The sequence below is a fragment of the Rhinoraja longicauda genome, chromosome 13, assembly GCF_053455715.1.
Source record: "Rhinoraja longicauda isolate Sanriku21f chromosome 13, sRhiLon1.1, whole genome shotgun sequence".
Lineage (NCBI taxonomy): Eukaryota > Metazoa > Chordata > Chondrichthyes > Rajiformes > Arhynchobatidae > Rhinoraja > Rhinoraja longicauda.
In genome coordinates, this window is record NC_135965.1 from 28,162,806 (window position 1) to 28,234,894 (window position 72,089).

General features: G+C 42.6%; 1 protein-coding gene across 1 annotated transcript; it reads left to right on the plus strand.

The window, feature by feature from the left end:
* The first annotated feature begins 22,183 nt into the window (after positions 1 to 22,183).
* Positions 22,184 to 24,713, plus strand: sox14 (SRY-box transcription factor 14). The gene has a single exon (XM_078410661.1). The coding sequence runs from the start codon at positions 23,033 to 23,035 to the stop codon at positions 23,750 to 23,752; it is 720 nt and encodes a 239-aa protein (XP_078266787.1). The 5' UTR covers positions 22,184 to 23,032; the 3' UTR covers positions 23,753 to 24,713.
* Positions 24,714 to 72,089: the final 47,376 nt, after the last annotated feature.

Sequence of the window (72,089 nt, forward strand, 5' to 3'; positions counted from 1 at the left end):
GCAACCGAGACCCAGGTTTGATCCTGAGCTCAAGTACTGTCTGTGCGGAGTTTGCACGTTCTCAGTGTGACTACGCCGATTTCCTCCGGTTGCTCGGGATTCCTCCCACATCCCAAACACCTGCAGCTTTATAGGTTAATTAGTCTGTAAATTGCTCCTAGTGTGCAGGGCGTGCATTGGAAAGTGGGATAACATAGAAAGCGTGTAATCAGATGATTGATAGTCGGCTTGGACTTGTTGGGCCGAAGGGCATGTTTCCATGCTTGTTCTTTTAATTAATCAATCAAAAATATAATTTATCCAGAATTTTTAAGGTGAAACTAGTGGGAAACTTTTTTTCAATTCACTTCACAAAATGTTCTCCAGGGATTTGAAACTTTTTGTGAACTGAGCACAATCGGTACCTATGTTATAACCTCCCATTGCATTTTTACATCCTTTCACTTCTGCCCACCTAATCGTTAGCCTGCACTTGTTTAAAATGTGTTAACCCTCCATTTTTCTTTGGTTCACTGATCTGCAGTTTGCCTTCTTCTCACATGCTACCTGATCTCCTGAACATTTCCACCTTTTTCCTTTTTGTGTAACATTTCCAACATCCACAACACGTTGCTTTTATAAATATTTGCATTCAATATTGCAGATGCCTCTCTAATCTGGATAAATATTCCCTAAAATGTTCACATTGTATGTGGTTGAGTTATTGCATAATCTTTCAGAAGCAATTAAACAGAACAGCACAGAGACACAGTGGAGCATTAACATAGTAGTGCCAGAAGATCCAAATTCAATCCTGACCTCCGATGCTGTCAGTGTGGAGTTTGCACCTGTGGGCGTGTGACCTTGAGCGTCTTCCCTGGGTGTCTGGTTTCCTCCCACATCCCAAAGGCAGGCAGATTGGGAATGTTGAGCAAAAAACAAAGTGTGGGAGGAATTCAAAGTGTCAGGCAGATCTGTAAAGGGAATTGGACAGATGATGCTTTGGATCAGTTCCCTTATTCAGACTGATCAGAGTAGGGGAGAGAACGGCGGAAAAGATAGATGGGGGTGGGGAAAAAAGCCTGTCGAGTTACAGGTGGATACAGGTGAGGGGGAGTTGATTGCCAGATTGGGTGCAGACAAAGGCGAGAGGTGAAAAGGTGTCAAAAGGGAATCACATATGGAGAGAAAAAGACAAGTCAAATGTCAAGCTGGATCATCATATCATCATATCATCATATCATCATATCATCATATCATCATATCATCATATCATCATATCATCATATCATCATATCATCATATCATCATATCATCATATATACAGCCGGAAACAGGCCTTTTCGGCCCTCCAAGTCCGTGCCGCCCAGCGATCCCCGTACATTAACACTATCCTACACCCACTAGGGACAATTTTTACATTTACCCAACCAATTAACCTACATATCTGTACGTCTTTGGAGTGTGGGAGGAAACCGAAGATCTCGGAGAAAACCCACGCAGGTCACGGGGAGAACGTACAAACTCCTTACAGTACATCACCCGTAGTCAGGATCGAACCTGAGTCTCCGGCGCTGCATTCGCTGTAAAGCAGCAACTCTACCGCTGCGCTACCGTGCCGCCCTTATAGACAATAGACAATAGACAATAGGTGCAGGAGTAGGCCATTCAGCCCTTCGAGCCAGCACCGCCATTCAATGCGATCATGGCTGATCACTCTCAATCAGTACCCCGTTCCTGCCTTCTCCCCATACCCCCTCACTCCGCTATCCTTAAGAGCTCTATCCAGCTCTCTCTTGAAAGCATCCAACGAACTGGCCTGAGGGATATGGATGAAAGGCGAGAGGAGGGAGGGAAAAGAGCGACTTGTGATTTGGAGATGGGAGATGAGCGACAAAGGAGGTAAAACTATGGCCCCTGTAAAGTGCTCCTAGCATGTACACAAGAGACAGAATCCTAGGAGAGACACATGTGACTGCAGATGCTGAAAACCTGAGCAAAAAAATCTATTTTCTGGAGGAACTCAGCAGGCGGAGGAAGCATCTGAAGAGGGAAATGGACAGTTGCCGTTTCTGTTTTGAACCCTTGTTCAAACTGCTGAAGAGGTATCCCAACCCAAAACATTATCTGTCCATTTCCCTTCACAGATGCCGCCTGCCATGCAGAGTTCCTCTAGCACTTTTGTTCAAGAATCCGAGGTATATGACTCAAAAGCTCTAAAACTTTGGCTGGCAAAATGCCTTTAAAAGATTTAGATGAATTAGGATTCTCTTATGAATCTTAAAAGGAGAGCTAACAGCATTCTAACTGTTATTCATCAATTAAATAATCAAAAATTGAACTTATTTATCTTAGTATATGTTTTGGGAATTTAATACAAGCTTATTTTTTAATTATCCTCAAGATGTGGGTATTGTTCATGAGGCTACCTTTTATTCCTATTTCTAATGGCTTTGAGAAGATGACACTGTCTCTATATCTTTACACATTAGGCATAACTTCAGAAAATGCTGGGTAAACACCAATGGGTTAGGGAGGATCTGTGGGGACAAACAAAATGTGTTTCACATTGCACCATTATGCCTTTTCATGATTTAACCTCTCCTGCCTTTTAGTTCATCATAGTTCTCCCTACAAGTGGTCATAGAAACATTAACTCTGTTTCTCCCCCCACAGACGCTGTCTGATTTGCTGAGTGTTTCCAGGGTATTCTTTTTATAACATTTCTAGCAATTGCAGATATTTTGTCATATTCATTTATCATAATTTTCTTGATTTTGTCCTCTATTTAGCTTAGAATAAGAATCAAAATCCGAATGGATTTTAGCAACCTTTCAAAACTGTTCTGTTGTCCTCAAAGATTTGTGTACTGACATTCCCAGATACCCTTGTTTCTGTGCTCCCTTTGGAGTTAGACACAAAACTAGACTCGTTATAGATTTGAGTAAATGGATGCTTGATAGTTTCAGGTCATGACCCTTCTTCAGACTCGACCCGAAACGTCACCCATTCCTTCTCTTCAGAGATGCTGCCTGTCCCGCTGAGTTACTCCAGCATTTTGTGTCTATCTTCGGTGTAAACCAGCATCTGCACTTCCTTCCTGCACATACTCCCTTTGGAGTTGTATCTTTCAGCTCATATTGCTTCACTTATTAGTTCAACCAATCCGTCAGTGCTGCGATCTCACAACTCCATCCAATCCTGACCGCTGGCAATGTCTGTGTGGCGTTTGCACACTCAGTTTGCCCCAGGTGCTTTGATTTACTCACTCAAGCCAAAGGTGTGCAGGTTGGTTGGTTAACTACGAGTTGTTCTGTAGTGCATAACTGAGTGGTAGAATCCGAGAGGAGTTGATGGGAATTTGTGGAGAACAAAACTAGACTGGTAGTAGATTTGAGTAAATGGATACTTGATAGTCGGCATGTTCTCAGTGGGTTGAAGGGCGTGTTTCTGAACTGTACGTCTCAATGACTCTAGGACTGTATTAGTTCATACATTTCTGGTAAATTTCATGTGCCATATGTCCACCCATTTCATCAATTTCCACAGCTTCCCCAGTGATTATTTTCACGAATGTATGCAACAATTCTGAAAATAATATCATTTGAAAACAAAAATTATGTAACGTAATCCTGCTCTGGTTATCTTCAACAAGGACCTTCGCTGACCACTTTGGATTATCACTATGTTCAAAGCTGGAATACTGTGGCCACTCATGCACACAGGTCAGTTTAAGGAGGGAGAGTGTGTGAAATGAGACCCATGTAAGCCAGAAGGTAGCATGGGAACAGAGACCCCATTGAGTGTGGAAGAAAGCCCAGGAATTGGGGCCCGATGAGTTAGTAGAGAGTGGGGAACTAGGGCCCTAGTGTTGGAATGGAGTGTGGGATCCAGGGCCCTAGTGTTGGAATGGAGTGTGAGATCCAGGGCCCTAGTGTTGGAATGGAGTGTGGGAACCATGGCCAAGAAGAGTTGGAAGGCAGTTTGACCTGGTTAGCCAGATGCCGAACTATCAGGATTACCGAATGGTCAGGTAACAGATTATCAGAGCTTTACATACAGGGTAGAGATAGAGTATATGCACAGAACGTGTTTCCATCATCCATAAGGTCACAAACCAAGGGACACGGAATACGAAATTGGCAAGAAAATCTGGAGTGATTGATGAAAAATATTCATGCAGTAAATAGTTTCATTTCTGGAAATTACTGCCTGGGTGGGTATTTCAAACAGATTCAACAGTGACATTAAAGAGGGAGCAGATAATACTTGAAAGGAACAAGTTTGTAAGGGAATGGGGAGAAAGCAGGCAAGTGGGAACAGCTGAGTTCTACTTGCATTGAGCTAGAATGGATCCACTGGGCTGAATGCTATGCCTCTAAGCTGTAACCTCTGTGTGACTCAGCACTACCATAACATCATGCTTTCCCCAGTCTGAGAAACAAACATTTGCAATCTTCTGCTCCCTATTTAATTTTGCATCCACATCATCATTCCATGAGCATTAACTCTATTGTGTGGTTCTTTGTCAAATGCTTTTCATTGTCCATGTGTGCAACTTCGTCATCTTTGTTATTTCATCAATCGACTTGAATAGGTTAGTCAGAAAAGATGAGCATTCTTCCCCTTCTTTGACTTTAAGGTTTTTGAAATGGCCAATTTAAGGCATTGTTCAAACTCAGTGAATCAATCATGAACATTAATACCAAATTAATAATAAACCCTATGTACCATAAAGTATTGGCTAAAGTTACCAGGGGTTTCTTCGGGGAATCTGATTCCTTTTATATCCTTAATCTTTCAATGAGGTGCAAGGATCCAGTATTTTAATTCTGCGTTACAGCTTCCAGATGGAAAAAGTTAAACAAAAATATCCTACACAATGAAAACATCTCTGTTATTAAACAAGAAACCTTCAACAACACGAGGACAAATGGGAATATGTACATGTAAACAGCCAGAACTGACAGATTATTGCATTCAAAAGCAAAATACGGTGGGTGCAGTAAAAAGAGCAGCAATTGCTGGAAATGCTCAGTTATGTGTGTAGAGAAAATCGAGTCAATGTTTCGATGATGTCTTGTGGGGAATCTGTAAGGTGGGGCTGCTTGTGGAATGGGCTGCAGGGCGAAAGGATTCATGTCAGACTGGAAACAGGAGAGATTAAATAATGAAAGAGGACAATAGTGCAAGGTGCAAGAGGGTAGACATAGAAACACAGAAACGTAGAAAATAGGTGCAGGAGTAGGTCATTTGGCCCACCATTCAATATGATCATGGCTGATCATCCAGAAACAGTACCCTGTTCCTGCTTTATCCTTTGATTCTGTTAGCCCTGAGAGCTATATCTAACTCTCTCTTGAACACATCCAATGAATTCCCTCCACTGCCTTCTGTGGCAGAGAATTCCACAGATTCACTACTCTCTGGCTGAAAACGTTTTTCCTCATCTCAGTCCTAAATGGCCTACCCTTTATTCTTAAACTATGACCCCTGGTTCTGGACTCCCCCAACATCGGGAACATTTTTCCTGCATCTCGCCTGTCCAATCCCTGAAGAATTTTATGTTTCTATAAGATCCCCTCTCATCCTTCTAAATTCCAGTGAATATAAGCCCAGTCGATCACATGTGGCAAGAAGTCTCCAGAGGAGCTCCTCCATCTGTGCTCTTCTGGTAGTTTGTTTTTGCTCCATATTCCAGCACCTGCAGTTTTTTATGTCTATCATATGATACATGTCATCTTGAACCTGCTTACATATAACAAATAGGGGCAATGAATTAAATAAGATGGAAGAGTAAAAAAAAAGGTAATGAGCACAAGAAAATAAGAGCAGGTTTTGTCCCCTCGGCCCCTTAAGTGTGTCCTGCCATTTAATATAGTCATACGTGATATTCATTAGTCTGAAGTAGACGTGCAGGTTTGTAGGTTAATTGGCTTGGTATAAATGTAAATTGTCCCTAGTGTGTGTAGGATGGTGTTAATGAGCGGGGATCACTGGTCGGCACGGACCCGGTGGGCCGAAGGGCCTGTTTCCACGCTATATATTTAAACTAAACTAAAGTAAAAAAAGGGTCTTGATCCAAAACATCACCCATTCCTTCTCTCCAGAGATGCTGCCTGTCCCGCTGAGTTTCTCCAGCATTTTGTGTCTATCTTCTGTAGTTCCTTCCTATGCATTAGCTTCATCCTCTTCTCTGTGCAAGTTCCCAGATGGCCTCAATTCCTTGATCTTTTAAGATTGTATCAACCCCTACTTTGAATGCACCTAATGATCCAGTTTCCACAACTTTCCGGGGTAGAGAACTCCAGAGATTAACAAGCCTCTACATGAAGAATGGGCGCCTTTCAAATATACTTTTTAAATGCCTGCCTTTTAAACGTAACGCTAATGATTTTAATTCAGATTCCGATTAGTTTATTGTCATAAGTACCGGGGGACAATAAAATTCCTTGCTCACATGAAGCTCATAAAGTACACAGTATACATGATAGTGATAGATTCAGAGATTGCAATGAAATCTGAAGTGCATTGAGGAATAATGGAAAGAGGTAGACTTAAGAGTAAGAGTACATAACAGCACCTCTGGGAAGGGTGTGTGAGAAAGGTGATTGATTCAGGAATCAGACAGCAGGGGGAAGGAACTGTTCTTAAGTCTGGACATCCAGGCTTTCAAGCTTCCATATCTTCTCCCATAAGATGGAAGAGAGAAAGGGAAATAGCCAAGGTGGCAGGCATCGTTGGCAATACGTCCAGCCTTCCCGATTAAATGCATGTAAAGGTGGACTAGATGGAAGGAAATTATGAGCTTATGATGGACTGGATTGTGTTCACCACTCTCCACAGGTTTAGGTGGCCAAGAGTAGAGCAATTTCCACACCAGGCTGAGATATATCCTATCAGATTGCTTGCCACAGCACATCTACAGAAGCCTGAGACATTGAATTTTCTCAGATGCCTTAGCAAGTAAATATGCTGATGTATTTTCTTGATCCTCAAAGGGACCAGGTTAGGTTGCTGGTGATGTGCTTCCCTAAGAACTTGAAGCTTTTGACCATCTCTACAGCAGTTCGATTGATGAGGACAGTGTTGTGATCACCCACCTTTTTCATGGATCACCAACCAACTCTTTTGTCTTGCTGATGTTCACGGCGAAGTTGTTGTTCTGATGCCATGCACAATGTTCTCAATCTCTTTCCTGTATTCCATCTCATCATTGTTGTCAATCCACTGACAACAATGGTACCATTGGTAAACTGAAAGATTGATTGGCTCTATATTTGGCCACACACTCTAGGGTATGCGGGGAGTAGAGCAGGATTAAGCACACAACATTGAGGAGCACCATTATTGAGGGTCAGGTTGGAGGAAATATTATGACCAAATGAGATCTGCCAGTCAGGAAGAGGTCCAGAAGCCATTTGCAGATGGATGCCCCAAGGTCAAAGTCCTGGGGTATACAGGTGAGTTTATTCAGAATTATGGTATTGACAACTGAGCTACTATATAGTCAATGAATACTGTCCTGATGTAAGTGCTCTTACTGTTAAGGTGGTCCAGAGCTAAATGTTTCCGTTTAGTTTAGAGATACAGCATGGATACAGGCCCTTGTGTGCAGGGGAGATGGCTTCTCCGTAGATCCGCTTTCCTATTCACAAATTGCAGGGGTATAGATTGTCTAGGAGGCAAATGTTGATGTGGCCATTGCCAATCTTTCAAATCACTTCATTATGGTTGATGCTAGAGCTACTGAGTGGTCTTCATTGAGACAGGTCATGTTACTTTTCTTGACGATGATGAAGGGTTCTTTGAAGCAGATGGAGGTAGTAGACTGTTGAAGAGGGAAGTTGAAGATCTCAGTGGCCAATTGATTGGTGCATGATTTCAGAACCTATCCAAGGTCTCTACCCAGTCAAACCACTTTCTGAGAGTTTTCATATGTAAAAGCTGGCCTGACTTCTGTCTGAGATGTATAGCACAGAGCCAGCAGAAGATGGGGGAGACTGGCCTTAGTGGAACTTTGTTTGCCTGTTCAAAATGGGCATGAAAGGCATTGATCTGACCCTATAGAGATGTGTCTTTGCCAGAGATCACCTCCTGATTTCATCTTGTAGCCCGTGTTGGCATTCAGGCCCTGTCATAGTTGCCTGGTATCTAATTGATTGAATTGAGCCTCTGGCTTGTTCTGGATTTCTCTTGTGGCATCTCTATTAGCCCTACAGAGATCATGCTCAGCCTTCTTGCATAGTATGGGGTTATCCTTCTTAAAAACCTCAAATCTCTGGAAAAAGGGAGATCAATGATTCATAAAGTCATGTAAATGACAAAAGATCTGTCAGAGTGGTGGTGAAGTTAATTTGGTATCCAAATGAACATATATCATACATTTCCAAATGCACTGCTGTAGTATGAAAGGAGCATTTTTCAGTGTGATTAGCAAAGAAGAGTTAGGCATGATTTAGTTTAGAGCTTCGGCATGGAAACAGGCCCTTCAGCTCACCGAGTCCATGCAGGCCATCGATCATCCGTTCACACTAGTTCTATGTTAACCCACTTTCTCATCCGCTCCCTACATACTTTGGGATGTAGGAGGAAACTGGCTGAGATTGATGGAGGTGATATTAGATAGCTTGACAAAGTTAAAAGAGTGAGAAAGAATCCAAACCAAAGATGGTGGCAGGACTCAGCTAATGAGGCAGAAAATGTTAAAAGAGAATCCAGTCAAAGTTCGGTGTCAGGGATGGGTTCTGAGAAATGCTCCCTGACCTGAAACAATATTTGTTTCCTCTTTCCACAGATGCTGCTTGACTGGCTGAATTCTTCCGGCATTTCTGGTTTTAATTCAAATTCCAGAACTTGCAGGATTTTTTTCCAATGGGAAGAACATCTCATTGTTGAAAACAATTCACCTCTGATTAAGTGGGAAAAGCATTTTTTTTGCAATACTGCAATGTTGTAAATAAAAATGTGATCATTTAAAAACAAAGTATTTCACCAGTTTTAGAAAGCCTAGTACTAAAGAAATGGACAACTAGTAATATTCTACCTCTATTCAAACAGCAAGAAGATAAACCAGTCAAGTTAGAGTCTCAATGATGAAGAATCAAGAAACATTTAATAAGACAATTAACAGCCACAGACATTAATGCCCGGATGATTACAATTGGAAATGTATGATATATGTTCATTTGGATACCCAATTAACTTCACCACTACTCTGACAGATCTTTTGTCATTTACATGATTTTATGAATCATTGATCTCCCTTTTTCCAGAGATTTGGAAAATCTATATTGATAATGTTAAAATGAGAAAGTGGGATAACATAGAACGAGTGTGAACAGGTGATCGATGGTCGGGCAGACTCGTTGGGCCGAAGGGCCTGTTACCATGCTGTATCTCTAAACTAAACCTAAACTTCAACTTTGACTGGGCACAGGTAGAGCAACTCCACTCATTTCAATACAGAATAGCTCTAAGGGACTCAGTTACAGGTAACATACTTTCTTTTAAAATATCTAATTGAGTTAATGGAAATGTGCTGGGTAGGATTTGCAAACTGACATGAATGTTTTAACTAGAGTGCATTTTCCTTGGTTTAATGCAGCAAAATTCCAGCCAGTGTCAAGGGCAGTTGCCTGCTGCCTCGTGTCAGATGGTTATTCCATATATGTCAGCGAGACCAAGCGCAGCCTCAGCGATCATTTTGCTGAACATCTCCGCTCAGTCCACCTAAACCTACCTGATCTCCCGGTTGCTAAACACTTTAACTCCCCCTCCCAATCCCACACTGACCTTTCTGTTCTAGGATTCCTCCATTGGAGGAACAGCACCTCATATTTTGTTTGAGCAGCTTACACTCCAGCGGTATGAACATTAACTTCTCTAACTTCAAGTAACCCTTGCTTTTCCTCTCTTATCATCTCCTCCTTCCCAGTTCTCCGACCAGTCATACTGTCTCCGATTACATTTTATCTCTGTTTGCATGGTTATTGTTATCTTCTCCCAGCCAACAATGATCTATTCTACATTTTTCTTGATTTCCATTCCCTTTGTCCTATTTGTACACCCTACACTTCCTTATCTATGTATCTCCTTCTCCCCTGACATCAGTCTGAAGAAGGGACTCGATGCAAAACGTCACCCATTCCTTCTCTCCAGAGATGCTGCCTGTCCCCCTGAGTTACTCCAGCATTTTGTGTCTATCTTTGGTAAATCCATCCCGCTTGGTCATGTGTGCCACTGTACACATGTGACCTTACACTTTCTCACATTAGACTCCATTCGCCAAGTTTTTGATCGTGCACTCTACCTACCAAGAGCCTGCTGCATTGCCATGCATTGCCATTGCAGTCTACCCTGCCACCTCTTTTCATGTCATCCTTTGCCCCCTTCCTCAAGATATACTGCATTCCATGCAGTGCTCACTGTTTAGTTTTTTAGTTTAGTTTACAGATACAGCGTGGAAACAGGCCCTTTGGCCCACCAAGTCCACACTAACCGGCGATCACCTGTACACTAAATCTATCCTAAACGCTCAGGACAAATTTACAGGTCAATTAACCTACAACCCTGCACGTCTTTAGAATGTGGGAGGAAACCAAAGCACCCGGGGAAAATCCACGCAGACACAGGGAGACGTACAAACTCCGCCCAGACAGTACCTGTAGTGAGGATCAAACCCGGGTCTCTGACACTGTGAGGCAGCAACTCTACTGCTGCGCCACTGTGCTGCCCACTGTTTGGTTTAGAGATACAGCATGAAAACAGGGGCTTTGACCACCAAGTCCACTCTGAGACTTTCCATTCTATGGCATTCAAGGTGTCATCGTTCTTTAGTAAAATTTGATTCCCCCCCTGCTTTCATAGATGGATACCTCACCCACATCTATGTGTCCTGTAACTCTGCTCTTGCTCTCCCTGTGGAGCAGCCTCCACATTCATTACATCATCATCTGACATTTCCATCACCTCCAACGTGATCCCACTTCCAGTCAAATTTCCCCATCCCCATCCCTCTCCACCTTCCTCGGCAACACCTCGGTTCACTCATCCATTCCCACCCGAACCACTCCCCTACCTAGGTGTTTTCCCCTGCAGCCATAAGAGATGTAACACCTTTTCCTACACCTCCTCCCTCACCTCCATTCAGGGACCCCAGCAGTCTTTCCAAGTGAGACAGAGGTTCACGTGCATCTGACCTCCAGCGCATCGGTGAGAACAAGCGTAGACTCAGCGATCATTTTGCCAAACATTTGCTCTCGGTCCGCCAAGGCCTACTGCATTTCCTGGTTGCTGACCATTTTAAGTCCTCTTCCCATTCTCACACTGACCTTTCTGAACTGGGCGTACTCTATTGCCAGAGTGAGACCACACACATAATGGAAGAACAACACATCATATTCCGCTTGGGTAATTTACAACCCAACAGTATGAACATTTAATTCTCCAATTTTTGGTCACCTTCTCCATGTCCCTTCCACTTTTATCCACTTGGAACAGAGTATCTGTTTTGGAAGTCTGATGTCAGGCATGCATACTACATTGTTTGGAGTCAGTTGAGTATAGCCTGCGGACTGATGCTGGGACAGTTGGCCTGGGAGAGGACATTGACAATGGTTTGCTTATCCCTTCAGTGGGTTTGGATTATTTAGTACATACAGCATTAGTGGTGCCTTGAAGTGCCTGCTGAAGGTAAGCCAGGTTTCATGAGCAATCTGGAGGGCAGGGATTGCAGCTGGCTGGTAAACCATCAGTTTTGTACCAGGTCTAAGGTGGTTATGAGAGTATATCACTTTCTGACTTTGATGTTCAGGGATGCACAGTGATTGTGATAGCTTTGTATCTGCACTGTGTCATGCTGTCTAATATTCGCTAACCTATACTCTCTGCAAATCCAATTGATAATAATAATTTGTGAAACATTAACTTGTTGTGGTAGCTTACATTTCACAATGATTGCAATCTTCAATAATAAACCCTTCCTGCAATACTTTATCTAATATTAAAGTATAGATTAACAATAAATAACCATAATACAGATTGTGATATTCTATGATTCACTTTGTAATTTTCTGCCAAATACCCACTTTTGGTGTGGTACCACATAATAATATTCCATATGTAATTATTATGATAATGTATGATACCACTCAGTTACGCCTTGGTTGGGAACATTCGCACTGCAGAGTTAAAAAGTTTCAGGCTAATGACAATACAAAGATATGAGTGCAAACTCCTGGTAGACCCTGCAGTGTAGAAATGTCAGAGTGTTGCTCTGTCAGAAGTGGTTGAGATGTTAAACTGAGGTCCCCATCTACCTTCTCAAATGGCTGTGGGAGATTCTATACCTCTTGAGGAAGATGTGTAGTTAATATCTTGCCCTGTAGTTAAGCCCTAACCATATCACTAAAAGGAATTATGAAGCCATTAATCATTCATAGGAATAAAGCACTGATCTTAGCAACGGCAGTCTTCTTGTCGATAATTGTGACTACGCTTCATCTGCACTTTTGCATGACCACTGCATGGTCATTGCTACCTAAATACACCTCTTGTTTTCTTAATTTACATAATATCCATTAATATATTTGAACCACACAATAAACTATCATATCATAATGGACGCAGCCCAGACCATCACACAAACCAACCTCCCTCTTATTGACTCCATGTATACCTCACGCTGCCTCGGCAAGGCCAGCAGCATAATCAAGGAAGAGTTGCACCCTGGCCAATCCCTCGTCTCCCCTCTCCCATCAGGCAAAAGCTGTAGAAGTGTGAAAATGGACACCACCAGATTCAGGAACAGTTTCTTCCCAGCTGTTATCAATCAACGGAATTATCCTACCACAACCAGAGAGCAGTGCTGAACCTCTATCTACCTCTTTGATGACCCTCGAACTATCCCTGATCAGATTTTGCTGGCTTTACCTTGCACTAAACATTATTCCCTTATCATGTATCGATATACTGTAAATGGATCGATTGCAAGCATGTTTTGTCTTTCTGCTGACTGGTTAGCACGCAACAAAAGCTTTTCACTGTACCTGGGTACACGTGACAATAACTAAACTGAACTGATTTATATTGACCATAATAATCTGGTTAATTCAGGCTCCACAATACAGTTTATGATACTCTCCACAACACTCCCTGGATGAACACTAACACCCATGGTCTTTATAATATTCTGCAGAATAATCCGCTTTTTAACAGTGGAAGTCTGTTTGCCTCTCCTAGATTTTTGAATTATCTAAATCCGTGATGCATTAAACATCAGAAGCAAAATGTAATGCTAAAATTGTTAGAATTAACTCATGATTTAAATTAAGTGACTTTTAGTGAGAAGTGTTACATGTAAGCCTGAATTACGATGCTCTTCAAAATGCCTTTTGCCTGGGAAGGAGATTTATCCAGATTGCCAATCAATATACAGTGACCCCTACTGGAATGTGTTCTTGTACGAATGAATGGAAGGTTGAGAAAGATCAAGTTCACCTGTGGCGCCACCTACAGTCAATGCCTCATCACTGTCTTGCCCCATGCATTGGTCAAGGTAGGAGAAAGAGACTGACAATGCATTATCCATGACCTGACCCAGTTGAAAGGATGATTCACACATCTTGATGCAGGTTCTTATTTACAGGGAAAAAAATCCCACATCTAGGAGCAAGCTTCTACCTGCAACAGCATGAGGATCCATTTTATGGAATTCTAATATTCTGGACATTTTTTTAACAAAAAGAGGAATTTTTGAAAACAGTCATCAAGTCAAGCAGCGTCTGTAAAAGAGAGACAGAGTTAATCACAGATTGAAGACAAAATGTCACCAACCTGATACATGAGCTCCTTGCCTCTCTCTACTGATGCTGTCCAAGCTGCTGTGTTTTCAGCATTTTCCGCTTTTGACTACGTTTCAGCATCTGTACATTGGAGAGCATGTACATGTCAGGACAGATATAACTGTGGTTCCCCTTGTTAGTGTGAGGCGGTTGTGGTTGTCAGAGGTCAATCATCCCAGCTCAAGGACATCACTGCAGGTGTTCCTTGAAGTAGTGTTCTAGGTGCAAACATCTCCAGCTGCTTCAATGGCTTTCCTTCCATCATAAAGAGGGAAGTGGGACCCTTATTGATGACTCCCTGATGATTGCTCACATACTGACCCGGGTCTGACACCATGGGGAGAATTGACCCATCATCTTGACCCAGATCTGATGCAGTCGGGGGCATAGACCCACCGTCCTGTCTCTGGTCTGGCACCATAGAGAGGACAGACCTTACATCCCGATCCACGTCTGATACCGCTGAGAGAAGTCACATTCTGAGAGGTCCAACACCGTGGGGAGTACAGACCCCATATTTTGACCCAGGTCTGACACTGTAGAAAGGACAGACCTACCATCCTGACCCGGACCTGGCATCATGCGAAGGACAGACTATCACATCTGCCGAAGGAACAGGCCTACCTCATCACAAATGTCACAGCTGCTGCAGGGACAGATGCCACAGCATATTTCAGCCTGGCCAGCCTGGATAAAGGCCAGAGACAGAAGAAAGAGGGGCAGGGGAGTGTTTAATTAGTAAGCCAATTCCTTGGGAGAAATTTAAGTGCAAGATCTTGCCATTATGTTCACATGATTTTCAGTATTCTCCAGACATTTCCTGCAATAATATCAAAAGAAAATACTGCTGATTCCTGACATTGGAAATGCAGTGTTCACGATGTAGTTTGAGCAATATTGCCTTCTGGCCTTAACAGCTTTAGATTATCAGAATTTTGTGAGTGTTTAATTCAAGCTCCATCGTTTGACCTTTTCTTCCTCTGGTAATTTGTGATAATTGTCTTGCATTTAGCTCTTTTAGCATTTTATTCCTGATCTTTTTTCTGTTGCACCAATCGATCAAATGTTGCTTTGCCTTCACCTCACCACTGGAACTCACTTCTTTGGTCAACATCCAGACCAAGGTCAGGAACTGAGTGCCCAGACAAAAAAAAACCCTGAAAATTGCTGAGCAGCTTATTGGTGAGTAAGTGCTACCTGAGAGCATTATTAATGAAAACTTCCAATACTTTGCTAATGATCAAGAATAATTAGTCCAATTGGATTTCTTCTGTTTTCACCAACCACCCCCATCACCTTGTTCCTTTCCTCTCCTCCTTCTAATCATCTCCAATTCTACCTACTCTGAATCTGCTATTTTCCTGCCCCCCCCCACCCATTTTTCCACTCCTCGTCCCTCCACCATTAACCCTCATTCAACTTTGTCCCCCACCCACCTCTCTCCAAGCCTTCTCCCCATTACAACATCAGCCTCCCTCGGCTTTACATTTCATTTCTCCTGTTCCTTCTTTAGCTGACATCCTTTTGTCTCTTTTTCACCTCCAGACCTTGTCACTATCTCCGCCCATTCCTCCAATCATCCCTCCTCATCTGTATCCATCATTGCCCCACCCCCATCTCTCCACAAGGTTTCTCCCCATTCCTCTATTAGCCTGAACAAGGTCCAACCCAAAACGTTGTCTGTGCATTACCCCCTACAGTCTCACCTGTGAAATTCCTTCGTACTTTGTTTTTTTTGCTCCAGATTCAAGATCTGCAGTCTCTTGTGTCTTCATTGTCCTGATTTTTGTTGCTTAGATGCCAACACTGCAATGCCGTGGCTGAAGGTAAGGAAACCCAAGAGACTGCATATGCGTGAAAGAAAAATAAACTGCTGAAAGAATTTAGCAGGTCAAACCATTAGTGGTGGCGAGAGTCAATACTTAGGTGTCTCCTGATATAGAGTCTCAACCAACCACTTACCTCCACAGATCTGCTGATATTTTCCAGCAATTTAATTTTAGCTGGAAGTAAAGCTGGTTCTGGAGTGTACCTTCATGTCTAAAGCTGGGATGTTGTCTGGTTCAATAGCCTTTAGCAGTATCCAGTGCTCTCAGCTGGCCCTTGACTTCACTTGGAGTGAATTGAATTGGCTAGTGACTAGATACTGTGATGGTGAGGAACCCTGCAGGAAGCCAAGGTGCATTTGTTCTGGCTGAACATAGTTGCAAATGGTTCAGCCTTGTCTCCCACACTCGCACATTCCAACCCACCACTATTGAGAAGAGATGAATATAAATTGCCGGAGTAACTGGGCGGGTCAGGCAGCATCTCTGGATAAGTGATGTTTCAGGTCGGGACCCTTCCCAACCCAAAACGTCACCTATCCATTTTCTCCAGAGATGCTGCCTGACCCACTCAGTTACTCCAGCACTTTGTGTCTATCTTTTGTACAAACCAGCATCTGCAGTTCTTTGTTTCTACTATTAAGAGGATGCTTGTAGAATTTCCTCCTCTAATTATCTATTCACCCCTCTTAGCTGGATGTGATTACAGAGCTTTAATCTGATCAGTTAGTTGTGCTATTACTTACATTGTCGTTGTGTTTTATTTCTGCACTTCCGCATTTATGTGATCTTGTGCTGAAGTTTACCATCTCATTGTTCGGCATGTATAGTTTTGCTCCCAACATTCTTTCTGCTTTCCTCACATGTGGCAAATGTATACCATCTTGAAAGTTTTTTACTTTTTAATATGTTCTTCGGGACTTGGCAACTCAGACAGTGGTGATGCTGCTGATCAGACAATATCTCCATGGTATTGGCTGTGGATCAAGGTGGGGTTACTGAAATGCCCCACCCAGATGAGTTATGGTACTGGATATGGTAGTGTAGTGTTTAAAATGTTGGGTTAGCAGCTAAGCATCTGGACCACTGACAGAGAGACACAAACTTGAATGGTCACATTGAAATTAAATAAATCTGGAATTAAAAATAGTTTCAAAATATTTAATTCATGAAACAACTGGATTGCTGAAACAACACCAATTGGTTCACTGGTGTCCTTCAAGAATGGAAACTGATCATCGTTAGCAGGCCTGATGAAAACATGATGTTAAAATACCAATGTGGTTGACTCATAACTGGCTCTTCAGGCCAGGGGGACATAGAATGGACAACACACGCCGCTATTTTCAGAAATGTCCTCATTTGGTGAATGTATGAGCAGAAAGAAAAAATGTTTGTGATTAGTGTTGATGGATCTTAATTGGAGAAGACACCATAACGTATGATGGTGTGGTGATATGTCCCACATGCATCTGAGATGGCAGTTGGAAAATTACGATCTTATGTGACATCAAACACCTTGGCCGAGTGGCATCCTTCAATGCCACAGCAATGTCAGCTGAGGTGATTGAGTCAGAGATGGATTTGAACACATGGCTGAAAATAAAAATGTCAAACACTGGTCTGGCTTATGGACTGTGGCTACATCTGCTCCATGGACCACAAAGCAGACATCCCTGAAACATCAGGTGGTCATGAAAGAGCATTTGGTGATGAGGGATTGATCATCAATAACTCGGAGTACAAATTAAAAATCATTGCCAAAAGAACTGCAGAGGATAATTGGTCTTTTAGTTTCGGGACATGAAATATTTGTACATAGAAGTGCGTTGGTGTGTTATAGCTTTGGAAAAAAAAAGATACAACTGTATTTGAGGAAGAGAAGGTGGCAACCTGCCCAGCCAATACCACAGAGATGTTGACTGGCTTGGTTATCTCGTTATTCTTCGGGGGAATAACATGGTGGGAGACTCTACTGGATTCCCCAATATTCGGACGATGGCAAGGATTCAGAAACATTTAAATAGAATCAGTTGAGGGTGCAGAAACAGATTCTTTTGAAATAATTGTTTAAATAATGTTCTGCGAAGTTCTATCACAACAGTGCATCCTCTCTTTATCTTGGTCATTCCTAAAATCCTTCTAATTATGCTTTGAAGCCTTTAACCCGCCTCTTCCAATAATCTGTTTCTGCTTGTTGCTCTTTGGTTCAGTACCTGGAAAATAAAAGTTGTCCGTCTCACTCCTAAGTTTTTGTTTTGTTTACAGGCATCATTTAATATCACCATAGTGCCGAATAATCGGATGAACGAAAAACGATGAAATCAACCATGTTGCTGTCAGATCATTCTACACCCCCGCCCAGCGCCACATCCCACCCCAAGCAAGGCTGATTCAAAAAACTCATGTGATCCAGAATCGTCCGTGTTTCCCTCGTTCCCGCCAATGGAGGATACCATTTCCAGACCAAATGTGTAGGAAGGAACTGCAGATGCTGGTTTACACCGAAGACAGACACAAAATGCTGGAGTAACTCAGCGGCCCAGGCAGCATCCCTGGAGAAAAGGATAGGTCACTTTTCGGGTCGAGACCTTTCTTCAGACCTAGCCGTGTCTAGGGGCCAGAAAGGATCACTGCACTGACGATGGGCGGACTCCATCCTTGATGACACTCTACGTGTGTAAAGACGGACCTGTAGCCCAATTGAATAAAATGATTAAAAAAGCGTGATTCCATTTTAATTCCGCAAACTTAAATTCTGACATGGACCGAGAAGGCGCTATATAATTTCAAGTTTCTTTAGCCTCCCTTGACAGGACTGTCGAGAGTTAAGTGGCGTTTATAGAGTGCTACTTGCTGCTCGAAATATAGCATTAGATAAAAATGCCATTGGAATAGGCTGGGGGATTCTGCTGCTCAGTAAACGATTAGACGTTTAAAGTGCACACAAGAAATGCATCGTTTTAGTGCTATTTTTGCGAAGTTTAAATATTTATTCTTATTTGAAAACTGCTGTAAAGAAATTAATAAATACATAATGATAGGAAAGCAATTCTCGGCGGGGAAGGTCAGATTGGGATTGCCTTCAGGTAGAGGGACTCGTTTCGTATGTAATACATTGAAATCTCTAGTTAGCTGCTAACTGATATATAACAGTTGAAAAAAAATACAGAATCACATCTTATACGAAATGGAAAAAAAATACACGCAGGCTGAGATGGAAATGGAATATTAAAATGTAAAGTACAAATCATTGGCAAATAACGTTTTAATAAAACATGAGGTGAAATAAATTGATTTGCTCTGACATTTCGCTAACTTCTGATTGACAACATTTGACTGTTGTGAGGCGATAACTGGTATGTGGGGCACATTTCGCAACGCCCCACAGAAGCCAGCAGTGAACGGGACCAGGTTTTTTTTGTTGTTGTTCATTTTACATCTCTCTTTAATTGCATTGTAATTTTAAGACACCAACATTTTGAAAAATAGAAAAGTCGGTAGAAAGCCCCGAAGCCAGTCAGTGACGAGAAAGTGCGTTCTGGGTGAATATAACTAGGATCCCACTGACAATATTTGGAAACTCGCCCTTCTCAGTTTGCTCCGACCGTTTGTTTAGTCTAATTTTCAAAGAGAAAGAAGAGTCAAACCAGATTGTTTTGTTGGTTACCCATTGTGTGTAAATCAGTATTCTATTTGAACAAAACTGTGTAGAGCGGGTAGCGCTGAGGAAGAAGCGGAGACATTAACCTGTGTACGTTGGTAGAGGCAAGACATCACTAAACCCTATCGAGTGTTATATCATTCTCTCTCTCGGCCCTCTCTCACTCTCTAATACACACTCACACACACACACTCACACACACTCACACACACACTCACACACACACACACACACACACACACACACACACACACACACACTCACACACACACACACACACACACACACACACACACACACACAACTGTTGCCTTCAGATACTTATATCACTCGAAACAAAATCGCCAGCGCACTGCGCTTGCTCTGAACTACCCTGAGTATGTCGAAACGATTCCAAAACTGAGGCGCACTGACAGAATTTCGCCTAAAAAAATCAAGTCTAATCTTTCAGATGACGGTTTTAAAACAGTTTGATATGACTTTATTTTAGTCAGGCGGCGTGTTGTTGATCGCCGGATTCCATCCCTCCTGGCTTCATATCATGTGTGTGTGTGTTGTGAATGGTTTAGTTGAAAGGATCTAACTGAATTGCACTGAGAGTGGCGAAAATAAAAATGATCTAAAATGTGCGACAGTGATGCCGATAAATATCTGAAACGTGAACTAAAGTTGGTGGAGATACCGTTTAATAAAACACCTTTTGAGCCGTATAGAGGGAATCCATCTAAACCAAAGTTTGCTGTATTTTCATAATCGATCGATATTCACGCCGCTGACTGGCGTGACTGATAATGAACTCTCTTCAATGATATTAATAAAACGAATAAACCAGAAGAAATCCATGTGGCAGGCGCGAGCTCCGGCGGTGTGAATACTGAGTGGACAAATCCCAGTGATTGCATTGTGGAGATGGTATCTGATCTAACCCATAAGCAATCTCGATCTAACCTTTCAAACGGTGCGCCCCTTTAATCCCAAACAGAGCGCCAACCGTTTGATGGGGGAAAGGGGCAATTTAGGAATATTCCCAGTAACACAGACCGCATGCCGTTCACCCACCATCCCCATACCCCAAAAATCAATGTGTGCGCGGAAATCACTCGCGGTTTATTTAGGGGGCTTTGCGCCTTTCTGCGAAGGGCATGATCATTTAACGAAAATGGGTTGTTTTCTTTCAAAATAGCAGACACTAATGTCCTGGCAACGTGGGAACCTCGAGCAACGGCGAGGAATCACACTGCAAAACATTACCAATATCTTCTGAGCGGTTCCATGCCCAACGTTGTACACTTTATGCTGAAAGGACAACTCAGCTTTGATTATTTTTATTCCATTTGGTCTGGTTCCGCTTAACCTTGCATTCTAATAAATATTAGCAGACGGGTGCAGGAAGATGGAGAAACCGTTTGAGTATTCAATTATTTGATACAAGGTCACTGATCTGAAACGCGGGTCCTGTTTCTTTCTCTACAGACGCTGGGCGACTTGCAGAGGATTCCCAGCATTTCCTATTTTGTTTTATTAATTGTCTCAACAATATTCTGATCAGTGTAATTGGGTGTTTGATAGCCGGTATGGTGGGCCGAAGGGCCTGTTTCCTTAATGTTTGCCTAGACAACTGTTCTGAACACACGCTGTGTGTGAGAGAGAAGGCGGAGGGTGTGCAAAGGGATTATAAAGTTATCAAAATTCCTTGTGTTAGGCTCTATATTTATTTCGGCCGAGGCTCGCGTTTGCTGCTGAAAAATATAGTGAATTTGCTCTCTCGGTGGACGGGTCCTTTGTGCAAACAGATCGCATAAGGAGATAAATGCTCGTAGGTTGAAAATGGTCGCAAAGTGGAGAGAGAGAAAAAAACATTAAAGGAGTGACAGGAGGAGAGAGGGTCAAATTATTAACGGAAAAGAAAGGATAGTTGTAGGGCGAGGAAATTGTCGCGGTGGGGTAGAAGGATTAAAATTATCAAAGAGAATGGAAATAATTACAAGACTTAAGGGATAGAATGGTAACATAATCCAGGGTCGGCACCTTCGGATTTAGCAGCGGTGAGGTAGTCCCAATGTGATTCCCCAGGCTGCGAAGGAACCAGAAAGGCAGTCGACAGGTGCAGGAGTCACCAAGCCCGGCACACACGGGTCTCTCGGGGAAGCACGGACAATTGTTTCCATTTCAGAAACACCCCCCCGAGGGCAGCTACGCATTTCCCAGGCAATTATTTATTAAATGGTGCATGATAGCTGATTGAATTTGGATTTGCAAGCGCTTTCTCTCCCGCTCGCTCTCTAACAAGACAACGTTAAAGATGGGAGGGTCCTTTGTCGTCGTCGTCCCGTCCCCCCCCCGGTCGGTATCTGAGGCAGCTAGAAGATTTCAGGATTAGACTTTCCAAATACTAGTTTATTTTTCTTTTAGCAACTTAAGGAGCAGGAATCGGTACGTCCAGTCGGCGGATGCAGGTGTGTGTTTGTAGCAATGTCCCGGGGAAAGAGAACTGTTCTTGGACGTTCAGTTTTTGCCTTGTATTGATCTTCATTTGATCACTTTTTGCAATATTGACCATTTAAAAACGCATAAGTCAAACACACATTTTGGTGCATATGACTCTCACGAGCGCTCTAATTGCCGAAACAGAATTGTGTTTTAGAATGCCCAAAGTGGCGTTTACAATAAGGATTGTTATAATCGAGTTGTTACATTATAACCTTGGGGTCGGCGATTGGAAATGACAAGTGCGCAAAGAGCGATTACATAATGGAATGGAAGTCTGATTCAGACTGCAAGGTGCATCTTATATAACACGGCCCAAAGACAGGCAGAAAAAAAGCAGCGTTGCTTGTCCATAATGCAACTTTCATCCGTTGACTTGCTCAAAGAGGAAAGCCAGCGATGCATACATATTTTAATCTATCTCATATTTCCAGGTGCTGCATTAATTTTTTAAAAAAACAACGGCTTACATGCTCTGGGAAGTGTGTGTGTGTGTGTGTGTGTGTGTGTGTGTGTGTTTGTATGTGCGTGTGTTTAAAGTAATGGAGGGGCGAATTATTCACTCATTAATCGTCTTCTTCTTTTTGGACAATAGTTCGCATCTTTTCTTCCTTTTTTTCTCCGTCCGAAGGTATTATTCCCCCTTTCTCCGTCTTGATTGGACGCCCGGGGAGTTTGGTGAACGCCCAGTGATTATGTCACTTCGCGTGCGGACTCGGGATCACTGCACAAACGCGTCCTCAGCTTTGAACTCCGCCGCTCTTTGACTTGAAATCACCAGATTTCCGCTTCATTTACTGTCCAGGTGCTCTAGCTGGCCGGAGACCTCCGAGGGGAGGAAGGAGAAAAAAAAAGGAGGAAGTGTGTGAGAGACAGAGAGAGAGAGAGAGAGAGAGAGAGAGAGAAAAAAAGAGCAACGCGAGAAAGAAAGAATATATTTGCAAAACAATACCACCCGCTCAAACGACCACCGGAGCAACTTAGCTGAAGAACTCAGGTCTTTGCAATCTTTTGCCGAGTTGATTCAGTTTTGTTTTTCAAAAAAAAAAAGTTTCTCCTGTTACGGAAAAGAACTTGTTTATCGACCGCGGGCAGCAATGATTTGTTAAAGGGACGATTTCTGTGCGTGTGCGTGTGTGCGTGTGTTGCTTCAGAGAGAGGTGAGTTGTTTCATCTCGGTGGCGCTCCTCTCCAAAAGTCGATCCGCTCTGCTCGCCCTCCCGTGAGCCAGGATGTCCAAGCCCGCAGACCACATCAAGAGGCCGATGAACGCTTTCATGGTCTGGTCGAGGGGTCAGAGGAGGAAGATGGCCCAAGACAATCCTAAAATGCACAACTCCGAGATCAGTAAAAGGCTTGGCGCTGAGTGGAAACTGCTGTCAGAGGCTGAGAAGAGACCGTACATTGACGAAGCCAAGAGATTAAGAGCGCAGCATATGAAAGAGCACCCAGATTACAAGTACCGTCCTCGGCGCAAGCCCAAGAACCTGCTGAAGAAGGATAGGTATGTCTTTCCTTTGCCTTACCTCGGGGACGTTGATCACTTGAAGGCCGCGGGACTCTCGATGTCTGCCGCCGACTCTCTCCTGAGTGCATCTGAGAAAGCCAGGGCTTTCCTCCCGCCTACGTCGGCGCCTTACTCGTTGCTTGACCCCAGCCAGTTCGGCTCCAGCGCCATCCAGAAGATGACCGAGTTGCCCCACTCCCTCGCCGCCACCCTGCCCTACGCGTCCACTCTGGGCTATCAAAGCGGAGCATTCGGCAGTTTGAGTTGCCCAAGCCAGCATACGCACACTCACCCGTCGCCCACCAACCCTGGCTATGTGATCCCCTGTAACTGTACAGCCTGGTCCGCCTCCAGTTTACAGCCGCCAGTTGCTTACATACTTTTCCCGGGAATGACCAAAGGCGGGATAGACCCTTATGCCTCGGCACATGCCGCCGCCATGTAGGCGAAAGAGCTCCGAGCAAACGACTTGTGAACTTGAAATTCGGCAATGCATGTACAACACGACCAACAGCAACTAAAAAAGACTGTCATCTTCAGTTGTCCAGACTCTTGAGGCCTGGAACGAATCCACCGGAACAGTATTGGAAGAAGCAGAAAGAAAGCAGAATCAATCTCTCCCGACGCCGGCACGAGCACCTTGCAATGTAAAACAGGGAGAGAAGTATATATATAAAATTTAAAAGACTGTCGCTGATGTTAAAATTTACATTGCATGTACAGTAAAAGGCTCGAGAAATCGAAACTCTGTCCCTAGTCTGACCACAGACTCTAAAAGAAGGGAACTTTGTGACGGAGACTGTCTGTGGCATGATTTGGGTGCGCTACGGACGGCGGATAACTGGCTGTGTAATTGTAGATGTTTTGTTTGAAACGCTGCCACTTAAAATGCTTGGCAGATTCTCAGTTTTATTTATTATCATGTATATTGGTCTATAATACCACGTGGTCATTTTGTTTCGGAACTGAATTATTTTAAGTTCTCAAATTTCCTTTGCACATCGGAAACGAGACTTGTATTAAAGCGTTGCCATCATAACTAGACGACTTGGCAATTTCGTTCGGGATTGCGAGATAACTTTGACAATTAACTATAAGTGAGGGGTTGTGTATAACCTAACGAAGACCGACAGAGTAAAAGTGCACTGACTGCCTGATATTAAAGATGGTCCTCACTTGTTATTTCTGATCGTCCATTGGAACTGGTCACGGTTTTAAATTCAGACCGAACTTCAGACGTGAAGTCAATAACGTTGGGGTTTTTTAAAATGCCAATTCAAATATGTTTAAAAAAAGGGTATGTCTCCCATACGAACTGTATCCAGAAGGATTTTACCTCGTAACTCTGTTCAGTTGTTGAACACAGACAATGTTTTAAATAAAGACAAGCTGTCTACAAAAGTTAATATATGCAGAATATAGTATGTTTGTTGGAATCTGGAATCGACCCGCGTGTGAAGTCGCAATAAATATTTCACAGTATAATCTCATAAGTGGCTAAACCGTGTCAATGGCGTTGGTGGAGGTGAGAAATGCAATATCGTCGCGCCCTGAACGCGTGAAATGTATATTTTTAAACTTTTATCGTTAACTTAGACATGTTTTAACTCAGTGTGAGAGTTCTTGAAGCTAAATGGGGGGGAAATAGACATTCTTATTAATAGTACCATTCCAAATGGTTTGCTTTTTGTTTGCTTGACGTTGACTATTCTTGTTCGGCTGTTCTAAAGAGAAAAGCAAAGAGCGACTAATCTACACTCTACACCCTAATGAAGTGGAGAAGCTCCGAGTCGTGCACGCCGGCTACCGCAAAGCAACCTAGACCGCTTACTTCCGAAGAAATGTCAGGCCAGGTTAAAGCGTATGGCACACATTAGTTAAAGATTTCAGGTAATGAACTCTTAAACTAATTTAAATCGCACCCACTGATGTTTAAAGTCAAACGAATGTCAGTCCGCACTTAATGGCACTGCTATTTTAACCATTATTCGTGTTGATGCTTTAGATGTCGTTTGTACTGAAGAGATTCGCTGAGTCGGTATCGCGTTTGGAACAAACCCGCGCACTCTGATTGTTTTACACATTCCTAACTTTAGGGACTTTCACTCACTCTGTTGCATTTTCTTAACATATCCTAAAATGGGACTTCACTCACCAACAACCTGAGATGGGGGTTAAGATTAAAGGATTTAAATAGGGCGGTGTCAAATTGTGCAGAAGGCAACGAGTCGCCCCATAAATACAAACAGTTAATGATGGGACTGCATTCATTGCTTATTCCAGAAGAGAATGCAATTGCCCATCTGGTTGCTGTGGATGTCAATGGAGATGATTGTATTATGTCTGAGTCCCTAAAGTGTTCTTGTGGCGTGCGTGTTGGGACAACAGAAAACAACTGGCACGAACGAGTCAGTGCTAAGCGTGGTGGTCCACATAGGACCATTAGGACACGGGCTCAAAATATCCACAGAATGGGCCGTTCAAATGATGGAGCCAGGGAAGTCCTTGTTAACATGAAAGCAAACACTCCACAACAAAAAAATAGCATCGCACTCAGTGTCGAATGTCGGTTTTGCGCGCCCGGCTTTGAAGTCAGGGATTGAGGTTGTCGAGTTTGTTTTATTTTAAATGATGTTTAGCCCGTTTAGCCTCTATAAACCAACGCGGGGGTCGCGATGGCTTCATCCTTGTTTTAAAAGCAATCTCTCTGAAAAGGGTCTCGACCCGAAACATCGCCCATTCCTTCTCTCCAGAGATGCTGCTTGACCCGCTGAGTTACTCCAGCTTTTTGGGTCTCAGTGAATATCTTATGGGACACACTCGCCCGTCTTCTTGGGTTAACAACTAAATAACACCATCAGCAAAGCAGATATTTCTTTAACACCCCTTTAACGATTTGCATGGTTTAATTATATATATATTTCTTCCTCATTTTTCTTGAGATCGGTTTCCGGGTCCAAGCGTCAGAGTCATTCGTCTGATCCAGATATGCAGTGGCCGTGTCGTTTTTAAATGTTAAACTTACGTAAATCAAGAGTGGTTATTTAAGTAAACACCAAAACGTTGTGAATCATGGTTTAGTTGACCCTCTGTGCCTAACCAAAGGTACTGGAATTAAGTCCTGTCACACAGAGGCCACTTTTAACAGATTGTTTAACTCGCGATTAATCGCATCAGATCAGTTCATTCACACTTTAACAAGAAAAAAAACTGTTTTGCTAAACTAATCGACTGCAACCTGAATGAACTGAAGTCTGATGTCACTTGTCGAGTCCCGTAACCCCGGAGGGCTGGTAGGTCCTGTTAAACTAGTTCACCCAGAAAGCTCGGTGCAAACCTTCTGAATTTTTTAACACGTAAATAAAATCATTAAGCAGACAGGTACAAATAGCACACCTTAGTGCTCGTATTTCCAAACACTTAGCGTGGGGTTTCAGATTACAATGGTAGGGTCGTCACTCGGCATTGTTAGTGCCTCGGCGCCGTACCCAGGCAATGCGGGCCATGGGAAATGGCCATTGGGAAGGGGCAAGACTGGAAACTTAATACGCATAGGATTAAGAAGGAAGTGAAGCAAATCATAAGAAAAATGCTAAGAGAAACGCTGGATAGGAATTAAAGGCGCCATGTTAGGAGTGAGAAGGAGATGTCCGTACCTGCGCCAAGTTGGAATAGTTGGCTCCTATTCAAGGAGGCAAGGGACGTAACGGCATCGAAACTGTCCGTCAGCCCAACTAGTATTTATGTTTCAGAGGAGTCTCTTCCCAACCTCTTCACCCGTGCTGAAAATCAGCGGGCACACCGGCTCGTCCCCGTCTCACTTGCTGTTATTCACACAGGGAAATAAACAGGGACCAGGGAACTCTAGGTTGACTGCTGCGTGGTACAGGTGAAGCAACCCGGATTAGCAACATGATCAGGCAACGAAAAAAAACCCGGCCAGGATATTTCAGGGACAGGGGGTAGTGTTTTAAACACTGCATGACAAACACCTGAAATTCTTCACAAAAAAAAGGTGGGGAGAAATTCCAAAAGATAACTACAAAAAAATTGAATATGATAGATTTTCAAATATTTTCTGATTAAAATTGCAAAGAAGTTTCACATCTTGAAGTGACTGGCGTTCTAACAAGGAGTCGAGTTTAATCAAAATTAATTTCCCAAATTCTAATTTTGACGTGAACTATTTTGGTCAATCGTTTCGTTTTCAAATTGATACTCTATTCCTGGAGCGGAGGGAGCTGTAAAGTTGCCAATATGAATTGTGACTTATGCATATTTTAAACAAATGCTCTTTTTGAATGGCGCCGTGGTACTTAACGTCGCCTGCAAATCGTTTGAGTGCTACCTTGCTTATCAAGGGAGATGGTTGGGGGAACAGCAGTTCGCCGGGGTGGCGAGGGTCGAGGCTGCCAATGCGTCCACGCTCTGCTCATTGGGTGATAGGACTGGCTCCCACTGCGGTGAGTGCCACTGCCAAAAGTTGTCATCCCAAATACACTAAAACATTTATTTATGCTCACACTCAACACACACTTGGCAATCAAACGTTGGCGATTTTCAGTTTGTTACTCACCAAAAAACGTAAACAAACACATAAAACCCCAGTCTCCCCCATTTTACTTTACTTTCCCCATTCACGCATGTTACTCTGCCCGCTCCACCGTTTAATTTCTCATCTCCTTCTCCCTTTCTTCATATTGATGATCACTCCATCCAGTCTTCTCACCCAGAGGGAGAATTGCAGTTTGGGAAGTGACTCCTATTTTTATTTTCGTTTTCTCATTGATGTTGAAAAATCAGAGTCAACATCTTGTAAATGATTTGTGCGATCAAATCATTTCTTACAAAGGTTTTGCCGGGGTCCGTGATGCCTATTAGAATTTCAAAGTATTGAAAAGATCAATCGGGAGAGAAAACGTTAAATGGCCCTCTCAGATGCAAATGCTTCGGAATAATTACAAGTAATATGTGTGAATACCTTAGGCATATCAAATGACTCCAGTTAAAGGATAACATGAAACATTTTTTTTTCCGGCGCAGCGTCTAATAAGAGGGAGTCGCTGAATTAATAATTACCGACGATGTAACACGACATTAACTCAAAGAGGTAAAATATGAAAACAATTGGCTTGTGGGGAAAGGTGGCGTGAGGCTGGATTTCGCTCTCTCTCATTTTATGGGGTTGTGTTGTGTCACGGTGGTGGGTACAGGATTAGCACACTGAGGTGTAATGGTATTACTTCCTAATTAAAATTTACATTTCGCATCCAGATTGTTTACTTATCTGCCAAGAACATATGCTCGAAGAAGTTTTTTTCCCCTCTGTATTCTGCACTATCGCCCAAGGTGCAATTCAATATAAAACCAGCATCTTGTGCCTTATTACATTCTCGAGGTCCTTATCTTGGTTCTGTAATTTATGGTGATACTCGATGGAACTGTATGTGGACTTATTTTAGTGTTAATCTGAAAGCATGCAAATTCATCTCCGGAATATTAGAATGATATTAGAATAATATTGCACTCTCCTCCCCGTTACAGACTATTTCTCCCTTTTTGCAAAAATGAATTAAAGATGACATTTATAGTTATGTTGTAACACATGGACTATAATATTCCTTACGTAAATTATGGTGTTGGGTAAATATATACCATCTGCACAATGAGTTTGTTTAGTGTGCGTCTAATGCCAACAGGAGAAGCACACTCACACCCAGCAATAGCCTAGTGCAGCCTCGTGCAGTTGAGATATCAACAGCGGTTTCACTGGCAGACAAATATATTGCAATTTTGAGTCTACATTTATTTCTGACCTTTTGTAGTCCGATCTATTGAACAAACAAAACCCAGCGAGAGACAGGCAATGAATGACTTGCTGTATGTATTTGCGATCAGTTGTTTGCGGTGGGATGGGTATGTATCCAAGTGAGCCCGCGTGCAATTTCCCGACACTGAAAAGGTTTGGCAAAATAAAAGATCAGTATTTTCCTCGTGGTATTTTCGGCCGTGCAGGTAAAGGATTTGAAGAGCAAAACAAAACTACAAATGCTCTTCTCAGGTCGTCGATCAGAAGAAGCACTAACTCTGTTTCTCTCTCCACAGATGCTGCCTGACCCGCTGAGTGTTACCCCCATCGGCGGGGTTTGTGGTGGGCCTCAGTGGTTCGTTTTCACGCTTCTTTTCAATTTCCCGAGTGTTTCTTTGAGATTGATGAGAATATTATTTTGGGAAGTGTTCGCAACTTGGCTGGGGGGGGGGGTTCGGAGACGTGCGGCATTCAATTGGTTAATCAGAGAGCACCTAGGTTTTACATCAGAATATGTCTGTGGGTTTATCTATAATTCCTGCAGAATACAGATGTGTTGTATAAGCTTGTTCACAGTATCAAACTCCACACAGACGGTCTGACACCCCCCCCCCCCTCCCCTCCCCTCCTCCACCCTTCCTGCAAGGAGCAGTTCTAATATTTTATGTTTGTTTTAAATTGCCAAATGCGGGCGATGTTCATTAATAAATCTGCCTTTTGCATATCGAGAGAGCTGTTATGTCACAAGGGAAATTGCACATTGGAATCGCAGTGAGCCTATAGATCTTCCTTTAACTACGTCTCGGCATTTTTATATTTTCTGAACAAAAAGTCAGGGGATCATACGCTCAATTCAATCTTCCTTATCTCTCCCGGACTCCTTTCAAACGGGGCTGCAGCTCTGCGTCACATAAAAGGAGCGGATAATTGGCCTTTATTTTATTTAATTTAATACGACAGTCGGGTGCTTTAATGTAATTTATATGCTTAATTTAGCGATAAAAGTTTTTTAAAAAAAAGAAGTATAGCGACATGGATTGGCGCCTCGGGAGATTTTCCAACCACTTTCAACCCTGCCCTCGCCCCTCTCGCTCTCCCCAACCCCATCCCCAAATAACATTTCATTGCTAATTTTCACGTGTAATTTTGCAGCAAATGAAACGATTTAAAGAAAAAAACGATCGCGATTATTAATTCAAGGATGAGATTCAGCTATTTTTAAAGTGCCGGAGAGTTGCAGAATCCTGGTTCAGGATGGGGAAGAGGGGGGTGGGGTGGTGGTGGTGGTGGGGGGGGGGGGGGGGGGGGGCGGCGGGTCGCGGTTCCCATTGAAAAAGACAGGCGCCTTTTAATGGGACGCCTGACATTGGAAGTGTCCGCGTTTTTGTGCCTTTCCAAAAGCACGCTAACTCTCCGCTGTCATTGCAAACTAAACCGAGATGCAGAGGGGGGCCGAGAGAGCACGCTGCCTCCTATCACTGGCACCAGACTCACACTGCGAGACAGTGTACAGAGATGAGACCTGGGGTGACATTTCCCGTGTCTTCAACCAATGATTTTTATTTGAAACCCGTTCTGATGTTGCAAGCACAAAAGCACCAATTTAAAGATTATGAATCAACCAGGTTAGGTGTGAAGAAGACAATCTAAAGTTGTGATTTTTGTTGTTTCATTCGGTCTTCCTGTTAATGTCAAACAGGCATCAGTCCAACGTTATTTTTTTTCCAGGGGCATTATCTGTAATTGGATCTGTTTGCTTTTTTTTTTAAGGAGAGCGGGATGCCAGCTCCCGCCCCCCAATCCCCTTTCAAATCCGGCGCTGGGGTAGGTGCGAGTGTGGAAGCTCTTGGTTAGGAGGGGATGGTGATTTTTTTTTCTAATTTCAGAAATGTAAAGGGTGAATGAATAGATAAGAAAATGGGAAGTCAGAGGGAGCGAGAATAAAACTCGGGATTTTAATAGGGTTCCAGCTGACGAAATGATTTACATGAAGGTTTATTCCCTGCCTGTCTTGATATAAGAGAATTACACATAACAAAAATCCAACTGATCCACCGAATAAAAGGAAAAAAACAATATTTCCCCCCCTCTAATCACGCCAGTTCATTTATATTCATCCATCTAGCCATCCGTCAATCCGACGCCAGACCATTGCAGCTCTGCTCTCCCATCTCCTTCCATACCTGGTTCCTGATTACATTTAGAAATGGTATACATAAAAATAGTCGTTTTGAACATTCTCTTGGTCGTTGACTGATTCCGCGATTTCACTCGGGAATTTGTCGGACCCGCCAATCAAAGAACGATTCTTCCCCCCCCCCCCCCCCCCCTCTTTCCAAAGGTGAATGTTGAACTTTATATTGTTTACAAGGTGGACGAAAGTATTGTTTTCACGCAGGCATTTTCGACGTAAGAAAGAGTTCAACTCATTTCAGAAGGCGAAACTCGGTGGTGCAGGTGAGATAGAACACAAATCTCTTCAAAGGAAAGCGAATGGTAGGAAGATGTGCTCTCGTATAGTTAATTACATTTCGGCCGACGGTGCTGGCACAGTAATAGCGGCACGACGGAGAGAATGTGGCTGAACAATGCGATCCAACTGTACTGTTTCACAGAGTTCAAAAGGGCGCTTGAAAATTCACACAGCAATTTTTAAGGTTGTAAGGTTTCCGTCACACGGAGCCAGATAGGGATCAAGAGACTGACTGGAAGTTAGATTAGAAGTAGGAGAAAGGTAGAGAGGCTCTGGAGGGTGAGGGAGCATCCCAGAACTGACGCAGGTAAACGGGTCTCTGGCAATGGTGCAGGAGGAAGACTGGGAATGTGGAAGTGGTCAGATATGGAGGAGGTTAGAGGTCTTGGTGGGCGACTCGACTGGAAGACTATTCAGAAACAGATAGAATTTGAATGCCATAGGACCCAGTATGACAGTGGTGTGCACAGTACCAGGTATTGATGTATTATCCGATTTCATTACCAGGTGATATGAAAATTGACCGTCTCTATGCATAATAATGCAAAGATGTGTCTGCTTCTTTGGATGGGAATTTGAATTTTAAACAGAATCAAATTCCAATTTTACCTCCCATGTATCCATCCATAGTTATCTTAAAATATTCAGGTTTCAATCTAAATTAATCATCATATCATATGTCCATGTAAGTGCTTGATTGTGGCTGTCTCACTGAGATTGAATACTGACCTCACATATTGCAGCAGAAAGGCCCCTGTGACTACATTAAATATCCTTTGGGTTTGACACGGAGAAACGTTCACTCACTCCAAATCATCAGCGGGTACAACAGGCAGTGCAGAAAGCTAATGGCATGTTGGCCTTCATTGCAAGAGGATTTAAGTTTAGGAGGAAGGAGGTCCTAATGCAGTTGTACAGGGCCCTGGTGAGACCACACCTGGAGTATTGAGTGCAGTTTTGGTCTCCTAATTTGAGAAAGGACATTATTGCTATTGAGGGAGTGCAGCATAGGTTCACCAGGTTAATTCCCAGGATTGCTATTGAGGGAGTGCAGCATAGGTTCACCAGGTTAATTCCCAGGATGGCCGGACTGACAAATGATGAAAGAATGGGTCAACTGGGCTTGTATTCACTGTAATTTAGAAGGATGAGAGAAGATCTCATAGGAATATAAAATTCTTAAAGGTTTGGAGAGGCTAGATGCAGGAAAAATGTTCCCGATGTTGGGGGAGTCCAGAACCAGGGGTCACAGCTTAAGAATAAGAGGTAGGCCATTTAGGACTGAGATGAGGAAATACTTTTTCATCCAGAGAGTTGTGAATCTTTGGAATTCTCTGCCACAGAAGGCAGTGGAGGCTAATTTACTGGATGTTTTCAAGAGAGAGTTAGATTTAGCACTTAAGGCTAACAGAATCAAGGGATATAGGGAAAAAGCAGGAATGAGGTACTGATTTTTGATGATCAGCCATGATCTTATTGAATGGCGGTGCTGGCTCGAAGAGCCAAATGGCCTCCTCCTGCACCTATTTTCAATGTTTCTCTGTTTCTATCCTTTAAATGATTAGCTATAGAATTTGGCTTGGGTCTGATGTTTTTACAGCTGATTAGGAGTGCTCATTGTTTGGGATCAATGTATGAGGACGTAGGTTTATGATGAGAAGTAAGGGATTTAGAGGGGATCTGAAGAAGAGAATAATCTCGAGAATGGGTGGAACACATCTGATCATATTCCAGTGTGAACCAAAGGTAGTTGTAGAGCAATAGCTGCTATCCTTATGACCTCAGCATCTGTTGAAATATTCCGTTTATATCCACCACTGAGTCTGTACAATGACAGTAGTTCCAACAATATTTTTCTCCCTCTTGACTTTCAGAGATTTCAGCTTAAACTTCCATAAAGTCTTACCACTTCAATTACTCTCACACTTTCAGTTTACTCTCCAAAGCAATGATGGCAAATATCCACTCAAAAATTGTTGTCTTCACTGTTAATCATGAGGAGGTTCCAGAGGAAAAAATCTCCAGGGTCAATCTCCTAATCACCTTGAATGAAATTTCATTCTTGTTTCTAGACAGGGAAGATCATAATTTTCCTAACTCCCTACAACTCTTCAACTTCCATTGTTGGACACCCAACATAATCCCTCCCTGAGCACAAGGAATATGACCAAGATTAGGTCACAAGGAATCTTGAGCCTGCCTCATTATCCAATAACTTCATGCATACTGATCTTTTGGCCTCAATACATTGCTGCCAGATGCTTGTTTCACATTCAGACCAAAAATCTACCACAGCCTTGAATGTACTTAATTGTTTGGCGAACTTTGGGTTGAAGAATTTGCAAAATTAAACACACTTCAAGAAATTAAATTTCTCCTCATCTGTGTTCCTAATGGTCAACCCCTTATGCTGCCATCATGTGCCATGTTTCTAGACTCTTCCCACTGGGAAATATTCCAATTGCATGTAGAATCTTACATATTTCACTGAAGTCATGTCTTATTCATAGTGGCATCTCTCTGAGGCCTATCCTTCTTTATAGTTCACCTCTGCCTTTTCAATAATCAGTCTCACGAACCTTAGATTGACCCCTAAGATAATGAGGTTTTCATACAAGGGAAGAATTAGAACAACGTGTCTTTACTTTTTGCAGTGGAGGTACTAAAGGCTTGGTCTGTTAATTTTGAAGAGGAAGAGACTGATGGAGATGTACAAAATTATGAGAGTTGTAGATAGGGAGGATGCGAAACATTTTTGCATGTTGGAGGAATCTAAGATCAGAGGGCATAGGTTTATGATGAGAAGTAAGAATTTTTAAAAGGAATCTGAGGAAGAATTTTATTCACCCAGAGGATGGTTGCCATCTGGAATGCTTGGCCTGTGAAGGTGCTAGAAGCAAGTATTCTCATAATATTTACGTCTGACGAGAACTTGAATCACCAAGCCATATGCTGGTAAGTAGGGTAGGTTTAGATAGATTATTGATGTTTGCCACAGACATGCTGGGCTGAAGGGCCTATTTCACTTTTGTATGACTCTGCCTCTCAAGTAATTCTTTATCCTCACAAGTCTTGGACCTCCTACAAACTTAAAACTAAAGAAGACACAAAGTGCTGGACTAACTCAGTGGGTCAGGCAGCATCGCTGGAGAACATGAATAGGTAATGTTTTGGGCCAAGACCTTTCTTCAGACTAATTGTAGTGGGGTAGAGAAGTAAGTTAGTAAAGAGGAGGGGCAACACAAAGCATGGTTATAAGCCCAATATACTGCAATAAGACATCATGTACAGTAATACAGCATGCATATAGCACTTCAATCTACACCCGTTTACACGAATTGTACAATAATCACAATTTATTTGCCTCACATTCCCATCAGATTCCTCACATTCCATCAGATTCTACCGCCCATCTACACACAAGGGGCGATTTAGAGTGGCCAATTAACCAACTAATCTCCACGTCTTTGAGATTGTAGGAGGATATTGGAGGACCTGGAAGAAACCTGTGTGGTCACATGGTGAACATACAAACTCCACACAGAGGAGCAGCGGAGGTCAGGATTGAACCTGGGTCAAGAGTCAAGAGTCAAAAGTGTTTTATTGTCATACGCCTAGAAACAGAACAATGACATTCTTGCTTGCAGCAGCACAACAGACATGTAAACATAGTAGACACAATAATGTGCCTACTATGGGCGGCACAGCGGCACGGTGGCACGGTGGCGCAACGGTAGAGTTGCTACTTTACAGCGAATGCAGCGCCGGAGACTCAGGTTCGATCCTGACTACGGGTGCTGTACTGTAAGGAGTTTGTATGTTCTTCCCGTGGCCTGCGTGGGTTTTCTCCGAGATCTTCGGTTTCCTCCCACACTCCAAAGACGTACAGGTATGTAGGTTAATTTGACTGGGTAAATGTAAAAATTGTCCCTAGTGTGTGTAGGATAGTGTTAATGTGCGGGGATCGCTGGGCGGCGCGGACTTGGTGGGCCGAAAAGGCCTGTTTCCGCGCTGTATCTGAAATATGAAATATGAAATAAATAATAAGCAATAAAATCCCCTAGTGTAATATAGGCAGTTTGTAATTCAGATGTTTAGTTGGAGTTCTGAGAGTTTAATAGCCTGATGGTTGTTGGGAAGAAGCTGCTCCTGAACCTGGACGTTTCAATTTTCAGGTTCCTCTAACTTCTTCCCAATGGCACGAATGAAATGAGAGCGTGACCAGTATGATATGGGTCTCTGATGATGCTGGCTCCCTTTTGGAGTCTGCACCTTCTGTAGATCACTTTGATGGTGGGCAGATCAGTACCGGTGATGAACTGGGTGATGCTGTGGTGAACAGTGGTGATGCTGTGGTGAACAGTGGTGATGCTGTGGTGAACAGTGGTGATGCTGTGATGAACTGGGTGATGCTGTGGTGAACAGTGGTGATGCTGTTCACCACTTTTGCAATTATTTTCATTTCTGGGCATTCGAGTTGCTGAAACAGGCAGGTCAATACGCTCTCTACTGTCCACCTGTAGAAGTCCATGAGAGTACTCGTCAATATACCAAATCTCCTCAATCTTCTCAGGAAGTAGAGGCATTGATGGGCTTTCTTTATGATTACGTCAATGTACTAGATCCAGGACAGATCTTCAGGGCTATGCATGCCCATGAATTTGAAGTTTGTGATTCTCTCCACACATTGATGACGATAGGTTTCTGAGGCAGCTGCTCTATTACTGTGCCACTGTGCTGTTCTTCTCTCTACCAAAATCATATCACAATAAAGGTCAACATATATTTGCTTTCTTACTTATGCCATATTTACACACTGGCCTTTAGTGACGTGTACAAGGACACTTACAACCCTTTGAACAGCACCATTACTCAGTCTGTCATAATTTAAAAATATTCTGTTTTTTGATTTGTGCACCAAAGTGCAGGCATATAAAAAATTACTTCATATTTTTCTGCACCCTATCCCATCTGTCATGTTCTTACCCTATCGTTCAAATTGTCCGTCTCTCCTTGAAACATCCTTGTATCCTCCTCCCTATTTCCAATCGCATCCAGTTTTGTACTGGGGACAATTATATTTGGTCTTCTCTTCCAAAGTGTTGATGTAGAACGGCCCCTGTGGCCCAAGATGCCTGAGCTAAATGTGATGCCCAACAACCAATCCCTCTTCCTGCACATGATCTACATGTAGATCATGAAGAGATGGCAACTCCACGGAGGCTGCTTCAATCCAGAATGGTAATTGCAGATCATTAGAGTATCTATATTCATGGATGCAATCCCTGACTGCATAGTTGATAGTATAACTCATATCCGGCAGCTCCACAATCCACTAACAAGGGTGATATACATCATAACATCCACAGAAAGAAAGATTAAATAAAATGAATAAATGGAGCATAGCAGGAGTGCAATTAAAGGATAGAATTCCAACAAAGGATCCAGTCAACAATGCCTCTCATGCCAAGCTAATTATTCTCTCAAGGTCTACAAATTAACGAACCTTTCTATGAATTTGGGTGTCAGTGGTTACGCCAAAACATTTTTAATGAATAATTGGTCACTATCATAAGTTAAAAATGCATTCTTCTTCATGTGTTTGGGGAACCAAACATTCCCTCAAGATAGGTGCCCCAAAACCACTCGGCTTTCATAGATGTTTAATAGCATCTCTGGTCAGCAATTGGTTCCGGCGTACAGGCTGCATTGATTATATTCATGTTGTCATGTAATACAACACTATCTGTGGAATCTATCAAATGGAGTGCATTCACTGGTGTAAGTTTTCTTAAAGCGTTTAATCCCTAGTATTTGTTACATACCAATAGTCAACTTCCTGCTCAAAATTGGCAGGCTGCAGCACGTGGCCAGCAGGAAGCTTGCGGGGGAGAGGGGCTGGGGGTGTGGAGGCTACTAATGGACTTTAACCGATGTTCACAGTCCAGCAACTGGCTCATGTGGAGTTTCAGAGGGATCTTGATAGGAGGTTGAGGACAGGAATCAATGGTAAGGAAGAGCTAGCTCTATTCTCTCCATCTCTTTTGTTCCATCTCATATCTGCATCACTCAGAGATGCTACTCATCCATTCCAAATTCAGAAAGGAATTTAAATTAGATTGAAAGATGACAATGTAATTTTGTATCTCTCTTTCCATGGCTTACAAATGCGCACAAAGCAGGGGCGAGATAATTAGGCTCTTTGCTTCCTTCAGAGTGTAATTTACAAGTGAATTATCTAAACAGAATAAGAAGGGATTCTTTCATAGTTTGATATGTTTTATGAAGTTCCAAATAAATAAATCAAGGCAATGACTGTGTAGTCAGAGCAGAAAGACACCCGTGGTCATACTCTGACACATACATGCACAGACACACACACAGATGCACTTATTCATTAGCAGAATAACGCTTTGAACTTTTGGCTCCAGCTCTTCAAACATTGTACAAAATTAAAGAGATTCTTGCAGCTGATGAAATAGTTTGGAAACATTTTGGGAAACGGAGTAGATATATCTCACATGTTTAAGTTGCATTCTTGCATTTGGCAAAACAGCCACAGTTCTGAAATTAATCCCTGTACTGGAAGCTCCAAAGTCCATCCATGCAGGTGACACAGCCAAACAATATAGAAAATAGGTGCAGGAGGTATATGATGCTGGAAATCTGTAGTAAGGAACTAAAGATGCTGGTTTGCACCAAAGATAGACACAAAATGCTGGAGTAACTCAGCAGGTCATGCAGCATCTCTGGAGAAAAGGAATAGGTGACGTTTTGGGTCAAAGCCTGACATGTCACCTATTCCTTTTCACCAGAGATGCTGCCTGACCTGACGATGCTGGAAATCATTGGTATTTCAGGCAGGTGTGCCACCAATCATGGCCTCTGCCGGCAACTGATCTAGAAGATGCAGTAACTGGGATGAGGAATGTGGAGAAGTTGAATGAGAAAGGGAAAGATGCAGGAATTAGTTCAGCAGGAGGAGTACTGCAAATGGCCTTTTAATCTGGATCATTCCTACACATCTTAGCTCCTCATTCAGAGAAGTGAGGAATTGATTTGCCCATCAAAAACACTGCCATAGACTTGTTAAACTATATGGGTGTTCTTGTGCTATGATCCAAACAGCAATTTCTGTCACCACCCCAAGATAGTAGAAGTGCCAATGTGAAGGGCAACATACTTCAGAATCTAAAGATGTTGGGTACATGTCAGGAGTCATTTTGGGAGGGGCTGTATTTGGTCCTGACCATGGGGTTGCCTGGTAGAGCCATTTATGTCATTCATATTATAGAAGCAATGTTTGGCACAGAAACAATTTTACTGGAGGCGGCACTGTGGCGCAGCAATGGAGTTGCTGCCTTACAGCACTTGCAGTGCCAGAGACCCGTGTTCAATCCCGACCATGGGTGCTGTCTGTACGGAGTTTGTACGTTCTCCCCGTGACCGCGTGGGTTTTCTCCGAGATCTTCGGTTTCCTCCCACACTCCAAAGACGTGCAGGTTTGTGGGTTAATTGGCTTGGTATAAATGTAAAATTGTCCCTAGTGGGTGTAGGATAGTATTTGTGTGTGGGGATCGCTGGTCAGCAAGGACTCGGTGGGCCGTCGGGCCTGCTTCCACACTGTATCTCTAAACTAAACTAAACTAAACTACACTGAGATTTTTTCCCCCACTGTGACCAATAAAGCTTCTTTAGTTAAAAAATATTGCTTTGCATATTACATATTTCAATTGTCAAAAAAAAGTAATCTTTCCGGATTTAATCCTGAACCTTCTCACCTCAGTCTGTTGTCATACCTGTAAAATCACAGAGTCTCTTGATCAGATTTAATTTTTAAACTCTGGGGCATCTATGCTTCTGAACCCTTTAGTCAGATTACAGCCTGTGACTCACCTTAGGTATCTTTTACTGTTAGCAGCGTTTGATAACCAAATTTGCAGCTGTGAGTTCCAGTTAAGTTTTATCAAAGTGAATTTTGGAGATGGAGAGATAGAATAAAACATTGGGTGAAAAGAGAGTAAGTCTGGAGCCAAGAAGATTGCACTGAAACCACTGCTCGATTGAACTCACATCAAAAGGTTGAAATATTTATGGTATTTTTTTTTCAATCTGCTTCATTAGGGATCTCACAATTTATAATTACATGCAATTAAAAGTGAAGCACTTCTTACCCTTTTAATTTGCTGAAGCTTCACTCTATAACAGCAGTGAGTGACACTTATACAGCACTATCGGTACTTACTTCTATTAATCCCAATGCCCCCAGAATAAGCTGGCTGAAAAACACCTGACATTTGTTAAATGAAGTGTTCTTTCTTCCTGTGAATTTAGGCATTAAGTGCGATTTTAATATCAATTTATGGTGGAACAGACATTATCTGCACTCTTTTTTTTGTTGTTGCTTAAGTGATGTTGTTGACTTGGTTGTTCGATGCAATGCATGTTGGAGCCAGGCTATGATCCGTCAGGAATTGATACATTTTTGAAAGATTGGGGAATTGTCAGCTATGGTGAACTGGCACAGAAGTGGAGTTGAAGCCTGGTTCCATTGAATGGAGGATTGAGGGGCTGAGTGACCTATTCCTGCTTCTCAATTCGTTCCAGGTTACAAACAGCTTCTGGGAGAGAAGGGTTTTCTTCAGATCCTCCCTAACCCTCATACTCCTCATCTTAAGCATGCTCTCTTGTCGTAGACAATGTTTACCTACCATGTGGTGGTGAATGCAGATACAATAATTGTTTTAAAAGGCTATCAGATGGGCATGTGGATGTGCAGGGAATGAAGGAATATGGATCATGTGCAGGTAGAGAAGATTAGTTGGATTTGGCATCATGTTCAATACAGACATTGTGGGCCAAAAGGCCTGCTCCTGAATGGCACTGTTCTATGTTCTATCTATATGTTCTATCTATCATGTTGGCACCTCTGATCATTACACGTTCCTCAGTCAGGTCCCCATGAAACATTGGAACAAAGCTGAAGCTGACAGTATCCAGAAGAACTAAGTTTGGACAAAGGGTCACAGACATGAAATGTTGTCAGTTTCTCTATCCACAGATGCTGTCTGACCTGCTGAGTGTTTCCAGCATTTTTGAACCAGCCAAGTTAACTGCTCAGAAGTACCAGTGGTCCTCACCCATGAAAGTTCAGCCATGATGTCTGAAGGCAGAGTGCCATCTAGCTGGTCTTACCTGCTACCTAGGGCAGATATTTAATGGAAATAACCAGGCAGTGTGACCAAAGGCCAGTTAACTGTTCCCACCAAGATGTCTTCATCCTTGGGCCATGATCTGACAGGCAGGGGACCGCCGTGGGGGGGGGGGGGGGGAGAACAAAGGAGGACCCAGCGTGGGGGACCCTTCATGAGGCGGGGGGGGGGGGGAACAAAGTAGGACCCGGCATAGGGAAACCGCCATTAGGAGGGGAAACAAGGGAGGACCTGGTGTGGGATACTTTAACTTTGTCATCACCCTTTATGTGGCGACTCATTGCATACCTTTGGTATGCAAAGCAAAGAATATCACTGTGACTTGTCACATGTGGCAATAAAGTACCATTCATTCATTCATTCATTCATTCATTCATTCATTCATTCATTCATTCATTCATTCATTCATTCATTCATTTATTCATTCATTCATTCATTCATTCATTCATTCATTCATTCATTCAATGAGATTGTAGCAGTTTTGTCACAGTCAGGGCATTTCCTGTGTTTGCATTTGCCCGTCAAGAGCAACTGGTAAGTCAGAGGTATTTATTCACAGAATGCTGGAGTAACTCAGCAGGTCAGGCAGCATCTCAGGAGAGAAGGAATGGGCGACGTTTCGGGTCGAGACCCTTCTTCAGACTGAAGAAGGTAAGTCAGGGTGCACTAATGCAGTGATTCAAGATGAAACCAATTCCACATACTTCAAAGTACACATTTTAAAAGACTCTGTGAACCAATAAGTGAATTGGAGGTTGTAATCATTCCAAGGTGCCCATTATTCTTTGCATGCCATCACTTATTAATCAGCAGATGGGGTGTAAATTATAAGGCTGGAATATAATGCAAAAAAGTATCTTAAAAGCACATCCGTTTCTATTTCACTCTTCTCGCTGCCTCTCTTCTCTTCTGAAATTTAATATTTTAAAAACTGTTGCAATCCATTCTCTCCATCTCTGTAGCTTATTCGTTCATCATAGCCATTTGTCCCTTCAAGCTTTCTGACATCTTATCAGTACCCAGGGTGGGTTTCTGTTGCAATCTTTAGCATTATTTCACTAAAACCTTTTGCCTCTATCACCTCCCGCAAGACACTCCTTAAAATCGTCCTGACTAAACTTTTGGTAACTTGTCCTAATATATTTTCATAGGCTTTGACGATATAATTATTCTGATTGCCCTCATCTCTCATTATTATGTTTGTATAACATAATATATACAAACATATATATTTGCCTACAAATACAAATTGTTGAAAACACTGGCTACAGTTCTTATAATGAAGGTTGGGCTGGATTAGTCAGCTATATTAGGCATTGTGTGCAAAGCCTTACTTACTTTTTTTGTATATCTCCCATTCATTTATTCTATATCTCTCTGTATCACCGTCTATATCTCTCATTTCCTTTTCCCTTGACTCTCAGTCTGAGGAAAGGTCTCGACCCGAAACCAGAGAGTTGTAAATCTGTGGAATTCTCTGCCTCAGAAGGCAGTGGAGGCCAATTCTCTGCATGCTTTCAAGAGAGAGTTAGATAGAGCTCTTAATGATAGCGGAGTCAGGGGGTATGGGGAGAGGGCAAGAATGGGGTACTGATTGTGAATGAGCAGCCATGATCACATTGAATGGCGGTGCTGGCTCAAAGGGCAGAATGGCCTACTCCTGCACCTATTGTCTATTGTCTATTGAAATGTCACCTATTCCTTTTCTCCAGAGATGCTGCTTGACCCACTGAGTTACTCCAGCTTTTTACGTCTTACTTTAATGCTGATGTGTTGTGCATAGAGTCATAGAATGATACAGTGTGGAAACAGGCTCTTTGGCCCAACTTGCCCACATCGGCCAACATTTTCCAGCTACACTAGTCCTTCCTGCCCGTGTTAAGTCCACATCCCTCCAAACTTGTCCTATCCATGCATCTGTCTCACTGTTTCTTAAATGTTGGGATAGTCCCTGCCTCAACTACCTCCTCTGGCAGCTTGTCCATACACCCACCACCCTTTGTGTGAAAAAGTTACCCCTCATATTCCTATTAAATCTTTTCCCCTTCAACTTAAACCTATGTCCTCTGGTCCTCAATTCGCCTACTCTGGGCAAGAGACTTTGTGCATCTACCCGATCTATTCTCTTGATTTTATACACCTCAATAAGATCGCCCCTCATCCTCCTGCGCTCCAAGGAATAGAGTTCCAGCCTACACAACCTCTCCCTATAGCAACATCCTTGTAAATCTTCTCTGTACCCTTTCCAGCTTGGCAACATCTTTTCTGATAGAAGCAAGGAGACTCGAGAAGTTCTTCCCTTTTTAAAGCTCACAACTGCTGAGATTAATGGTAAGGTTGAAGGCAAAAGAAAAGTGAGACCATTTGAAGGTCTTGAATCAAATTAGCTGTCGTACCCCACAGGACACCAATGCCAGAGCTTGCTGCTGCTTCAACCTTGAAACGCAGCTCCTCAGCCATATAGCTAGTCGTGGAAATAAGCTCTTGGAGAACTTGAAAGCTGAGCTTTCCAATCAAGCAACCAAACACAATAAACAGGTGTGCCAAGTTATGGTTTCAGTGGCAAGCAATCTGCCAAATGAGAAATAGATCCATGAGAAGCAAACCAGCTGCGGCTTTTCATTTGTAAAGAGTGCAGTTGGCTTCTCATCAGCCTGTATTGTTGCCAACCTTCCTTGATTTCCCTGGATTTTGCAGCAAATAAAGATTAATCTCCAAGACACAGGTTGAGCAGTCCAGGAGAAAAATTATTGTCACATCAAATACAATTTTTTGCACCTCTTTCTTTGGTACATTTGCTTATTAATTATAGAAATTTTGAAAAAGGAATAAAATACTTGTTTGACAATATTGGGTGTCGTTAGGTCACTGATGAACCATCCAGGAATATGTCAAACCTGAGGTGGCAGCTTACACCAACATCATTATTTCGGATGGAAGCACAGTCCAGTCAGTCTCCTGCTTTTGAATAATCTCCCTGTTTTCAATGGCCAGAATTTGAGTCAAGGGTCAGGGGAGGCAAGATGGTTTTCATTGCCATATGTACCAACAACAGAACAATGAAATTCTTACTTCCTGCGGCTTATACAAGTTCGTAAATGCAATAACACACTGAAAAATATACAATCCATGTTACAAAAATGAATGACTGTAATACTAGGTAATCATAACAGTGCAAAGCAGAAGTCTGTAGTGCATCCATTGACACAGTCCTTACAAGATCATGGTTCCTGAGGTTAGTGTGGCATAGTGTTCAAGAGCTTGATGGTTGCTGGGAAGAAGCTGGTTTTGCACCTGGTGGCCATGGTTCTAAGGCTCCTGTACCATCTTCTTAAAGGTAGTGGCAAAATGAGAGTGTTGTCAGGGTGTAATGGTTTTTTGATTATATTGTTTTTTTCTCTTTTATTCAGCGCCTCCTCTAGATCCCTTTGATAGGGGCATCTGTACCTACAGTATGATGGACCGGGCCATTTCTACTACTCTCCGTTGTCTCCTTCTGGATAGCATGCAACAAAAAGCTTTTCACTGTACTTCAGTACATGTAAAAATAAGCTGAGAAACTAATATATTTAATTCCTGGGCATTTCATTTGGTGAACCAGGCCCTGATGCAACTAGTCAGTATGCTCTGTATTATGCACCTGCAGAAGTTTGATAGAGTATTAGTTAACATACCAAACCTTCTCAATCTTCTGCAGAAGTAGGGACATTCATGAGCTTTCTTGGTGATTGTATCAATGTGCTCGACCCAGGAAAGATCTTCAGAGGTATGCACACACAGGAACTTGCAGCTGTTGACCATCTCCACTGCTGTCCTGTTGATGAAGACAGGATCGTGGCACCTTGGCTTTTCGCTCCTGAAGTCAACAATTTGCCACGCTCTGCTTGGTCTTGCTCATGTTGCAGGCAAAATTGTTTTTCCGGCACCATTCAATCAGATTTTTAATTTCTCATCTATACTCTGATTCATTGTTACCTGTTAGTTGTCCAACAAAAGTAGAATCATTGACAAATTTAAAAACATTGTTGGAGCTGGGTCTGGCTATAGATATGGAGAGAGTGGAGCAGGGGACTGAGCACACAGTGCTGATTGGTGTCTGTAGATGAGGAAGCCGGGTATTCCATTATAAGGGATGAGCAAAGACCCAGCTCTCTGAGTTAGATGAGAGGTTTGGAGGGGATGGTTGTGTTAAATACCCAGCTTTATTTGATAAGAAGAATAACAATGAACTGCAGATACTGGCTTATGATCAACGACATACTGTGCTGGTGTAAATCAGTGGTCAGGCGGCATGTCTGGTGACTGGGTCTGAAGAAGGGTGACTGGGTCTGTCCCGAAATGCCACCTATTCGTATGCTCCAGAGATGCTCTCTGACATGCTGAGTTACTCCAGCACTGTGAGCCTTGTATTTAATAGCAGTGTTCTTATTGCCCAAGTGTTCCAGAGCAGAGTCCATGCAGATTTTAAGAATGTAGCGAGGTGCAATAGGCGTGGCCCAAGAATACACATCGATGTACATCAATCCCTTTTGATGCAAGCATAGAAACAATGAGCTCAGGGTTCAATGGTTCAATGGTTCCTGTATTATCACATGTTCCAAGGTACAGTGAGATTCTTGTTTTGCATACAGTGTAAGAAAATAACTGCAGATGCTGGTACAAATCGAAAGTATTTAGTCACAAAATGCTGGAGTAACTGAGCGGGTCAGGCAGCATCTCAGGAGAGAATGGGTGACGTTTCGGGTCGAGACCCTTCTTCAGACTGATGTCAGGGGGGTGGGACAAAGGAAGGATATAGGTGGAGGCAGGAAGGATATAGGTGGAGAGGGAGAACTGGGAAGGGGAGGGGAAGAGAGGGACAGAGGAACTATCTAAAGTTGGAGAAGTCAATGTTCATACCGCTGGGCTGTTCCTCCAATATCCGGTGGGCCTCACTATGGCACTGGAAGAGGCCCATGACAGAAAGGTCAGACTGGGAGTGGGAGGGGGAGTTGAAGTGCTCATCCACCGGGAGATCAGGTTGGTTAAGGCGGACTGAGCGAAGGGGTTGAGCGAAACGATCGCCGAGCCTGCGTTTGGTTTCGCCGATGTAAAGAAATTGACATCTAGAGCAGCGGATGCAATAGATGAAGTTGGAGGAGGTGCAGGTGAACCTCTGTCTCACCTGGAAAGACTGTTTGGATGGATTTGCATACAGATCAGTGAGATTATTGCCATACATAAGTCCAATCTCCGGTTAGCACATAATGCAAAGAAACTGCCCACTGTGTCTATATGCAATTGTCTCCAGGTTTTGGTGCCATTTCACAGTCCCAACTGCAGTTGGCCTTTGAGGCCTGATGCAGCCGTCCTTCAACTTGCCTGGCCAGCTTCAACCTCCGGGGGGTGCATCCTGTAGCCAACCTTGAAGGTGTGGAAGGTAAGAACCCCTGTCTTCTGAGTGAGCAGGGGTGGGGCTCAGCAGTTTCCCTCTCCCTGTTCAGCGGCGGGCGAGCCAGACCTACTGTCGGGGTATGGCCATGGCTCGCTGGGGCCTTCAGCCATGCCGGGATTGAGCTCGTCTGGGAATGATACCTCGCTGTCGCTTAGTTTTGCCTCGTAGGAAGTTATGGCATGCAAGCCCTACCGAACATCCATCTCACTCCCCAACTTCTCAACCAATCTCAACCAACTTCTACAAATGCGCCATAGAAAACATTTCATTGGGACAGATCACAGCACGGTTTGAGAACACCTCCATCCAATGCCAGCAAGAAATTGCAGAGAGTTGTGGACGAAGTCCAGACCATCAAGCAAACCAACCTCCCTTTCATTGACTCCCTCTGCACTTCACACAACCTTGACAAGGCCTCCAGCATAATTAAGGACAAGTCTTACCCCGGACAATCCCTCTTCTCCCCTCTCCCATCAAGCATGAGGTATAGAAGTTTGAAAACGCAGACCTCTAGATTCAGTGACAATCTCTTCCCAGCTGTTATCTGGTAACTGGACCATCCTCTCCCCAGCCAGAACGCGGTACTGACCTCCCATCTTTGAACTACCTTTAATTGGCTTTATCGGACTTTATTTTGCGCTAAATATTCAACCCTTTTGTTTATTTATTTGTACACTGCAGATGGCTTGATTGTAATCATGCAGAGTCTTTTCTTTGACTGGATACAAAAAGCTTTTCACTGTACCTTGGTAAATGTGACAATAAAAACCTCTACTGAACTGAACTAAATTAATCTAAACTAAGCTAAACTCAAAGCGACGAAATTCGACTAAGCTTGATTAAGTGAATATAAACAATATAGAGCAAAAGTGTCTGTTTGCTTTTCTGACAGTCTTATTGAGGTTGTATTTGAAATTTCTGTATGACCCTGTATCAGAGACATAGAAACATAGAAATATAGAAAATATGCAGGAGTAGGTCATTCAGCCTGTCGAGCCAGCACTACCATTCAAATTGATCATGGTTCATTATCCAAAATCAGTACCCTATTCCTGCTTTCTCCCAATATCCCTTGATTCCGTTAGCCCTAAGAGCTACATCTAACACTCTCTTGAAAACATCCAGTGAATTGGCCTCCACTGCCTTCTGAGGCAGAGAATTCCACCAATTCACAACTCTCTGGGTGAAAAAGTATTTCCTCATCTCAGTCCTAAATGGCCTACCCCTTATTCTTAAACCGCGACCCTTGGTTCTGGACTCCCCCAACATCGGGAACATTTTTCCTGCATCTAGCCTGTCCAATCCCTTAAGAATTGTATATGTTTCTGTAAGATCCCCTCTCATCCTTCTAAATTACAGTGAATATAAGCTCAGTCGATCTATTCTTTCGTCTTTTGACAGTCCCGCCATCACGGGAATTAACCTGGTGAACCTATGCTGCACACCCTCAAAAGCAAGAATGTCCTTCCTCAAATTAGGAGACTTAAACTGCACACAATACCCCAGGTGTGGTCTCACCAGGGCCCTGTTCAACTGCAGTAGGACCTCCTCATTCCTATACTCAGATCTTCTCGCTATGAAGGCCAACATGCCATTAGCTTTCTTCATTGCCTGCTGTACCTGCATGCTTACTTTCAGTGACTGATGTACAAGGACACCCAGGTCTCGTTACACCTCCCCTTTACCTAATCTGACACCATTCTTATAATAATCTTGTTCTTGCCACCTTACCCAACCTATCCAAGTCACCCTGCAGCCTCATAGCATCCTCCCCACAGCTCACACCACCACCCAGCTTTGTGTCATCCACAAACTTGGAGATGTTACATTTAATTCCATCATCTAAACCATTAATATATATTGTAAATAACTGGGGTCCCAGCACCGAGCCTTACCCCAAGAGTCACTGCCTGCCATTTTGAAAAAGACCTGTTAATTCCTACTCTTTGCCTCCTGTCTGCCAACCAGTTCTCTATCTTTGTCAATACCCTACCCCGAATACCATGTGCTCTAATTTTGCACACTAATCTCTTGTGTGGGACCTTATCAATGGCTTTTTGAAAGTTCAGATACACCACATCCACTGGCTCTCCCTTATCCATTCGACTTGTTACATCCTCAAAAAATTCCAGACGATTAGTCAAGTATGATTACATCTTTAATAATCGACTCAAGCATCTTCCCCACTACCGATGTCAGGCTCACTGGTTAATAATTCCCTGTTTTCTCTCTCCCTCCTTTCTTAAAAAATTGGGTTACATTAGCTACCCTCCAGTCCACAGGAACCGATCCAGAGTCTATAGAACATTGGAAAATGATCACCAATGCATCCACAATTTCTCGGGCTACCTCTTAGAATATTCTGGGATGCAGACCATCAGGCCCTGGGGATGTATCTGCCATCAGTCCCAACAGTTTACCTAACACAATTTCCTGACTAATGTGAATTCCCTTCAGTTCCTCCCACTAGATCCTCGGACCTCTAGTATTTCTGGGAGATTGTTTGTGTCTTCCTTAGAAAAGACAGCACCAAAGGACTTGATTAACTGTCAGCCATTTCCTTGTTTCCCATTATAAATTCACCTGTTTCTGACTGTAAGGGACCTACATTTGTCTTCACTAATCTTTTCCTCGAAGCTTTTACAGTCAGTTTTTATATTCCCCGCCAGCTTTCTTTCATGCTCTATGCCCCCCCCTCTTAATTAACTCCTTTGTCCTCCTCTGTTGAATCCTAAGTATTATCTGATTTGTTCAAGTAAGTTCAAGTATTGCCTGATTTGAATGCCTGAGATCTTCTTCAGATCACAGACCACCTGGTTAATCGAATGCCTCAGGTGAGGGAACACTCGGATTGTCGGTGCAAACACATTCCTCCACACATTTCCTCGTGAAATTGGTAACAAGCATGTTCAGGTTCCTTACCAACATCGCCCAGCAACATGGATGTGGCGTATCTGAACTTTCAAAAAGCCATTGATAAGGTCCCACACAAGAGATTAGTGTGCAAAATTAGAGCACATGGTATTGGGGGTAGGGTATTGACAAAGATAGAGAACTGGTTGGCAGACAGGAGGCAAAGAGTAGGAATTAACAGGTATTTTTCAAAATGGCAGGCAGTGACTCGTGGGGTAAGGCTCGGTGCTGGGACCCCAGTTATTTACAATATATATTAATGGTTTAGGTGATGGAATTAAATGTAACATCTCCAAGTTTGTGGATGACACAAAGCTGGGTGGTGGTGTGAGCTGTGGGGAGGATGCTATGAGGCTGCAGGGTGACTTGGATAGGTTGGGTAAGGTGGCAAGAACAAGATTATTATAAGAATGGTGTCAGATTAGGTAAAGGGGACGTGTAACGAGACCTGGGTGTCCTTGTACATCAGTCACTGAAAGTAAGCATGCAGGTACAGCAGGCAATGAAGAAAGCTAATGGCATGTTGGCCTTCATAGCGAGAAGATTTGAGTATAGGAGTGAGGAGGTCATACTGCAGTTGAACAGGGCCCTTACCTTGAACATCGCCCAGTTTCCCGAAGGCAAGTAGTTGCAGAGTTGTTCTTCTGCGCCCGATGGGCAGAAACTGTTCACGAGAATGGAGTTAATGGTTCTCTAGATTTTGTGCCTTTTTTACGATAATACGAAGAGAGCGTGGCCAAGGTGGTGGGTGGGGTCTTTGCTGATATTAGCTGCTTTGTTGAGGCAATGCTTCCTGTAGATCTCTTCAATGGTGGGGAGATTGGTGCCCCGTGATGGACCAGGCAATGTCTACCACTTTCTGCAGAGGAGGAGAAGGAAAAATGTTCGAGCGTTAAACTTGGAAAACAGGATAGTTATCTTTTGTGTGTAAATGCAGCAAAGATGCACCGATGGCCAAGGACAGGCTTTCGTGGTGGCGTGGTGTTGGTGAAACTCCAGAAAGGGAAATGACAAGCGACCGATTTAAAGACTTGGAGAAACATTTTAAATTTGATAGTTTTCTGCTTAAGGATAGAAGGTGAAGGCTGGGGGTGCGGTGCAGCCATCAATCTTTGCTGGAGATGTGGATGTGAGCTTTGTCAGCCAATGAGCAGAGAAAGACAACGGAGAGGCAGACTATCAGAAGGTTGCCTCAATGCTTGGTCTTTCTAATAACTAACTTCAGGAAATTGCAGCGTGGACAAGTGGTCTGAAAATAAAAAGCGATGGAGTTAGAGCAACATTGTTTCTTGACATTAGACTCATGACCCTACATCAGCACCGAACTACCTTGGACTTGGCACATTGAGGTTGCACTATGTACTAAAATAGTTTGTTTTATCTGGAATAACTAATAGTTTATGGCATATTTATTTATAGTTTAGTTTAGAGATACAGCATGGAAGCATGCATTTACACACCCTTTGGCCCTCCGGGTCCGCGCCGACCAACGATCCCCGCATATTAACACTATCCTACACACACTAGGGACAATTTTTACATTTACCAAGCCAATTAACCTCCATACATGTACGTCTTTTTGGAGTGTGGGAAGAAACTGAAGATCTCTGAGGAAATCTCACGCAGGTCACGGGAGAACGTTCAAACTCCGTACAGACAGCACCCATAGTCAGGATTGTACCCGGGTCTCCGGCACTGCATTCGCTGTAAGGCAGCAACTCTACTGCTGTGCCACTGTGCTGCCCACATGTTGCATGTAAAGCTGCAGCGAGTCGAATTTCATCATTCCAGTTTTGACGCATTTGACAACTAAAAGCTCTTGACTCTTGAGTCTAGATGGAAAGTTGGGAGGCCAGCAGTTTATTGTGAAGGGGGGATATAAAGAGCAGGGAACTGGATCACCTTCTCAAAATATGTATAGAGTGATCATGGAGAAAGAAAAGGTGCTCGAAATTTTAAATAAAAATGGAAAATGAGGAAAATGCTTAGCAAGTAAAGAGAGAAACAGGTAATTGACCTGAAACGTTAACCTTTTTTCTTCCTTGACGGATGCTGCCTGATCTACTAAGTATTTCCAACTATTTCCAACAAGGCACGACTATGCTGGGGATGGGGGAAGGTTTTGATGAAGACTGGAATTGCTTAGCATGGGTAGTTGAAGTAACCAAATTAATGGTTTGAGTAAACATGGGAAAGCGTGAAATCTTCAAGAAAGAATTACTTATTCACCTTACCTGTCCCAGCTCATATGAAGCACTTCAGAGCAAATTAATGTTTATAGTTTTCTTTCAAAGTGCCATTCTTATAAGATGGGAAATGAAATATTTCAATTTCTCACAGAAAACTCCTTCAAACAACAATTTAATAATGTTTGGCTAATAATAATAATAATAATAATAATAATAATAATAATAATAATAATAATAATAATAATAATAATAATAATAATAATAATAATAATAATAATAATAATAATAATAATAATAATAATAATAATAATAATAATAATAATGTACTTTATTCGTCCCACAATGGGGAAATTTGCAGGGTTACAGCAGCAAAGTGTATAGCAGACTGGTTGAGAAGCTGCTGGAACTGGGGCTTAGCACCCCTCTGTGTGCCTGGGTCCTGGACTTTCTCATTGCCAGGCCCCAAGTGGTCAGGATGGGGGAACACACATCTAGCTCCCTCACCCTGAACATAGGATCCCCCCAGGGCTGCGTCCTTAGCCCCCTACTGTACTCCCTGTACACACATGACTGTGGGGCCAGGTTCAGCTCAAACTCCATCATCAAGTTTGCTGATGACACTGTGGTGGTGGGCCGGATCTCCAACAACGATGAAAAGGCCTACCGGGAGGAGGTGGCTGATCTGGCACTCTGGTGTCAGGACAATAGCCTCCTCTTGAATGTCACTAAAACAAAGGAGCTGATTGTGGACTTCAGAAGGGCTAAACATCCAAGGACGTACACGCCACTCGAGATAAATGGGTCTATTGTGGATAGGGTGAGCAGTTTCAAATACTTGGGAGTCCGCATCGCAGAGGATCTGACGTGGGCAACGCACATTGCCGCACTGGTGGGTAAGGCTAAGCAGCGCCTTTACCACCTTAGACAACTGAGGAAATTCAGAGTGTCGCTGAGGATCCTTCATTGCTTCTACTCTGGGGCTGTAGAGAGCATCCTGTCCGGCAACATTACAGTCTGGTTTGGGAACAGCTCTGCCCAGGACAGGATGGCCCTGCAGAGAGTAGTGCGTTCGGCAGAACGCACCATGGGAACTACACTCGTCCCCCTGCAGGACCTATACATCAGGAGGTGCAGATCCAGAGCAAGCAAGATCATGAGGGACCCCTGCCACCCCAGTAACGGACTGTTCCAGATGCTACGATCAGGCAAACGCCTCCGCTGTCACGCTGTGAAAACGGAGAGGATGAGACGGAGCTTCTTCCCACAGGCCATCAGGACTGTCAACTTTTATAACCCCAGAGACTAAATTTTTGTCGACACTTTTTGTGCTATGTTTAGTAACTTATTAACTTTATTTATATGCTGTAACTGTAATTCTTTTTGTGCACAACCCGCAGGCATTGCCACTTTCATTTCACTGCACATCGAGTATGTGTATGTGACAAATAAATTTGACTTGACTTGACTTGAGGAAAAATAAATAAGCATTCATTAAAAAAATAAAATAACGGTAATTATCTTTATACACCTCAATAATGATATTCAGGGATAAATAATGTCCTGAATTGCACCTCTGCTCCGAAAGGACTAAAGGGACACGTACTTAACATTTCATCCTTCCTGACTCTTCCTCAGTACAAGACTACAAAGCCAAAGCCAAAGGCTACATTGACATTTGACAATTCATGAAAATTTTCACGCATTCAAGTCAGCATATTCGTCACAGGTCAAGTTATTTAACAACATCAATTATGATTTATACAACCCTTGAGTACCAGTTCATAGAGTTTTAGCATAGGTTCCAACCAGTTAGTTCATCGTGCCAGAAGGCCTTCTGGTGGCTGTTTTGAGTTTCAGTGTGTCCCTCAGCTCCTACCTCTGCACCTTGGAATGTGCCAGTCAGCAACGTTCATTTGCTGACATCTTCTTACACTGGAAGACCAACAAGTTTCAGACAAACCACAGTGCATCTTTTACTGAGTTGATAATCCTCCAGCAACAGATGATGTTTGTCTAAGTATATGTGCATCAGAACAGCCTGCAGATCACAGCCTAGATACAAAGAACTATAGATGCTGGTTAATACTCAAAAGGAGTCAAAGTGCTGGAGTAACTCAGCGGACCAGGCAGCATCTCTGGAGAACATGGGTAGGTAATGTTTCAGGTTGAAACTCTTCTGAAATGTCACCTATCCATGTTCTCCTATGTGACCCGTTGAGATACCCCAGCACTTTGTGTCTTTCTGCAGATCACAGTCCTTTTTATCATTATCTTTCTAAGTGTTGTCATTCTTATAAGATAGGAAAAGATAGGATCCTTTTTCAGGCTTTCTTCATATACACACAATCCACAACGTAGTGGATGATTGTCTTGCCTGTGCTGCAGCCATTTCCAGGGCAGCTTGTGGCTGGAGTGAGATTCCAACCGCACAGGAAGAATCTGATGGGATGAGTTCCTCTCACTGCCAGTTGAGCGAGATCTTGGTGCTTCCTTGTGAGTTGTGACGGTGAAGCATTCTGTTAAATGGCTTTGATAGTTTGCTCAAGAATCTACCCCAGGATTCACCATATCCTCTCATCCTGCAGGGCATTCCATGTTGACCTGCCTGATGGACCTGTGGTTGAAGGTGGGTTTTTTTTCCCAGAAATTTCTCTGCACCTATCCAATGCCTATTCGCAGAGTGTGGATTTGTGAAGAGAGTCTGGAGAAGGATGCCAGGGTCCTTGCCACAGTTTATCCCGAACGGCTCCATAACAGAGGACTCTCGGTGAAAGACGCTCTTTTGTCTGCCCGAAACGTGTTGACCTCCCAGCAGAGCGAGGTTTCTGACAGGGAATGTTGCCGACTGGCCCGCTCCAGACTGCAGGAGTACGTGCTGAGGGACACACTAAAGCTTGGAGGGAGGAAAGTGGCTAAGTCTCTGGACTGGGACTTAAGCCTTCTGACTTGGTAGACAGTTTAGACAAACCCTGATGTTAATCCACAATTAGGTCATGGATGGCAAAAACAAAGTGCTTAGCAGTGTCAATTAGATTTAATTTTTATCTCTAAATTTGAGAATATTCTGCTTTCGCCAGTGAATGCTGCTGTCGATATAAATACAGCATTGGGCAGAAAGAGCTTATTGCGCCTGAAGGAATGTGGGAGCGAAATGAACATGACACAGTTGAAATGACGAGATTACAAAAATACTATGAGTTAATGGTTGAATCCACCAAAGTTAATTCAGCTCCTTTAATTCAAGTCAGCCTAAATAGCCCTCTAGTTCGATTCACTTTTATTGCAAACCTCATCAGGGGATTATCCAACGAGCAATTTACTGGCCCCAATAATTCAAAGCCACATCAGTGGCAGAGGAGGGAATTACTTTCATGTTGTGCAGTGGACAAGGCACATCAGACAGGCAAATCGTTCTAAAGATTTCAAGGTGCTGAGATGTCACAACATCTGATCATCACTTGTCCTGTAGAAATGAGCTGAGAGCAACAGGGCAACCAATTGAAATGGTCCCTCTGATACAGAAACAAATCCAGATGATGTTATAGAGAAGTAGAAACACGGAACTGCAGTTGTTGATTCACAAAATAGGGCACAAAGTAATGGAGTAACTCAACAAGTCAGGTGGCATCTCTGGGGAACATGGATAGGCGACGTTTCGGGTCAGGACCCTTCTTCAGACGGAAGAAAAGTGCTGACCCAAAACGCCACCTATTCATGTTCTCCAGAGATGTTGCCTGACTCTCAAACACTTTGAGCCCAGAGGATGTTATGTTTCCCAACCTAGGGACAGACAGAATGGAGTAAAAAGCATGAACTTTCATTGACATCCTCTTGTGATCACCTTAACTATGCAAGAGGAACCAAAGATAGTCAACGACAACTTCTCAGATGGTTGCAGGCTACTTGTTGGTTACAAGAAAAGATTTGTCGTACTTAATACAAATTGTATCTACTTCCACTGTAAGGTGTTATGTAGTCCCACTGGACTCAGTGAGCAACTTTCTTGCCTCTGTAATGGATGGATTCTGCTGATTTAGGACCATAATAGTGTCCATGATATTTTGGATTCATACAAGATGTCCTTGTCCTTCCACCCTCTTAAGTGGATGGAGAAGATCTGGTGGTAGTATGTAATAAAGAGAAAAAGAGTTTTTGTGTATGCTTTAGTAGTCATTTATATCTGAAGAGAGATGTGGAAGCATAAAGTGCACAGATTGACTCCCTTAGTTTGTACACTGCAGTAGATTCTGCGCAAGGGGATCAGCCTCAGCCTCAGCCTCAGCCTCAGGGGATATCAGGTTAAACCCCTGGATTAATTTCATTTCATTTCCTATATCAGCTTGATATGGTATAGCCTTTCAGAGTGTGTGATCCAAGTGCCAAAACTCTCTGGCTCAATGGTATTGAGGGTAACAGCATACATTCCATGTCGCCAAATTATAGGAAGGATGTCGACAAAATGGAGAGGGTACAGAGGAGATTTACTAGAATGTTGCCTGGGTTTCAGCACTTAGGCTACAGAGAGAGGTTGAACAGGTTGGGTCTTTATTCTTTGGAGCGTAGAAGGTTGAGGGGGGACTTGATAGAGGTTTTTAAAATTTTGAGAGGGACGGACAGAGTTGACGTGGGTAGGCTTTTCCCTTTGAGAGTGGGGAAGATTCCAACAAGGGGACATAGCTTCAGAATTGAGGGACAAAGGTTTAGGGGTAACATGAGGGGGAACTTCTTTACTCAGAGGGTTGTGGCTGTATGGAATGGACTTCCGGTGGAAGTGGTGGAGGCTGGCTCGATTTTATTATTTAAGAGTAAATTGGATAGGTATATGGATAGGAGGGGATTGGAGGGTTATGGTCTGAGTGCAGGTAGATGAGACTAGGTCAGGGAGAATGGTCGGCGTGGACTGGTAGGGCCGGACAGGCCTGTTTCCATGCTGTAGTTGTTATATGTTATATGTTATATGAAGGATCACAGAAATATAGTGCAGACACAAGAGGTTGCAGATGCTGGAATTGTGAGAAGAAAAATAAACTGGCAGAAGAGCTAAACAGGTCAAGCAGCATCTGTTGGGGGACATGGACTCATTCTGAAGAAAGATCCCAACCTGAAAATAGACACAAAAAGCTGGTGTAACTCAGCGGGACAGGCAGAGAAGGAATGGGGGACGTTTCGGGTCAAGACCCTTCTTCAGACTGGTTAGGGATAAGGGAAATGAGAGATATAGATGATGATGTGGAGAGATAAAGAACAATGAATGAAAGATATGCAAAAAAGTAACGATGATAAAGGAAACAGGCCATTGTTAGATGTTTGTTAGGTGAAAACGAGAAGCTAGTGCCTTGGGTGGGTGAGCGATAGAGAGAGGGAATGCTGGGGCTACCTGAAGTGAGAGAAATCAATATTCATACCACTGGACTGTAAGCTGCCCAAGCAAAATATGAGCTGCTGTTCCTCCAATTTGCTTTTAGCCTCACTCTGACAATGGAGGAAACCTGAAACATGGACTGTCTATTTGCCTGTCCATGTGTTCCTCCAGCAGTTTGTTTTTTGATCACTATATAGTTCTGTGTCTCCCATTTCTGTTCCAGATTTTCCTCACAAGGGCCTCTGTGATTTATTCTTTCCTCCTTATCCCTGGCCTCCTCTGTACCACAGTTGAACCGTCTTTGACTGTTTTTCATCTCGTTCCTGCATCTCTGTTCTCACTCCCTTTCCCGGTGGACAGCAGGGATTGTTTCCCTTGTCCTCACTTTTTACTTTACCAACCTCCTAATTCAAACGATCATCCTTCACAATGTTCTTCAGTCTGAAGAAGGGTCTCGACCCGAAACGTCGCCCGTTCCTTCTCTCCTGAGATGCTGCCTGACCTGCTGAGTTACTCCAGCATTTTGTGAATAAATACCTTCGATTTGTACCAGCATCTGCAGTTATTTTCTTACACTATCCTTCACAATGTTTGTCACTTTTATATGTCACTCCGCTCCAGATACATCTTGTCCCACTGCCCCTTTAGCATTCCATACCTAAGGAAGCATACAACAGTGTTGGAGGCGATCCAAAGGAGATTCACCAGGCTAATTCCTGGGATAAGTGGGTTGTCCTACCAAGTGAGCCTAACCTCGTGGATCTTATTCTTTGGAGCTTATATGAATGAGGGATGATTTTAATGAAATCTCAAAGATTCTAAGAGGGCATGAGGGTAGATGTTGACATGTTGGGAGAGCTTACAATGAGTGGATATGGTCACAAGGTAATGGAACTGGTTATTTAAAACAAAGATGCATTGAAATTTCTTCTTGCAAAGGGTAGTGAATCTCTGGAATTCTCTACCCCAGAAACCATAAGTCTGTTGATTAGATGTATTTAAAGTGGGTAGATAAATATTAAAAAGAGCAAAGAATTATGGGGTATTTATTCACAAAATGCTGGAGTAACTCAGCAGGTCAGGCAGCATCTCAGGAGAGAAGGAATGGACGACGTTTCGGGTCGAGACCCTTCTTCAGACATGGGAAATTATGAGGAACTATGAATTATGAGGAATTATGAAGAATTATGGGGAACTGGCACAAAAGCGGCAAATCCTCATGCTCATATTGAACGGTGAGGTGGGACAGAGGGGCTGGGTGGCCGACTACTGCTCCTATTTTCCAGTGCCTATAGTGTCATTCCAAAGGGAATATTTTCTTTGTGTCTACCTTGTCCAGTCTTTCATTCTCACCAACAATGCTATTCTAACGATACTTTTCCAGGCCACCTCAAGAGATGCAATACTTATCCTTTTAGCTCTTCCACTCCCACAATTCATGGATCCAAATAGTCCTGCCAGTTGAAGACATGATTTACTTGCACTTCTTCTAATGTACTGCACAGATGTTCACAAGGTAGATACAAAATGCTTGAGTAGACTGAAGCATGAAGAAGGGTCTCAGCCCGAAAGGCCACCCATTCCTTCTCTCCCGAGATGCTGCCTGACTCGCTGAGTTACTCCAGCATTTTGTGTCTACCTTCGATTTAAACCAGCATCTGCAGTTTTTCTTCCTACAGACGTTCACAATGTGGTCTCTGTTGTGATATTGCTGGGACTACTTTGTGTATCCAAGAACTACTTTGTATGGCTGTGTATATAAGTGATGGGTGTGATTAGGCGGTCACTCTGGATGCAGGTGGCCACGGAATAAACAGCCTGGAGTTGAGCTCCAGCAATGTAACCTTTTATACACGTGTACTTGTGGTCCGTCCAGAATCACTAAAGGTACAACAGGTACCGGACCACGAAGTATAACAGTCTCCTCTGCACTGGAGAAACCAAATGCAAATTGGATAACTGCTTACGGAGCACCTCCATTCACTCAACAGACTCAATCCCGAGTTTCCTGTTACCTGCAACTTTAATTTGTCAACTTCTAATGCTACTCTATACTTTTTTAGATAAGGGACCAAAATTGTGCACAATATGCAAGGTGTGGTACAACTTTGACAAAATCTTCCTATTCTTAGTATCCAACCTCTTTGCAATAAAGGCCAAGCTCCAGCAAAAAACGGCTGAAGCAGGTGGGATGGTCACTGGAGTAACTCAACGGGTCAGGCAGCATCTCTGGAGAAAACGAATGGGTGAGGTTTCAGGTCAGGCCCTTCTTCAGGGTCCCCTCATCCTTTTTATCTGCAGATGCTGCCTGACCCGCTGAGTTACTCCAGCACTTTGGTATAAATCAGCATCTGCAGTTCCTTTCTATGTATATTGAACGGCATGTTTGCTTAGTAGATATACCACTACCCTTCCAAATATGGTGCATGGCTGGAGATGTGCTAAAGGTGGACAAGCCAGTTGGCACAAGATATCCAAGCCAAACTGTCACCTGAAAAGATAAAGCAACTGGTAATGCAGTAGGTTAATTTTGCAAAATGTTCTTCATGTTTTGCCTTATATTTGTTTTCATTTAAAAAGAATCAATACACAAATATTGAATGCAAGAAAATAGGAGCAGAAGTAGGCCATTCAGCCCCTCTGGCCTGCCCTGTCATTCAATATCATCAAGGTTGGTTTGTCCGAGGTCTTAACTCCTCTTGTGTGCCAGTCCCCAATAGCCCACCAATTTCCAAGGAATTTTCAGTTAATCTGCGGCAGCAATGGAGACTCTGCGACAACTATGTGGAGACAAAGAGTCAAAATTATTCCAATTTTAATTCAGACATCGAAAATTCTAAAAGTATCAATTGGGCTGAGAGGCATCCTAACTATTATAAAACTTTTACTCATTGATCGCATCGAGTCCTTTGTCAGTCCACTGCTAAAGCTTTGCATTCTGGTCTTTGCATATTTAATTCACCTTCTCGTTCAGTTCAGTGAAGTGGGAAATTCAATATTTCTTTATCATTTATCCCATTTCAAGAACGAGCATTGAGTTGAATTTATAGGGATTATTTGCCTGTTGCAAAATGCAAGTTATCTTTAAAATGTGATCCTTACAGCATATGAAGTGTTTGAATATTTTTCGGTTTAGAGAGTCGACAAAGAGCAAACATAGTTGACTAGGTCGTAATAGGCAGCAGCTGAATGCAGTACTTTAAAAGACAGATTGTGCATTTACTGAGTCGCTTGGTTAGATTATTCCCAGTAATGTAATACACAGGAGACACGTGCTGTGGTTACATAAGTTGTTGACATGGTGTTAGGCAACCAATTTGTGCAAATGTTATAATGGTGGATCTTTCCTATAACAATGGATTTCTCATGTTACTTTTTTGACCTTCTCTGTACATGTCAGACAGTCGATGGGTGATTGATTTTATCAAGCGACTAAAATTTTAAAAATAAGTGATGCAGTTGAGTTAAACACCATTCTTTGACCTCAAAGTCAGACTAGATTCACCGTTTAAAAGTTTTCTTCTGTGTTTTGTGTATATTAATCTGGCATGAGAGTTGGGTCTCTTCCCCGTTCAGACATTCAGTACATTCAAGCCCATTCCATAATTTCAGCAAGTACTATCTATTCTTACTCTGATAAAATGCTGAGGCAAGCCACTGTATGCAATGCTGTCTTTCACATGAGGAAATTAACTGAGGCCCTGTCCTCTTGTTCAGGTAAAGAATAAAATGGCCCGCACTATCCACTTGGGGAAGAGTCAGACATTCTCCTGGATGCCTTCAACCTGCAGATACCAGTAGCAACATCAGATGCCTGCTTGCTCATCTGGCTGGTATTTCAGGAATCCAGCTGCGTACATTTAGCTACTGTGTGTTTGATGGGAACAATAATGACCCTGCAGTGATAGAGCTGATGTTGTCTGGTTGGCAGTGAGCTGTTTTTATATCTGATATGTCAGAGTCTATAACATATCAGGCCTCTTATCATAAGAAGTCATTTTGCTTGACTCATTGAGCTTAGCGCTAGACAGGTGGCCAGGTCTCCTGGGGTCATTACTCTCACTGTACTCTGGTCCAAGAATTCGTCAGTCTGTCCGCTTGGTCTTTGATAACAGACCTACCTGACAGCACAGTTAAACCCCTGATCTCGATGAGCAAGGACAATGTTAACAGGTGCAAGTTAACAACGCCACCAGCTGGTTCCACTTAAGAGCTGGGCCTGAGAGTCAGGGTTATTTATCAGTTAACAGTTCAAGCAATTACCAGAAGCTTGTGGACAGGTTAGTGTTATCATTTACAGTGACAAAACATCACCCATCTCCTAAGAGGCACAGATGAAGCTTCAATCATTACTGGTCAATTTGAACTGGTGCATGTTTATTGAAATGGTGCTAACCGCTAATCATATTAAGGGTCCTTAATATCAAGATCAACAGCAGTAACAGCCAGTTGCTGAAATCTTGTTCATATAGTTAGAGTTTGAAATGTGTGATTACCTGTAATTATCTAATAGGCATTTGCAGTTGCTTCCTGGACCAATCTCTGATGCTGTTCATTTCCATTATGTCACAGTGCAGGGTACTTCAAGCAGTAAAGAGTAAAAGGGAAGATATAAAAATTGAATATTCTGGTGAAGTCTCGGTGGGTTAGGCAGCTTCTGTGGGGGGAGAACATTACAGGTACTCCATCAGAATGAGATCGCAAAATATCTCGTTAGTCCAGTTAACAGAGGTGGAGGGAGGCAATGGTGGGCCAAAAGCAATTTCTGTGAATGGGTGAAGCAACTTTGCTGTTAAAGGGCTGAAAATCTCCTTCATCTGTGTCAAATACAGAAAATGCTGGAAAAACCGCAGGCAATAAAACGTGGTGTCTATGTAATGTTTTGCTAATGCTGTTAAGTTTGTTGTGTTGGCTGGCCTTTTGGGAAAGATATGTAGACCCAGAGATGGCAGTTCAGTAACCTAAAGGTGACCAGTTACAATCTACGGTTCACAAGAAGTAAGCAGGAGAGGTAAGCACTGACGGATTTGAAGTGCTGGGAATGAATGAGTTACAGTGGGAAAGGTGAATGGCCATCGCAACATGGTGGGATCATGATAAGGATTCATGGTGGTGATGTAAAAAAAATATCAACAAAACAGAAAGGGAATGAGAGATGGGAAACTGGAGGTGCAAATGAATAACATTTCAAATGATAAGCTTTTTCCTGAAACCAGAAGTGAGAGAGTGATCACGGTTGATTATGCCTTTTAAATCTGACTGAAACATTGTTAACATTAATGGAGTCAATTCAGGACAAGGAAAATATAGCAAAACCATTAAACTGATCTCGGCTAAATGGCAAATGGAAATTGAACACTTCTTCAAAATCCAGCATGATTATTGCCTGCAAGCTGTAGAGACTGCAACAACTGTCAGACCCAGAGGGTAGGAAGGGAAAAGTAGTGGGAAAGTGTGCCTGTTCAGAATTACTACTGCGTAAGACAAAATTGTACTTTGTCAAATCAAATGCTCCCCTTACGCTGTTTAACCTTCACAGGGAAAAGGTGTGTCGGGGGGAGTGATTCTGTTCCCTGACAATTTGCACTTTAACACTTGTCAGAGGAGAAAGCAGAAGTTATGTATATATTATGTAAAAGATTTTAAACCGTAGAGAAAATTGGTTGAAAATGTAACGAGTGCGACCATTTTATCCTCACACCTGAAGTAAACAACATTGAGAACCAGAGATACTGGGGTTTGCCACTGCACAAAGGAATTGGCACCATTAGATAAATGCCAAAGATGCTATGATTTCACTGAATCTCAAGCAACCTCAGACATTTGCATGTTAAGCCTATTCCGACTTCACAAAAGGTTAACTAAAAAGTATGAAAACAATCCCCACCGGCACAAAAGGCTGGATGTGAGTTTGGTCTTGCATGCTTGCCTTTCAATAGATCTTGAGTCAAGAATGCTGATGCCTGCCATCAAAGGGCAAAGAATGTTTGTCAGCAGGCTTTGCACTTTCAATCCCTCCCACTCCGTCACACTTTTGTCCTTTAGAGTATTAATAAATGAACAATTTTAGCCAACATCATACCCTGAATGGATGGCTTGTAAACTGGTGACCCTATGGACACTGACTCGAGTGGCCCAGTGTTACGTTTCCAGTGTTATAAAGTGCAGATGTACAAAAGAAAACATGTCTTATCTCAGCTGCATCTCAGCTGGTTATCTGACAAAGAGTAAATTCCAAGTTTGCAGCACTTCTTTTTTACTGTTCACTGACCTAAGACTAAGGATCCGACCACAGGCAACTGAAAGCCTACAAAAAAACCTTCCTGGGTAAAGTGTATTAATTTGTGGTACCTACAAAAAGCTAATCAAATGGAGGCTAGAATTCTCCTGTGGTTCTTTCCACCTGACAACTTTGTGTGTTTCAGTGGCCTTGGTCAAGTTGAAATGACTCGAGAAGGGTAGTAACCTCCTCCCAGTGATTCATGTGGAGTTGCTTTTCATATGGATTACGAGTATTCTATTGTCATCAATCTCCATAGCCCCTACATCCCCTCCATACACAGCAACTATCGGCAGATCTTTGCGTGTGATCAGAATTGGTGATCAATAGTAGTCTATTCAACTATGGGAAACATCGCAACCAATTTGAACAGGTATCCATTTTACTGCAGAAGCTGTGACCCCAGCTGATTTATCCTTTCTTGAATGAATGAATACTTTATTTTTCACATGTGACAAGTTACAGTGAAATTCCTTGCCTGCGTACCCAAGGTATGCAATAGTCAATAGACGATAGACAATAGGTAATAGGTGCAGGCCATTTGGCCTTCGAGCCAGCACTGTCATTCAATGTGATCATGGCTGATCATTTTCAATCAGTACCCCATTCCTGCCTTCTCCCCATACCCCCTGACTCCGCTATCCTTAAGAGCTCTATCTAGCTTTCTCTTGAATTCATTCAGAGAATTGGCCTCCACTGCCTTCTGAGGCACAAATTCACAACTCTGACTGAAAAAGTTTTTCCTCATCTCCGTTCTAAATGGCCTACCCCTTATTCTTAAATATGGCCCCTGGTTCTGGACTCCCCCAACATTGGGAACATGTTTCCTGCCTCGATTCCTGCCACGTTAGTGTCCAATCCCTTAATAATCTTATAAGTTTCGATAAGATCTCCTCTCATCCTTCTAAATTCCAGTGTATACAAGCCTAGTCGCTCCAGTCTTTCAACATACGACAGTTCCGCCATTCCGGGAATTAACCTTGTAAACCTACGCAGCACGCCCTCAATAGCAAGAATATCCTTCCTCAAATTTGGAGACCAAAACTGCACACAGTACTCCAGGTGCGGTCTCACTAGGGCCCTGTACAACTGCAGAAGGACCTCTTTGGTCCTATACTCAACTCCTCTTGTTATGAAGGCCAATATTCCATTGGCTTTCTTCACTGCCTGTACCTGCATGCTTCCTTTCAGTGACTGATGCACTAGGACGTTGTACGTCCACTTTTCCTAACTTGACACCATTCAGATAATAATCTGCCTTCCTTTTCTTACCACCAAAGTGGGTAACCTCACACTTATCCACATTAAACTGCATCTGCCATGCATCCGCCCACTCACACAACCTGTCCAAGTCACCCTGCAACCTCATAGCATCTTCCTCACAGTTCACACTACCACCCAGCTTTGTATCATCTGCAAATTTGCTAATGGTAATTTTAATCCCTTCATCCAAGTCATTAATATATATTGTAAATAGCTGCGGTCCCAGTACTGAGCCTTGCGGTAGCCCACTAGTCATTGCCTGCCATTCTGAAAGGGACCCATTTATCCCCACTCTTTGCTTTCTGTCTGTCAACCAATTTTCTATCCATGTCAGTACCCCACCCCCAATACCATGTGCTCTAATTTTGCCCACTAATCTCCTATGTGGGACCTTGTCGAAGGCTTTCTGAAAGTCGAGGTACATCACATCCACCGGCTCTCCCCTGTCAATTTTCCTAGTTACATCCTCAAAGAATTCCAGAAGATTAGTCAAGCATGATTTCCGCATGCTGACTTGGAACGATCCTGTTACTGCTATCCAAATGCTCCGCAATTTCGTCTTTTATAATTGACTCCAGCATCTTCCCCACCACTGATGTCGGACTAACTGGTCTATAATTTCCCGTTTTCTCTCTCCCTCCTTTCTTAAAAAGTGGGATAACATTAGCTACCCTCCAATCCACAAGAACTGATCCTGAATCTATAGAACATTGGAAAATGATCACATAAAGGGCACCAACAATGTTACAAAGCATCCGATGCCATGTTCACCTTTGTTCACCCCCACCCCCCCTTCTCACGGCGGACCCTCCACGCCGGGTTCTCCATTATTCTTTCCCCTCCCTCACAGTGGTCCCCCCAGGCCACGTCCTGCTTTGTTGTTCCCCCTTCCTCACGGTGGTCCCACCATGCCGGGTCCTCCATTTTTCTTCCCCGTCCCTCACGGCGGTCCCCCTACATTGGGTCCTCCATTGTTCTTCCCCCTCCCTCAAGATGGTCCCCCCATCCCACGTCCTCCTTTGTTCTCCCCCCACCCTCCCCCTCCTCACGGCGGGTCCCCCCACATTGGGTCCTCCATTTTACTTCCCCCTCCCTCACGGCTGTCCCCCTACATTGTCTGCCATTGTTCTTCCCCCTCCCTCATGGTGGTCCCCCCCACGCCACATCCTCCTTTGTTCTTTCACCAATGTTTATTGTGGCACCCATCGTGAGCAAGATCCGCTAATCCCATGATGGACGTTGGGAGCCTTCCGCTGTGTCCCATTGCCTCAGACTTCATGTGTACAATGAGATTTCTGTCAGCTCAGCTAATGTTGCCAAAAACATATATATATATAGTTAGAAACCAATGGGAAGAGGTTGAGATGGGAAGTGCAGTGGGTGGTTTAAATGCTTGGCTTGGATCAATTTGAAACGGTGATTGGAGGGTGCAGTGGAAGAAATCATCTTGTAAACTACAGATGCATCCTGTAAATTAAATACTTTGAACATGACGAGGCAATACAATCCCAATTATGAAAACAGACGATGCTGTAAAAACTCAGCAGGTCAGCCCATCTTCCTCCACCACCACCACCCAGGCAATGTGTTCCAGGCCCCCCTCGACTCTCAGCGTAAAAAAACTTGCCCTCATTCGTGGAAAGGTGCTACAATTACGGTTTTCCAATCTGCTGCAACTTTTAAAGAAAAATATATTGAATTCTGGACAATCACAACTAATCAAGAATAAATATTCACCATCGAAGGGAACTACAGAAGTCGGTGCCACAAAAAGACAGCTGGCATCGCCAGACACCCAAACCACCCTGGCCACTCTCTCATTCCACACCTACCATCGGGAAGAAGGTATAGAACCATTAGGCTATTAAGCACTATATATACTGTATATAGCACACTATATATACAAAAATAACTGCAGATGCTGGTACAAATTGATTTATTCACAAAATGCTGGAGTAACTCAGCAGGTCAGGCAGCATCTCGGGAGAGAAGGAATGGGTGACGTTTCGGGTCGAGACCCTTCATATACATATATACACTGTATGTAGTGTGTTATATTTCTGTAGTTTAATAGCCTGGTGGTCCTGTATATATATACAACACACTATAGATATATATAGTCTGTTATATACATCTAGTTCTCTATAAATAGGACAGCTGAAAGTAAACACTTTTAAGTGATTTAAGTATTTTTCTTTGAAACACTTTGCTCCTGTTTTCTGCAGTGCTTTCATTGTAAACTTGACTGAGTTCTAGTTAATGTTTTTTTTTATTTTTTTAAATATTTTTATTAAAAGTACGGTAAATTACAATAATACAACAGATATATCTTAATACATTTTTTATACCGCTTCATTTTTTTGAGCTTTAAGAAAAAGATAGAAGTAAAGAAGTAAGGAAAGAAAGTGCGCAAGAGTCGTGAAGTGCAAGAGAGTGTTGGGAAAAGAAAGCCCCTTGGAAAAGAAGTAGAGAAGGAAGTAAAGTAAGAAAGTAGACCCTAGAAAAGAAAGAAAAAAAAAAAAAAAAAAGGGGTAGAAACAATCGCTCTATTATAACATTAAACTCCGCAGGAAGGGGACTACCAACCAAGTCTGTTTTGTTGTTTTACCTCCCGTTACCAGGTCCTGATACCATTTATTTATTTATTTCTTTGTAAAATTACTATTGCACCTCATGCTTGTAATAGGTCCAAAAACGTAGACCACGTCTTTTGGAATTGGTCTGCTTTACCTGCTAAGAGGAATCTCATCTCTTCCAAATGTAGTGTTTCAAACATATTTGATATCCACATTTTTATTGTTGGTGTGGGCGCATTTTTCCAGAATTTCAGTATGAGCTTTTTTCCCATTATTAGCCCGTAATTAAATAAATTCTTCTGAAACACGTTTAATTCAGGGTTACCTTCCGATATTCCAAAAATTATCCATTCTGGTTTTGGTACCAGTTTTATTTTGATTAATTTTGAAAAAATATCAAATATTTCATACCAGAATTTTTGGATTTTTGTACAAAAAACAAAAGAATGCGCTATAGTAGCTTCTTGACACAGACATTTATCACAAATTGGTGAAACATTCGGGAAGATTTTATTTAATTTAGTTTTTGAATAATATAATCTATGTAATGTTTTGAATTGGATGAGCGTATGTCGTACGTTGATCGAACATTTATGCACCTGTAGTAAATGATTATCCCAACTCTCTTTTGAAATTTTTATAGCTAAATCTTGTTCCCAGTCTCTTCTAATTCCATCTGTTGTGGGTATTGCTATGTTTAAAATGATATTATATAAATACGATATTAGATTAGCTGATTCCGCCTTTGTCTTCATTGCTTCATCCAGTAAGTCGGAAGGCATATTATAATAATCTTTTGTATATTTTTTCAGATAATCACGAATTTGAAGATATTTAAAATATTGGTTATTTTTCAAATTATATTTCAGTTGTATTTGTTGAAATGATAGTAATTTTCCCAATTCATACAAATCTTCGAGCGATTTGATTCCCATTCTTTCCCATTGTATAAATGATTTGTCTATAATTGATGGTTTAAACGATGGATTATTGACTATTGGTATTAAAAGAGATAAGTTTCTTAATTTTAGATTCTGTTTTATTTGTTTCCATGTTCTAATTGTGCTATGTATAATTGGATTTTTATTATAATTTTTATTATTCAGATTTATTGGTGAGAGGATAGTCGCTCCTATATTACTCGGGGAGCAGTCCCCTTTTTCCATTAAGATCCAAGCCGCCTGATGGGCAGAATTGTCCAGCAGGTGAATCATATTTTTAATATTTACTGCCCAATTATAATACATAAAGTTAGGGAGCGCTAGACCCCCCAACTATTTTCGTTTATTATTCACAAAATGCTGGAGTAACTCAGCAGGTCAGGCAGCATCTCGGGAGAGAAGGAATGGGTGACGTTTCGGGTCGAGACCCTTCATATACATATATACACTGTATGTAGTGTGTTATATTTCTGTAGTTTAATAGCCTGGTGGTCCTGTATATATATACAACACACTATAGATATATATAGTCTGTTATATACATCTAGTTCTCTATAAATAGGACAGCTGAAAGTAAACACTTTTAAGTGATTTAAGTATTTTTCTTTGAAACACTTTGCTCCTGTTTTCTGCAGTGCTTTCATTGTAAACTTGACTGAGTTCTAGTTAATGTTATGGTACAGTAGAGAGCCACTAATTCCATGGGGCTATCATATGATCAGCAATGAACAACACACATTGCACTCAAAGGCTTTGCATTTCCTGCAATTGATATGGTGCAGATTCCTCTCCTGTATGAAAAGCTCAGTTCAATTTCAGCTTGGAGTTAAGGTCTGAGAAGAAACTGCAGATGCTGGTTTAAACCAAAAATAGATACAAAATGCTGAACCCAGCAGGTCAGGCAGCATCTCTGGAGAGAAGGAATGGGTGACGTTTCGGTTCGAGACCCTTCTTCAGTTAAGGTGCCGATTTCAGATGTACAAGTGATTTGAATTTGAATTTGAGATCAACCAGAATGAGAAAAACATGGATATTGAGCATGCTTTTATGTTTCTAACTGGTCGTAGCACGATATGTTATTATCAATGTACATTGGTACAAGTACATCTTTTGATTGGGTTAGAACATAGAACATAGAACAGTACATCACAAGAACAGGCCCTTCAGTGCACAATGTCTGTGCTGAACATGATGCCAAGACCATCACTTAACTAACTGCACATAACCCATATCCCTCCATTTCTTGCATATCAAAATTGATATGCCTATCAAAAAAGTATCTTAAATGCCACAATTATATCTCTTTCAACCAACATCCTGATAGCATAGTCCAAGCACTCATCACCCTCTGCGTAAAAAGGTTGCCCTGTGCATCTCCTTTAAACTTTGCCCCTCTGACCTTGAAGCTATGCCCTCTAGTATTTTATTTTTCCATCCTGAGAAAAAGATTTTGACTGCCTACCCTATATCATAAATTTATATACTTCTACCAGGTCTCTTCACAACCTCCAGCATTCCAGAGAAAAAAAAACCAAATCTGTCCAACCTCTCCTTGTAGCTAATATCCCCTAATCCAAGTATCATTCTGTTAAACTTTTTCTACACCCTTTCCAAAGCTTCCATATCTTTTCGTAATGAGGCAACCAGAACTGCACACAATATTCCAAATGGGGTCTACCCAAAGTCCTATAAAGCTGGATCGTGACTCTAATATTCAATGCCCCAACCTATGAAAGCAAGCATGCTTTCTTTACCATTCTATCTACATGTGTTGTTACTTTCATGCAGTTATGGTCTTACACCCAAGATCCCTCTGCACATCAAAGCTGTTGAGGGTCACGCTATTAATTGTATATATTTTCCTATACATTTGGCCTCCCAAAGAGAAACATCTTCCACTTGCTCGGATTAAACTCCATCTGCCATTTCTCCGCCCATTTTTGTAGGTTATGGAAACCGTTAGCTGAATTCATAAATGTGATCACTTTCGGTTAAATGCGGCTTTCATAGCGGATTGCAAGATCAGTAGGATTCCTGCAAAGTACACATGCAGCCGATCACGGGCAAAGCCTCTGTTCAGTGCAAAGTGAAATACAACTCTCTTCCATTGAATAGAATCCGATTCCTACTTATCCTATGTAAACAAGCTAATCTCTAATTTGCTCCCATTTTCAGTTGTTTCCACACATTGGCTAACAACAGTTGCAGGGGCTGACAAAATACGATTTTCTTCCAATGAGAGGAATTCCTTCCAACCCCTCTCTCATCCCACTTGGTTTCTCATTGGCAGTGTCATCCCAATTCCAGATTTTGCTACAATTATTCCAAGGAGTGGACAGTACAAGTGGACATAGTGCTTAAATTGAAATCAACATCCACGAGTTAAATATAATTGAGGTCCCCACAGTTACCTTTGAGATCTATTACATTTTGCCTCATTTATTGTCTGACCATGCTTTTGACAATTTCACTGTTTTCATGGTTTATTTGGTCCCCTTATTGAAAACGAAAATACTGCAAACAAATTTCTGTGAGCAGCCGAATTTACAGAGGATGGTCCACAATCACTCTCGATCAATGGTCAAAGGCTTTATTGAAGGGGATATTTAGTGGCTGGTGCTGCTCTCTGCGTTTTTTATGGAGGTGAAGCTCATGTCGAATGTGCCTCTCAATGCAGCTTTACAGATGAAGCGGTTGAGGATGACCCTGGCAATGACTTTCCCTGTGACAGACAACAGGGAGATCCTACGGCAGGTACCACAGTTAAACTTATCCTTTCTTGAAGATCAATGCGATTATGGCATTCACAAGGTCCATTGGAATATCCTCCTCTTCCCAGATGTGAACAGGGAGATTGCAAATTTGTGACCTAAGACAATCACTGCCAAGTTTTTGGGCGTTCAATGGGGATGCTGTATGCTCCTGATCCCTTGTTGTTTATGAGTTATTGTATGGTCTTCTTGACTTTTGTTTGGTCAGATGTGACCATGTGACTGGGCTGAGCAGATTACAGTGGGACGGAATCAAGGGGACTCACATCAGGGCAGAGTTGTGGCTGAGATGTGTTCGCTCCAGCAGGGATTTGGTTCTCTGCCCACGTTGTTGGTCGGCAACAGGTGGAGTCTTGGGTGTTGGGTCTTTAGATGGCTTTGACTGCGCTCAAAAGCCCATGCCTGCCACAGGAATGCTTTATGACGCTTTGGCTCACTCTAAGACAGAACCATCATGCAATATTCATCAGTGTATATGGTGGAAGTTTCAATGATGCCAAGGGGGACTTCTGCTCTGTCCTTAAAAATTCCTGTCCATGTCCCAAAAGGAGGCATACTGAATCTCCTGGATGACTTTAATGTCATTGTGGCAAGGTATGTAATCCTCTGGCAAGGTGATTAAGCACAGAAGAAGCAGGAAAGACTAACTCCAATGGGCTTTTCTCTTGACAGAATGTTTGGAGCATGGCCTCATCATAAAAACGCCCCGTTTGGACAAACGCAAGACATCCTGGTAAAAATGTGCAGGAAGGAATTGCAGATAGACACAAAAAGCTGGAGTAATTCAGCGGGTCAGGCAGCATTTCTGGCGAAAAGGAATAGGTGACGTTTTGGGTAGAAACCCTTCTACTGACTCAGAGTCAGAGAAAAGTGAAATAAGAGATAGAGACGGTGGTATATAATATAGAAACATATGAATGAAAGATATGCAAAAAAGTAACGATGATCAAGGAAAGGTAAAGGTAGAAATGGTCCATTGATGGATCTACGTTTCCTTGATCATCATTACTTTAAAACTTTTTTGCATATCTTTATATTTCTATATATCACTGTCTATATCTCTCATTTCCCTTTCCAATGACTCTCAGTCTGTAGAAGGGTCTCAAGCCAAAACGTCACCTATTCATTTTCTCCAGAGACTCTGCCTGACCCGCTGAGTTTCTCCAGCTTTTTGTGTCTATCCTGGTAACAATGCCTGTCCAATTGGCCTCTGATTCATTTACATCCCTGACATCCATTGTTTCTCCTTGCAGTTCCTTCAGTTGCCTAGATCCAAAGGTATCAGCCCCCTCTGTCTCCACGACTCTCTTCTCCATTGTGGTATGTAAAATACAGCAGTTTGATGAAGGTTTGGATTACAGATACTAATATAATTTCGCATCTCGTTGTTGACTTTTGCTCAATTATTGGTTTTATGGTGCATCAGAGGAATGGTGGAATAGAATCTGAGAGAACGTATGCCAAACAAGGACGCCATGGTTTCTATGTCAAACCCATCCCATCCTGCTGCATCTGATCCATAGTTCTGACAAGTAAAACAGTCCTTTAGAATTGAAGAT

What these genes read in the sequence shown, in the direction of transcription:
- sox14 (XM_078410661.1), top strand. Translation starts at nt 23,033, where the DNA reads ATGTCCAAGCCCGCAGACCACATCAAGAGGCCGATGAACGCTTTCATG.